General features: G+C 40.4%; 2 protein-coding genes and 1 long non-coding RNA gene across 15 annotated transcripts in view; 1 reads left to right on the top strand and 2 right to left on the bottom strand.

Moving 5' to 3' along the window:
• Positions 1-738, bottom strand: part of LOC111270879 (uncharacterized) — a 4,952-nt gene extending 4,214 nt beyond the window's left edge. Inside the window, exon 1 of one of the 2 annotated variants that reach the window (XR_002686521.2) lies at positions 527-738. This is a non-coding gene — a long non-coding RNA (uncharacterized LOC111270879). The remainder of the gene's footprint in view (positions 1-526) is intronic. The other variant, XR_002686519.2, reaches the window with a different exon arrangement.
• A 4,493-nt stretch (positions 739-5,231) lies between these two features.
• On the top strand, positions 5,232-14,064 carry LOC111270873 (dietary and metabolic glutamate transporter). 4 transcript variants are annotated; one of them, XM_022851340.2, is made up of 11 exons: positions 5,232-5,713; positions 6,171-6,312; positions 9,059-9,172; positions 9,431-9,666; positions 10,110-10,171; positions 10,466-10,641; positions 10,783-11,096; positions 11,382-11,531; positions 12,306-12,438; positions 12,591-12,835; positions 13,090-14,064. In XM_022851340.2, exons 3-11 carry the CDS (start codon positions 9,064-9,066, stop codon positions 13,306-13,308), a joined length of 1,644 nt encoding a protein of 547 aa, XP_022707075.1. In that variant the 5' UTR covers positions 5,232-5,713; positions 6,171-6,312; positions 9,059-9,063; the 3' UTR covers positions 13,309-14,064. The 4 variants fall into 4 exon arrangements, with proteins under 4 accessions (XP_022707075.1, XP_022707076.1, XP_022707077.1 ...); XM_022851341.2 differs by having other exon boundaries at positions 5,232-5,678; XM_022851342.2 differs by lacking the exon at positions 6,171-6,312 and having other exon boundaries at positions 5,232-5,678.
• Positions 14,065-18,375: 4,311 nt separating this feature from the next.
• On the bottom strand, positions 18,376-39,995 carry LOC111270875 (uncharacterized). Of its 9 annotated transcripts, XM_022851344.2 has the most exons (8): positions 39,497-39,995; positions 33,364-33,753; positions 31,465-31,653; positions 31,098-31,208; positions 20,411-20,572; positions 19,791-19,970; positions 19,404-19,522; positions 18,376-18,942 (listed from the first exon to the last, which is right to left on the bottom strand). In XM_022851344.2, the coding sequence occupies exons 4-8, from the start codon at positions 31,134-31,136 to the stop codon at positions 18,804-18,806; spliced, it is 639 nt and encodes a 212-aa protein (XP_022707079.1). In that variant the 5' UTR covers positions 31,137-31,208; positions 31,465-31,653; positions 33,364-33,753; positions 39,497-39,995; the 3' UTR covers positions 18,376-18,803. The 9 variants fall into 9 exon arrangements, with proteins under 9 accessions (XP_022707079.1, XP_022707081.1, XP_022707080.1 ...); XM_022851346.2 differs by lacking the exon at positions 33,364-33,753; XM_022851345.2 differs by lacking the exon at positions 31,465-31,653.
• Positions 39,996-72,089: the final 32,094 nt, after the last annotated feature.

Raw genomic sequence — 72,089 nt, forward strand, 5'->3', positions numbered from 1 at the left:
GCAACATTTAGAAAAAATTGTCCATCATTGGGATTGTTCTGGACCACACAACGAAAATGTTCCCTTCCATATTTTAGCGTTTTAAAAGCCAAAACGTTACAGCTCATGGAAGAGAGGTATCGATAGGCAGCATGGAGTAAAAATGTTCAGAGCTAAATGGCGCAACATGGCAAACTTACTTTGACAGTCATGTCAGCTGCTAAAAAATCCCACTTCATTGCGCAACAAAGTAAGGGCAAATGGCATTTTCATGCATCGCTGAGGAAAAAATGGTTTAAAAGTATCTCTACATTGGTATAGTTATAATTATAGGCTATAATAAATTATGGGTTATAATTATTATATTATGGGACCTTACAGATGGACTAATTAGCAGATTATTCTGCTAGTCTAAGGTAGACACACGCAAAAAAGCTCGGTCGGAGGATGAAACTAGGTGGACGAATCTGTTACAAGAGCCAGATAAGTCAGTTTCAAGTTATTTAGATATTTATAAATGACGAAGTCGGGTATTAGTTAAACTTACTTGTAGTGCGTGCTGGACTTTCTGGAATAAATGCGATTGAATGGGCGCCGATCTAGCTAGAAACGTCCATCTGTATCTATACGTAATGGATATACCTGCGACGAAGCGAGACGTGATTAGAAGTTACCCTTTGCACCGAATATAAAGACAGTAACAATAGTAAAAGCAACAATAGGAGATATTTCAACGTAATAGAAGTGTGTCCGTTAGTGTTAAGGATATTATCGTTGATTTGTTCGTTCGGACCATTGTACCAATTCGATATATCAGCAATCGCATCACAGCACACAATAACTAACACAAAAACAACTCCGTTGGTAAACATTGCATCGGAAATATAGAAACCACCAGCTTGTCATAGGGGGAACCTTCAGGGGCGCGAGTAATTCATCTTGATTTGGTACATTGGTCTATCGGTTCGTATCGGAATTGATTTATCACACTAATACCGAACAGTGAAATTTATAGAACTCGTACTGGCCATCTCTGGGAGGGTGACCTAGTCGTAGGCTCAATATCAACTATAGTATCGGTATTTTACGAGCACAAATAGTATTGAATAAAGTGCATCATATCCAACAATGATTTTCAACGACTCCTATCACAGAATTATCTGCGATAACATATAGCACTGCAACAGAACTACACTGGAGCATTTTGACGCCTTCTGGTTAAACGGGAAAGCAAATAGTGTCCGTATTCGGCAGGGAAAGAAACGTGCCAGCAACAGCTAAAGGTTTCATGGCACATTTCGGACTGGGAAGCGAACGACGGCGGGACTTGAGCAAATAATAGGCCTTGCCCCCATTTTGCCCCGCTGACCCCCCCCCCCCCCAGTGCTAAGGCCGTTGTCTGCTAGGCTGTTAAGTTATCGCTATGCAGAACCGTTACTGCATCTAGAACAGCCATAGATGCAATATCGCAATATTCAGCTGCCCCTCTTTGAGGAACTTCTTCACGCAAATATGAAGTCGAGTTTCACAATCGACATGAAGCCGTTTAAGGCTCGTTTACAAACTAATAGTTCTAAAACTATTAATTTCGATTATTGATCCATGGCTTTTGAAGTCCGGAAGTAAAGGCGCTGAAGATTATGTCAGAAAATCGCATTTGAAATAAGTATATGGACACCTTTATTAAATCTGTAGCTAAAATGTACACTTCAAGGCATTCAAAGATACAATCAGTAAAAACATTTATGATCTCTAATTAATAAAAAAAAAACTTAACGATCATCAGCCTGATAAGAGCTAGGTTATTTCTAGCTAGACGTCATGACAGGATAATAGAAATGCAAAACAGCGCTTGCTCTTCCCGTATGACAAGATATACTTGCTAAGCTAAAATGCCACGAATCTAACCATTAAAGGAACATACTGTTAGTAATTATTTAAATGTTATTATAAAAATCGTCTGATCTGATAAAGTTTAGAAAGTTTGCAAGCGAATTCAATACTTTACCAAGATTTTACCGATACAATATCGAATACAGTTTATCTGTCTGAGTGCCATCGTAGGGGTGACGGCAAGCAGCGTGTAACCACCGTCGGTTCCAATCTTGGCGATAATGGAAGTACTACTATAGAAACGCAGATTGAGAAACTCGGGAAATCAGAACGAAAAACTTTGTTGATGCGTTATGTTGATTGGTACAGCGTTAAAATGGTGCTTCCATCTGGTCGTACAAACAGGTGAAGGTATTATTCACAGTGTCCATAGGAGAAAACGTTGTTTATAAAACTTAATACTATCCAACCTTTAGAATTGTTGAGAGACCTACCAGGAGAAAAGATTACGGTAAAACACTGGTTAGTTTTTTTTTTTTCAGAAAAAATAACTGCAACTACTGTCATTCTAGGAGAGGCAATACATGCGTGCATTTGTGTCGTGTACCTGAAGAGACTATATTAGTGGTACACGTAAGGATATATCATGCCCAAAAACAGATTCATTACATACAGAAAGGACGCAAGGCACCATTTTCTAAACGAAGTATTTAATCCTAGACGCTGACAGCGTGTAGAGTTTATGCGATATGATAGTGCGTTGGGCTGTACAGCAAATGGATAATATATTTTGATAATTAAAATACGTACGAATATACTTAGACTGGACAAAATTTATGAAGATTTAGACCTTCTAGACAAAAGCATTTTTATTCAATTGCATTTTCACATTGAGACTATGCTTACGTCAACAAACAAGAGGTCTATCAATATGTTCTGTTTTGCTGCGACGTTAAGAAGCGTTTAAGAAGAAGATTAAGGTAGTTGTGAACAGAAAACCTATTTGAATTTATATCTAAAATGTCTCACTTCAATTTTACCTAAAATTCTATGATGTTCTTTAATTAGATGCAGAGTCATTCATTCTCTATGGTGAACGACGCTCGTTTGTCGAATACGTAAAAGGTAAGCATCATACAGGAACGGTGATGCTTTGCCTGCGTAATTGATAATCACCTCGTGATTGCTCGCAAGTTTATATGAAGTTTCGCTAATGCGTTTATGCACCAGTTCTCTTCGTCTAGTCGTGCGGTCAGGAAGAAGTGCGCTTCACCTGAGAAGATTATCTTGAATGCAAAATGAAGGCTGATTTCCTGGCTATTTTTAAGTCGACTTAACTTTACCAGGGGCCGAACATCAAGGTCTTTGTGTAGCACGGTACGACAAGCTTAATTGTTGCGGCCGGCGGGAAATTGGAGTTTTCAGATTTCTTAATATGTCCTTAACTACAGCATTGAAAACTTCAGTGCGGATTGTTAGTACGTGTCTAAGACGTCTACAGAGAAACATCTACAGAGCTGGCGACAAGACGACGCAAAAAGGTCCTGGGAGATGCAAAAAGGCCTATCATTTAGTTTCAGAATAACTATTTCTATCAAAGAAAAAAACTCGATAAGCTCAATCTTTTAATTCAAATCGATGAGTGAATGGTGTTCTCTGCCTATTTCTAGGGACAGTATTTTGCTCATATCAGTAGCTTGGTTGTAAGGCAAATATTTGATACATTGAGAATGGCTATCTTTACGATAATAATACATTGTATTTGGAAAGTTGCGTTAATGAAACGAGGCTGCGCAAAAGTATTATGGGGGCCTACAGAACATGAATAAAGCTAATGATTCGGCCGGCCTCGTGAGAGGCTACACAGAGTAGAGCCTGTGTCCTACCTAATAAGGTATAGATATGATCGATGGCTTAACGACGACAAACTAATAGTCAATGTGCGGGACTATGCAAAGAGCTCACTCGTTAGATAGACAAAAACACCATAAAAAGTTTATTTGAATTGCGCAACTTTATAGGACAGCAGCTTTCTCTGTTTATCCAAATTGTATATCGTTTGCGTGTCGTTGGATGAACTTGAACCATTGAAAGTTTTTGCTCGTTCATAATTAGACGTTTGCCTCTATAAGCTGAGCATATAAATAGCGCCACAGCACCATAACTATTGTGTAATATAATAATATCCTTTTGCCGCTAACAGCTCCCACACGAGCTCAACCTATATCGACCATCGCGAGGCCTGGATTTGGATATGATCTTTTAAGATTGTTCCGAACCGTTTGGGTCAAAATTCCAGGTTTATGTGTAATTATTAAAGCTGTGATTTTTATAGATCTCTTCTAGGTTATATTCGCCAGTTGTTACCTAGACCTCAACAAAAGCACTTCAGGCCAGCTTAACGCATGCAACAATGTCTCTCTTCTGTTATGATATCGTCTATAGCAAGTATTTCAGAAGTGACATTCATTTCTGTCCATACATTTATATGGTGGCTCCCTTACTTAGTTGATGTAGGGATCTGACCCAAATTGACGCTTTGGGTTTAGGCTAATTGTCACGAGGAGGGAGGCCAGCGGGTTCCGCTGGAAGAACTTCTTATACGATGTCAAGAAAACTCATAGAATAAAATCTAAAAGACGATACAGTTTATGGGAGTGTTTTCTTTTCGAAATACTTTAATCTAGCTTCGTCTTGCATTTATTTGAAACTTATGTTTCAAATGGAGCAGACATGCTGCGAATATGTTCGATTGCAGAAGGACGACGGCACTGACCGTCTCACTAATTTATGGCTCACTTTGCTGTGGCTCTGTTTAGCAACACTTCGCTTTTAGCGCTTCATGCTTATCGTCGCTGCATACGATATACCGATATATCGGGTACGTAAGGGCAGACGACGAGAACAGAGCAGGTACAGTTCCGGCCTACGAATGATGGTCTGTTTACTATCGTTCCACTTTTCCTACAGTTTATACCCAACAGACTTCCAACCCACATCCGCGCTGTCAGTGGCGAGTGCCGCTAAATTCTAAACGCAAATTGAGGATTTGAATGTGCATTAAACGAAGATGGCGTCCGACCTGATACGGTGCCATCATCAACGGCAATATCAGAAATGTTGACGCATGCGCCTTTCTGTCAGATGAAGCAACGTTCTCCATTCCCCAATGGATGGTCATTCGCTGACATGAGGAAGTAGGCGGTGGTAGGGATAGAGCAAGCCGAGCCAGCGCCTGCTGACAGCGGTAGCTGAAATGTCGTGTAGCCTGCACTTGGTCGAAAAGCCTACAGGCGGAGTAGGCCCATTCTGCGTCTGTCTGCCTTCTCTTTTTCTGGGAGAGATTTAAATACGGCCATCCTTGCAGCTTCCTAGATGGAGACCAATAGAGTCATTAACAGCTATCCTATACACAGAAACGATGGAGAAGTGAGCCAGCGATGCCTATTGATTACCACAACTATGCTAACTGACCCACAAACATCTAACTGGCGACAAAACCCTTTCATTTCGGTGCACCGCTGCGGCAGCGATTGTATGCAGCTGGTAGTTAGAGACACTCATAGAGACAACAAGCGGCCAGAGCGATGCCTGTCTGTCCATCTTAGAGAGGAATCGTTTCGCCCTCAACCGTTTGAAGGGGCAATGTGCCACAGGAGTAGTGGTCGCGAGCTCACGGGTGGTTTGGTATTAGTGGATTTGCGATTCGAGAGCCGCTTAAGTGAGTCTAAGGGAAAGGAAACCACCTCGAGCCTAGGCCGAGTGCAGGCCCAGGGAAAACCAATCAGCTTGCGTAGCTTACCGCCAAACCAACTGTAGAACGAACACGAGTGCTACGATTTCGAAAGCTGCTCCACTGAAGTGTCGTAAGTTTGTTTACCTCACTCGTCGCAGCCGATAAGTAAGTCGCTTAACTGTTTGATATCCGATAAGTAATGGGTTCGTATCAGTTTCATTATATTAAGTTTTCAACACAGGTAGCCCTACGCGCGCGTATTGTAAAAAACATACACTTCTTGACCGCTGATGTTTAGCTAAATTTCGCATTGATGCCTTTTGTAGAATTACGGACCCCCATTATTTACTTCAGGTAGAGTTGATATTGGCAGCTGCTACAGCCGACCCTTCATATAGTAACACGAGATCACAGCCACATGCTTGCAAATATGTACCAATATAAACATGTAGGTAAGCTACATTTGCACTATAACCAATAATAGCTAATACGATAAACTGAATAGAATAAGAAAAATAAATACGTGTGATCGTTCAGCATATATTTAAATATGTGGAGGATACATGGAACGACCAGTACGTCATGACTGTCCTATTACATCCGCACCCCATCATCTTTTCAGTGGCAATATGTCGGCCGGCTTTCGGTGAATCAGCCCACGCATCAATGATGGGGAATTTTGAGACTTTATTCTAACGAGGTGACGCCGTGTTCCCAAGCGGTCTAGCTGATTTTTTCCTAAAGACGTAGATTGCGAACGCATCGTATGTATCATTTTACCACATCAGTTCATTTTCATCTTATATCCGCGTGCATATATAATATATTTGTCCGCCACTGTTTCTGTAAAAAGCAAAAATTGCCACTGGAATATACTACCTTATATCCCTCAGGCATTTTTATTCGATAGGCACTCTAGTTAAGCGCAATAACATTGCCCGGGTACTGCCCCGATTCCGCAGCGTTCGTTTATGCGGAAAGTTGTCTAGGTAACGCAGGCTCCTATAGTAAAGGGCGTAGCAGGGCAAGTTTACTCTTGTACCGCTGTAAGCTCAGTAATTGTTATATGCCTATATTTAGTGCGGCTTCCGCTAAAACATTTTCTACATGCAATCTATGAGTTATTTAACAGCTAATAAACGGTGTGTTAAAAACTTTTTCATATTGCCAATAATTTAATTCTTCTTAATTTCGCAAATTGTAATTCGTGCGTGTTGCCATGCGAGGACCCTGTCACTTCAGCTTAATGTTTCGAGAACGATTTATTTTGCTTCAGGAGGCCGTACCTCACGCGTCAGCGTATTGCAACCGCTAACCGGCATCCTTGGAGCGTAACGCCGGTTTCGTGTCGGCGGAACGAACACCAAAGCTGTCTCGTTCCTTGAGCCACTCTAATATACGTGGTAGATAGATCGTAGTTAGGCAGAGCTTTGCTAAAGCCCATTTGATAAATACTAAAACCCACTTAATAAGAAATTTATTCGGTATTCTAGTCGATCACTGTTTGGTTACCTATTCCTATACCTCTCTATGTTTTAAGTCTCACGTCTGGTGTCGCCGTCAGCTATCCCTACAGACGGCTGGCTCACAGCACGAAATAAGGCGACCTATACAAAGGTCGTACGAGAAACTTTTCCGTACTTTATGGTACAAGCCACTAGCTAGTTTTATAAACGTTTTTGTGCTATCGTAGAATCACTACCCTGTACCTCTATATAATGCTGATCCATGTAATGTAACCTAATCGATGTAGGTGTTTATTTTTCTTGTCCCTTTGACAAATTCTACAAGTTGATCTGGGCCACGCAGTGACCAAGCAACACCGTAAAACCGTTAAGTAAACCTTTTCTGGGAGACGCTATATGTTGTTGGGTCTGTCATGACGGCAACCAACGCTTATCTTCTCCCCATGAATATTGAACACGATAATTGGAGTCACAGATAATCTGTATAGGTACCCAGAATAAAAGTGCCTAACTCGCTCTATTGTTTAAGGCTGACGTTAGCGATTATGCGATTCCTAATTGTACCGCTGTTAGGACAACCGATAAAGTGCTTTGAAGGTTAATAGCATGGGCGTGTGGGAAGCATGTTGGGCGTCAGTTATTTTTATTGGCGCGTCGTACATATGCACTGACAAACCCAGCCGCGTTTCAGTTTATTTGATCCGGGTCGAGAAAGGCGTTTGGACATATCCAAATATTCCACTGAAACTCTTTTTCGTAGTGACTACGAAGAGGTAACGGCTCTCTTGGTATTTAACCGATGTTGTTATTAGACAATAGTACCATGCTGATATTCATCGATCGTTCAGGATATCAGAAATGTATCGCAAAATCGGATGTTTTTCATACAGACACATCGTGCCCAAAATAAAGGTTAACATTATCAACAAACCGTAAAATAATTCAGGTCAGGCATCTGCACACAGCTGCCGTATCTTATTTTTCGTGCTGTACGGCGTCCGTGGCGTATGTCTAAAATGTTGAGCTCTAAAGTTAGACACTCAGAGAGCGCCTTATTACACGCTGTGAATTATTGTCGTAGATTAGCTTTGCCCACTTTTTGGATGAATTATTTTTTAAGAAGAATCGAGCCTCAACGGAGCCATAAATCAAATAAACATATCTTCATCATATGAACTCAACAAGCAAAATCCTTATAAGAAGCTTGCAATGAGCTGACGGATTAGCTGAACTGAGCTTCCTGAATAAATGTTCCTTCATCATCACACACCTGCTGTTCTAAGCCCTGGATTGGAACCGTATCTACATCGCCATTTCTGTTTCGAGATAATCCAATGGAACAACAGCGCGGTATCTCCAAGTCCCTCTATTAGAGTCCGGCCCAAGATGCGGGAAGCAGTGCCTGAGGGAGAAGCTATATATTAGCTAGCGGGTGTGATGTGATTTATTGATAAATCAATAAAGATAGATCTGGCAGATGTTGGAGTTCGATGTCGAGCTACGCAGCTCGAAATAAAACTTCATTAATACTGATAAAAATTCGTTTTCTGTTGCTTCACGTTCGACGCTGCCTTCAAGCAGTAGACCAAATTGCAGATGGGACTGTTAACCCAGCGAATACGCGGTCAGTCGAATTCGTGAACGCAAACTGTGTTTCTTCCCTATGTAGAAAACATCAAATTAGTATAGAGCGCTGTAGAAGTGGATCAATATGAATTTGGCTGTGTTTAGCTAACATATTCACCTGTACGGAAACAGATCCCTTGCTGCGAATGAGCATATGCAGGACTAACAATCAGATGAACGATTTCCCAGTTCTGGCCGTAAGAAACTGCTCTGAAAATTTCGCACGGTGCAACGGTAAACCTTTTATTTGAGCCGCACAAAAGCTTATTGATTTCTATCCGAGTGAGTCGAGCGAAAATAGCAAAGCACTTTGCAGGCGAAAGTTTATGTAACTTGCTATAAATCGTAAGTAATGTGGGCTATAGTTAATTCAATCATAAGCGCCTTTCTTTTTAATAATAAGTTTTTTTTATTCCAGGCAAGATGACTATCGAAGTGTCAGATCATCATTTATCAAAAGTGCAGGTTGACGCTAAGACCGTTAGCAGCTTTAGCGGAAATAATAAATTATCGAGAACGCGAAGACAGACATGTGAGTTCGCAATTCCCGTGTGATCTCCGCGAAGTTAGGCATACTTAAATGAAGTTTGCGACTGATCTCTGAACAATACTTACTAAGTATTATTTTCCTTGAAAGCTACGCATATGAGTGACTGTAACTTAGAGAAGATTTGAGTGTTTTTTGTTAAACAATTTGGTACTTGCAAAATTTGACATTTTATTAATGCTCAAAAATAATGGAATTAGATAACTTAACTAATGGATGAGGTTGGTCTTCCCTATTTTTTAGGCTGGTTTCAATACCGCTACGCATTAATTGTTCTAAGCTTTTTTGGCTTAGCGTTAGTGTATGGGATGAGGGTGAGCTTCAATGTGGCTTTGGTTGGCATGGTCAATCAGTCGGCAATTGCAAAAGGGGTTCAAACAGGAATGTGTCCGAAGCTACAGGATTCACTCGTCACAACAGTCAATCTTCAGAACGAGAGTGAGACGTATAGGACACAACACCAAGTTGAGGAGAAAAAGGTCACCGTCCGATTTTACGTGATAACAGACATTCCTTTGTTAACGTACCCATGATTTTCTATACCAGTAGACGTTTGGGTGGTATATGTGTGTGAAACGGTCACCATTATTAATAGTATATTATTGTTTTGATTATAATTATCTGGACTCAATTGATGTATCAGAAGCTGGTAACACAAAGGCTTCAAACAATATAAACGGCCAATTCGTTACTTTCAGAGCTGCCTAACTATTCGTTGTTAGTTCGACTAATTTCCCAAATGGTCTAAGTATGCTCTCAAACTATTTTTCGTCGATCATCAAAATGTAGTCTTTCGATGGTCGTATGACACGTCTTTTTTTTGTTGTAACCTCTAGAATGTGAGATGGCCAAGTTGTTGAGGGCTAATTTAAGGTATCTTGTTTTTATTCTATTTGCCCTGATCTGCATTTACCTACTCCAGGACGGACCATTCAAATGGGAGCTGTATACTCAAGGTATCATTTTAGGAGCCTTTTATTACGGGTGAGTAGATATTCCAGTGGACAATTAGCATATTGTCAATTTGACAACGGCAAGATTTGCTCACGATAGGCGTATCTATATATTATCTACTTGTCACTAACGTATGCTCAAAATAGACCCAGTGAGCTAGCTCTCATAGCCACCAGAATATCGATAGGGGTGAAGCTGTGCATTTCGTCCTCTCAAACCTGGATAGTTAAAAGGTTACTTCTAGTTAGGCTTTATTTTATTCTTTGATTACAGATCCTGCTTGTAATTTTTTTATTGTAGTAACGCTTACGGTCCAATTTCCAGCTACATCATTACGCCAATACCGGGCGGTCGTTTGGCTGAAAAATACGGAGCGAAATGGGTGTTTGGAGGCGGCACCCTGATTACCGGATGTCTCAATTTACTTATTCCTGTAGCCTCAGTATACGCAGGCTCCACCGGCCTGATTATTGTCCGGATGCTTCAAGGCCTTGCGGAAGGTATGTGTGTCACTTATTAGGAAACCGCTAAACATTGTGCGTATTTGTGCCGGAAGGCGCCATTTAAGTTTCTACCGAATAATTTTACGTTTGTATTTGCTAGCTAAGTTATTTATTATTTTATGGGTTATGCCGTTGCAGGTGTAACCTACCCTGCAATAGAAGCCCAAATAGCGCATTGGATTCCGGCAAACCAAAGGGCAACAGCTGTTGCCCTCACCCATACGGGTGGATTCTTTGGCATTGCTATCGGCATGTACGTCTCGGGTGTTTTGGCAACTAGCGATATATTTGGCGGTTGGCCATCAATATTCTATATTTTCGAAATCTGGACAACTATATGGTTCGTGTTCTGGGCCTTACTGACATCTAACCGACCCGAAGATCATCCGTGGGCTTCGCAAGAGGAAATCGATATGATCCTGTATAACCTAGGCGATCAAAAGCCAACTCATGTATGTGGATAGAGATGAAAGAAAACATACGTTGAATTGCTAATGGTCATTTAGGTAACTAAACTAGCAGTCTTTGCTAAAACTTGATTATCTACTCAACGGATTTTAACCTAAAGAGTATTAACGGGGCTATCTAGAGAATATACGCTTTTTTTTTTTACAGTCCGTTGTATTCGGAAGCCATTCTAATTCGGTGGTTATTTTATTGTGAAATAAACTAACTACAAATAGTACAACTACTTGTAGTTCAATACATTTCAATAACATATTCTTTCGTGTCACCAGGCTGCATATACTCCGTGGAAGAAAATTTTTACGTCTCCTGCTATTTTTGCCGTGATTTGTGCACACTTCGGCACACATTGGCTGCAGTACATACTGGTCACCGAGCTTCCTACTTACCTCGGAACCGTACTCAACTTCAATATTTCCGATGTAAGTGCGAAAGTTAAAATCCTAGGCTAGTTACCAAACTGGTCATCCCATCACAGTTTGGAAACTGCACGAACTTAGGATTTATATAGATTGTGGAATTAAATAAAACAGAGTTACAGTTGTTAAAACGGAAAATACGAAAGCAACCGCGCAAACTGTTGCTGAAAGGTCTGATGTTTCTAGCAAGTAATGATTGCTTACACCGTTAATCATTAAGTACCTTGAATGAGAGATAGACAAACGTCTGTTATTTTTACTAATTATCACACATATATACATAACCAGGCGCCATATAATCGTGCGTAACCAACTAATCCATAATAATCAGCATAATCATTGTCATCATCATAGCTTTTATATATTTTTGTCTTGCTATGTCTACGCGTATTTCTTGAGCGGTAGTGCGAAGCGCTCAGCGAGGCCAGATCAGTTTGACTGGTGGTACGTCTGTGTTATGTCTGTTAAAGTACTCTTGTCCACCAGATATCGGCCTTCGCAAGATAGTGAAAGTATTCTGTCGATCGAAGACAGGTGATGAATGCGAACAAAAGCTACGCACGTTTTTATCGTTCATTGACGTCAAGCCTTCTAATTGTTCTTCGTAGGGGGCATAGGTTTTATGTGGGGTCATAGCTGAAGAAATGTATACAGTGTAACTTCATTGTAGGGATCCATTATGAAGATCCAAATTTTAGGGGTGCAGTTTCGAAGCCCTTTGTGTAGCTCAGCCAAGAACTAAAATGTACCTGTTTATTGTTTACTTTCAAATAATAGAACGGACTCTATTCCTCGCTACCCTATATGGGTGCGATTATCGCAGGAGTTTTCTCGGGCCCCTTAGCTGACTGGATGCGCAGACGTAACTTTATGACTGCAACCAACATTCGGAAGCTTTTCAACGGATTAGGTGGGAAGTCATCGAATAACTTTTATCTTTTTTCCTTTACCATCGTTCCACTGAAACACGTCTCTTATAAAGACTATCATTTGTGATCTTTTCGTAAAAATGGTCATCAGTTAATCTATTCTTTGCTTTGAATTGTGGAATTGCTTTTCAAGCTCACGTGGTCCCTTCGATCATGCTTATTTGCGTTGTGTGGGTGGCTGGATGCGACGGGGGCCTTTCGCTCGTCCTGTTTGTCATAGCTGGTACAATTCGAGGCATCTCGGAGGCTGGCTATATGTGCATACCTCTTGACATGGTGCCTGACTACGCTGGCACCGTCCTTGGCTTATGTGTTTGCATTGGGAACACCACCGGCTTCATTGTCCCCTGGGTTACCGGCGCATTCATAAACGTTGAGGTAAGTACATCGTCTTCACCCTACCTAACATGTTTGCGTACATTCACTATCTGGTATTCGTATGTATACTTATTTCGTCAGATATTTCAATAAACTATATCCTACAAGCCATTCGAATGTTACTTATTTCACTTACTTACTTAACATTTGAATAAGACTTACGTTCACTGTTGACAATGCCTAGCGTATGCTTAATTTCTATGCGTTAAAAAGTTTGCCGATTCTGAGTGAACTAGCTACTGTTTGTATTCCAGAACTCAACGACTCTGTGGTCGTACGATTTCTACGTGGCAGGCGGAGTAGGACTTGTAACAGGTCTCGTGTTCCAGTTGTTCGCGTCAGCTGAAGTTCAGGAGTGGGGCATCGCACCCAAAGATTCTTCGACAGAAGAGCAAAGGGCCAGTAGCCGAAACGACCGCTATAAACCACCGCGCAGTGCAGATTGGAAAATGGTTCGAACGAGCCCAGCGTAGACTTTTCTTATGTCTTGGCCGGAGCTTTTCGTGCTCCATTGTTTAAATCGCGTACGTCGTCTCCAAGTCCATTGTACAATTGCTACACCCCTATAGTATCAATTATTTATTGACTAAAAATTTCACTAATAGGAGTCGGAAATCAAGACGTGACGTTTGTGGGTAAAATCCTTAGATATTCAGCAACCTCCAGCGTCAAGCGCCGTGTGGCCTGAGATTTCCAAAGCATCACCTAGGTCGACCTTGTCAAGCTAGACATACAATCGTTAGTAAGATCTCTATAAACGACCTATTCATTTCAAGACCCACACAGAATTGGAATAGCAAAAAACTAGTGACAGAGAAGAAAGGCAACCAGAGTAGTTGACCAGCCGAGTTTATCTGACTGGCCATTTTGCTGTTCGACTGTATATTAATCTTAAAAAAAAACTTTTCTTGTTTTTTTTTTTACTATTAATTAATGTCGAATTTAAAGTAAGCATGAGGCAGAAAAGAAAAGACAAACCGAAATATAGGAAGATATCATCCTGGGCTGCTTGCTTTGTTTATGTGAAACAATATTTGTCCGACAACTGATGTCCTCTATCCACGTTAAGTGACCTCCTATTTACAGAAAGTGAAGTAGTCCTGACATATCAATCATTATGCGTGTATATATACTGTATATATATTGCTGAAAAAGGTACTAACGTTCTATAGTGTTCTCTGTATAAATTAAAGTAACAACAACAAATGTTCTTTTATTAACTGTGGTAATATTCGTATCATTATTCAGCTGTTAGCTAGTGTAAGCAAGACATATTTCATGGCACTGAAAGCTCTGCAGGCAAGATTTTTTCTGTTTTCAGTGCTCGCATACGTTTTTTTTTATGTATCCTATTATCTCTCAACTCACTCAACAACCCGACGTTATTTATTTATTTTTTTTTTTATATAGTCTCTAGTTTACTTATTCTAACAGGATGGTCAGATAATATTAGCTAATAATACTCCTGTAGATAAAATAAGTTAATATTAGGTAGAAAGAAGTAAGTATCGAGTCCATTTCCATTTCCACAACGCGATCTAACGATGGAGCAGGTTACGATACGGTGTATACTAATTTGTAGAAGCAGGGAAAATGAGGCTAAATGACGATATAATGAAAAAATGTTATGGCTCAATAATTGCGTATCTGTCGTTTGTAAAAAAAGTTTCGTTACCCTTTTTCGCTTGAATAAGTCAATATAAAAACTGACGGTTTTTGGCTAATATTTCAAGAAGGCTTTAATAACTTCAGCTCAATGAGCACTCGTTTAGCAGGATGAGAGAAATCCATGAAGTTTTATTACTTTATTGCGAACTTGCTGCGGAATAATTGGTTTAGAAGTGAACGTCAAAAAACAGAAAATTATCAAGGAAGTATTGAGCTGAATAGCAAGCGGTCTGCGTCGACGTCATGGACGTGTACAAAGCTAGTCGTGTACTAAGTACGAGAACCATCTTGTGAACCACCTTCCGTGAAGTCTGTGACAAAATGGCGCAATCGTTTGTCAAATTATTTTTTCAGTTGAAACTATGAATTGAAATGTTAACAGAATAGGAGATCACTGAACGCATAATTCCTTTACACGTAAATTTTGGCAAAAGCGTTGGGCAAGGATGTATCGTTACCCAATGTATTGCGAGTATTTCGAAAAGTGTACCTTTACAGTAATGTAGGTGGTGTTACTACAAGGTACGTAAACCCGAGTTCTTCACTGCACTCATGATACGACTCATAGAAGGTCCCTGATTAGGTAGATTCACTCTTACATATAGATGTTTATGTTTATTGTTTGTAACCTCTCAAGGTCTTGTCATTTTTTTTTGCTGAAATATTCAGGTATTTTAAATTCATCGGTGCTTGTTGCTGTAGTCTTCAGTTACGATAATGTAAGAAGTAACATCGGGAGACCTACAGCCCGTCTACCATAACGGCATCTTCCATATAAGCAATTAGGCAGAAGGACCTTAGCCATCGATCGCTTTTAGCCGTAATGGTCAACGTAATGACCCCTACATTATGCGATGTAGTGTATTTAAGCGGTAAAACGCGTTCATTGCATTAGTTGACATGCACAAGCTTGACTATATAACTAAAGACTCCGAAAATTCTGGAAATTGAAGTTAGTGATTGTTTAATATATATATATATATATATATATATGTATATATATTCATCAGGGATATAAACCAAAATCAAACGTACCAGGCACTCTGAGCTAAAGGGCGGATTTGAGTGAGCTCTGGATCGTCATTGGCAAGCTGTGAAAATTAGTAAAAACTGAGACCTGTCGATTGATTACCGAATGAAGAATAACTTAAGTGTAATATTAACTGAAACATTTTTCTAATTACGTGTCGCGCATACTTTCAATGTCAGGAACTAACACAATGGTTTCCTTAGAAAGATTATCACTGGCCGCTGTCGATAACCAGTCAACGTCAAAATGATCAAAGCCTTTACAGAAAAAATGTATGTTTCACCGTAGCACACTATTGGTTGCATAATTCAGAGAACTTTCTGATGATGCCGGCGCTCAACAAACCGTCACTAGTGTTGGGCGCAGAATAGCATGCAAAGCGTACGAAGCCATTATTAGAGAGGGCATAAAGGGCAACGGTTCATGTGTCAAGCATGATTTCCACACTATTTCAAAGGCTTCTTAACTGGTATCAGGACCCCACCGTCTTTTGAGGCTTGATATGGTCAAAACGATCCGATAAAGGTTATCAATGTAATCAGGCCCTTGAAATGATAGGCTGTGAGGAAGGCTATAACGGCGCAGGCTATCACATTTTACTGGTTTGGCAAACGACTGTGTATAAAAAAACAGGCGTTTAAAGTCTAGAATCAAGGCTTATTTTCGCGGGTGGAACCTGGATAGTGAGTTCTATTGTCATGGGTACATGAGCTCGAATACTTGCGACCTCTAAAAATGGAAGAGTCTCACCCTGAAACTTTGCCCTATCTATAAGTGCATTTATTGCAACTACATCGATAATCGAACTTGTTATATGCCCCCGACAAAATCGACATCGAAATGAGATCGACTATTCGAAGTCCGCAATCGTGCCTTCTACGAGCGTTGCAGTCGCCGACAATGACTAGTAGAGAAACAGAATGAGGAAACACCGCTTTCAGGCCGCTCACGTGTTCCTCCATTAGTGCGTACATTAATTCAGAATCAGCCTATCGGACAAAGATTGTTACGAAGCAAAGTAGTTGGCCACGAAAGCAATGATATTCTTTTCGACTATGCATCGCACGAGGCTGCCTATCCTATAAATCTATGTACTTACATACGAGGATGCCTCCACTAGGATTTACTGTCCTATTGCTTTTCAGTGGGGCGTAACCTATAAAGTATAAATTCAGTAGGTTTAGCAAGCCAATTGGTCAACAATGCGTTGGCACGAGGAAGGTTGTACTGTTCAGGGCTTCCGCGGAGAAAAGTGCCAGAACTGCTGGCCCCCACCATTTTGCCATATGATCGTTAGGGTTTCTTGAAATATGGTCTTGCTACGTGTTATTTGATCATCTTCGCGAGCGGCCGCGATGATCGGAGGTGCGGCGTCCTGAAACCAGCTCTCCTATGGTCAATCCCACCAAGACCTGTTCCCTGAAATAGTCGACCTTAAGTAAGGATTAAACCTGTTGGCTCTAGTCCATCTGCTGTATGTGGTGCTTCGGTTCTCACCAGCGAATCCTCCAAGGCAGCAACGCGGCTTTTCCGTGAAGCGTTATTTGCCTATAACTTCTATCGCCTTTCATTTTTCTTTTAGTACATTTTAGTAAAAAAGAAAAGCATACAGTAAGTAAAGTAGCATAAATACGCTTCACGAGATGCAGCATAATCTGTTAGCGTGGAAAGTACTTCATAATTTTTGAATAACAAACCATGTTTTGTCCGCTTCAAGTATTTCTGACAAATCTGACTTTGGTCTGTACAATATATAATGTTTGAAAAATTTATGTTTTGCTTGTGTCATGTGATTTTGCTATTACGTACGGAGAGGTATTTATTTAGTCGTGGGACTATCAACATATATAGTATATTGTAGGGTGCTGAGATATATGCCTTTAAATTTCTGTTCAAATAAATCAGCTAGACTAAATTAATTTGTTTCTACTTTAGGCATTTTTTCGTCGTCACTTCATCAACCGACAATAGGCCGCCACTTTGACCTTTTTATTCAGGGTCCTCTAGATATATATATACATATATATGAAAGATCCGTCTTTTCCTAATCTTGTGCGAAGTAGTACCTTCGTTATTTAAACCTCTGTTAAAGTAGACGCATTATCTTCAAGGATCCATCGACTTGTATTTTTGCAACGAACATTTCTAGCTACACTCGTTTAAAGCTGATGATTCTACTTAGAAAAAGAAGTAGAGTCTTGAAGACCGGTACTGGACACGAGGCTCTTGCTTATGCGGTCCTAATCTGTTATATGGAAGTACTGCGTAAACATTTCGAGTATCGTAACATGTCAAGTCGTCCACTCCTTAATGATTCTATAAATACGTAGTTTATCATCACTTTTCGAGTCCTTACTTTTATGGCATGTTCGTGTGACGCACATAGGTACATCGTAGTTAAAAGAATAAAAAATTCAAAATTATGTACAGATTAAAGAATTAAAAGATCCGATCAAAATAATGGCCATCTCTAACCTGGAGGAACAGACTAAAAATGATCTTCATTCAATGACGCTCACAACTACTAGACTCCGGTGAACGATGTATTACTCTTGTCTAAGAAGTACTAAAACAGTAAATTTCGCATTTTGATACCACCACTACTGTGATATTCTCGTCCCGTCCCACCCCATGGGGGACTCGCGGTCTAGCAGTCCGCGTTGCAGCAGCCGTCGGGGATCAGAGTTACGATAAAACAGCAAGCTATGAAAAAACACGAACTAATGATTTCAGGCGCCTTTTGAAACAAGTTTTAGTATTTGACTTTCTAGCGATCTAACCAGGCAGTGTGTACCGACTGGCCGTCAATGATTCCTTACTTTAATTAAAATGAGATAACAACTCGAATTTAACAAGGTTTATTATTACTTTTTAACATTAACGTTCGTTTTATTCCAAGCCGAATCCTGTTGTATAGTGTTATATAGTATATAGAAAAGCCAAATACTTATAAACCATTACAGAGGTATACTAAACATAACGCCAGAGTTTTATCAGACACTTAACGTTTTTTCTGTCAAATATGTTTTGGACGGCGCTTAGGAGCAGTAAAATGTAACAGACAGCTTTAGAAGATAACATACAACTGCTTATGTATTAAAGGGCAGTAATCGCTTTGAAAATATTCATATCCTTTATTCTATCCAAGACATATTCTATATCTACTTGCCATGCAACCATTGCTCAATAGGCTATCTATGCTTGCAACTAAAGGTATATATATAGGTATATATATATATATATATATATATATATATATATAGCAATCTTTCAATGTCGTCTGTCGGCTCGATAGGATCCCGTCGCTATTGCGTACTCCCGAGTGCCGTGTGGATCATAGGGGCCGTACCCGCCATCCTTGTGGTGGTAATCGGCCTGTCTGCCGTAGGAAATCCCCACCTGTGTGTATCTGAGGGCAAAGTTACCAACTAGGTATTCATATTAAAATAAAATTTTCACGGACACCATTAAAATATTTCATCGGTTTTTACTTTTACTCCACAAGAATGTTTGCATGCGCATCGAAAAAAGAAGATTTTAGCTAACATGTTTCCTTCGAATCTGTTAAAAACTGGACAAAAACAATGCAGTTTAACAACGATTTCGGATTGTCTACAAAACACGTTAAACTTACCTATCGCGGACCTATTGAAATGGTACCTGACTCTGGGCACCAAATAGTCACGGTCTGAACGCAAGATATTCACCCTTTTGAGAAAAGAAGGACTTGGATATGGTAGTGTATCGTATTGTATCTGTATAATCAAAACGTTTAGATGATACATGGCGTTCAGGAGATAGAGGTGAGGTTTGTACTTGTCACATGTTGTCTATTAGTAAATGTCCCATTTGAACATAGTCTAGGCGTACCTGTATCTAGGCTTTTCATAGTGACGATCGTCCTCATCGGCTAATGATGCTTCGAGGATTTGTGTGTGAGTGGGCTCCCAGCTGCCTCGGACGTCGGGGCCTAATGAATAAGATAGCGGCTGCACAGAAAGGCATTCGTCATAAAATAATTCTATAATGGAATACCTTAAGATAATACGGTGAGTTATTAAGAAACTATAAATGAACAAATCTTTTGTACAGCAGCGGGGGGCAGCGTACCGGATCTATGTCAGACTGTACACAAAACTTCATCGTACCTTCTTTACGTAAAGTTTACGACATAAAAGAGCTTCCGTGGGTGTTATTATTACTGCTAAGAGTATAAACATTCACACCAATATATGACATTCGTCAAGTTTAACATACCTTTCCAGCCGTTGCGCTCCCGTAACCGGCTAAGCGTCGAGATGAAAGTTTCCTTTGTCGCTTATAGGCCCGTTCGCCTGGATATTGTTCAATGCCCTCATTTTCGAAAATATGGGGAACTATGAGCGTCGACGTTAGAGTGTCCGGCGTTTGGGTTGGCACTGTGGCAAGCGGTGGCGACTGGCGTTTAGCCGGCAGATAGTAATCGAAATTTTAAAAAACTGCAGTCATAACCTACACTTAACCGAGTCAAAAAAAGAATGTATTTTCTGCTACTACAACTAAGTAATATATACTTCGTCTGGCTCTAGCAAATTCGCAATTATTATTTCGACCAACGAGGCCTCTACATGGGAACGCGTTATCAAATTGAAGTCGTACATATAAACATGAACAAAATTATCGATTTCGCATACTGTGGTTCCTCATTGAGGTCACCAAGAATAATTGTTTTTTGCCTGTCGGTCGGTCTACCTACTATTTATTGCTACAGTATGGTCACTTTTGGTCCTACCGGAGCTGTGTTGCTTTCGTTGTACAGTCTCATCTACGTAAAGTTGGTAAACAATAATACCTGATTACTCTGCAAAGTATTTTACAAGTGTTGTTTAAATCGGCACCTGATAAAGGGCGACGTACGGCGCAGGGGGAAATTGTGGTATAGCGAGCTGGTACTCAAACTTCGGTACAAAGGTAGTATCGGACCGGAAATTAAATTTCGAAGTAAAGAGGAATCGGACATCGACTTGTGGTGATGCCACTGATTTATCAAAGCTGAAAAGCTAAATAGAAAAGGTGCATTTCTTAGAAGTGGATTTTCAAGGAAAAAAAGAATTTAGAAAAAGATACTTCTAAATACGGACGTCATTAGAGATCATATGATGTTTCCTCTCGCTGATTTCTCATAATAAACAGCCCTGAAATATTGATAGTTCTAGATTCAGAGATGATGCCTTTTCGTATGTAATAGTTGAGAAACTTCAGACTTAGTGAACTCTGTTTCGTTTTTCTCTGGTTTTTCGTTAGTTCTGGTCAACATCCGAAGGAAAGTTTATCGATTGACTGAGGGTATTTAGGCAATAATTCGAATCTATGTCTTGTCTTGAATTGAAAATCAAACCGCTACACTATGTTCGTCAACACTGCGTCGGAAACATAAAAAAAAAAAGCGTCTGTTTTCTGTGATGTGAAACGGGTCATTGTCATCGGCTGCTTACTTCGTCGGAGAAAGCTTTACAATCACCAAACAATACAACTTTACCGGCTTCCGGATAAGTTGAACACAACGATTACCAAAAAATACTTCCGTGTAGTTAATAAAAATATCTGTTGTTTCCTTATTACCATATGGGGTGGTGGGGGATGAAAATAATTTTTCAACTAGACGATCGCAAAAAAGAAATAAATTAAGTAATAATAATAATAGTAGCAATGCTTGCTGATGAGTTAGTCACAGTACGAATCAATTATATTCCAATTGGTTATTTATCGCATTAAAGTACGCCTACCTTTTTCTACCGATATCCGTTACAATACTATATGTAATATAAGCGAGAACGTTTAGCGTTAACAAGAAATTACGTAAATATAAATAAATCAATGTATAGATTTTTAAATTTCTTCAAGCTCAGAATTTTCAACCATTCTTTAGAGAATACATATAAAGAACTAATAATACTTCCATAGTTATTTAATTTGAATAGCTTTCATTTTCTATCGATTCTAAATACCGCGCTAAAGTTCATTTCACATTGTAACGGTGATCTTGGCGATTTTCCAGACTTGTCTGCTGAAGCGCGCTAAACAAAGCTTTGACATCAGTCCTTCATCGACACTTCCTGCCCGTATGCGTAAGAGGTATTCTTCTCATTGCAATACGTAAATCGAAGTGCATCGATAACAGATATTAATATAGCTCATTATCTATCCCGCTGAGTCAATTAGCGCTTCTGTTTTACGACGTCTGCCCGACCATGATGGAAGCCTCTCACAAACGGCATTCGTAAATTCCGTAAAAGGGAAAATCTTAGAAATCCAAAACTACAATGGCTTCTTCATGCGCTCGGTCCGTCTTTCATCGTCGCTACTTCGGTCAACATCATCTTCTGTTTCAAATACTACTACTCTACAGCTACGATAATTCTAGGGTGGCCTGATTCGGCCCTTGGATCGGATTGTTGGACATTTTTTTTTTCGAGAACAATTTCCGCCCCCTATGCAACAAGCAGAAGCATCAATAAGTCACTGCAATAAAATTACTGTTAACTGAAGCGTGAAGCAAGCAATCGGTGACCATCTTGAGCGTAAAATGTATTCATTGGGATGTACGTAATCGTCATAATGTACGTTCACAGGTTTCATTTCCATTATGGGCAAAGGTAAATTGATGCTGGTTGCCCCATCCGTTTAAACGGACGACTATTTTTGCAGCTAATTATGGGTACCGACATAAGAATGAAAACTGCAGTATTAAAACAGAGTGTAACGATCCGAGTTGCAATTTACAACAGACTTTAATGCTTTAAGCTGTAGCAGTTCCTGAAACGAATGATGCCTGTTTATGACACACGAGAGATCTCCCTTCAATAAGGGACGCTTTTTTTCAAAAGCTCCACTCGATCATGGTGAGCCCGTTTGGCGAGCACTACCATTTCAGATAAAAATAATTCCGTTGTTTTTGCTTTTTAACGGCAGAAAAACTACAGTGACGCACGCGAATTTCCGTTCAGTAAAGCCAACTGATATTCAAACGCTTAGATTAGGACTTAACCGAGCGCCGCTGTTGGCGTATACTTTCTAATTGGCCTGTTAGTTTCAGGACACACCTCAAACAATAGATAATCATTCAATCACAAATAAGCCTATCATACAGCTTCAAAGGCCCTTATTAGCTTCATTAAAGAGGTACAACCCATTGGCGGGCGGATTTTTTAACCCTCAAAAAGGCTAAAGTCATGTCTGATGCGAATCATCCTTTCCATGTATTTCTCGTCGGTTTTAAACGTAGTACTTAGCTAGATGGCAACTCTGGGTACAAGCGTTTAATTATAGCTGGCAAAGAATTGCCCATTTTTTTTCAAGCCCAACTGAGGTATAATTGTGTACGTCTGTGGGTGCACTACTACCGGACAAAACTAGCGGTATGTTTATATCAATGATACCAGGTACCGACGAAAGGTCTTATATGGCCTTCGTTGTTAGGGATCAGGAACATATTTATTCGAATAACTCTCATTTCTCACGCATGTGGTACCGTGTTGTCACGAAGACGATTCCATTTTAAAGCAGTCTTTCACAATTACAGGTTCACCCAGTGAGAAGGTCTGTCGGTTTACAGTTTGGCAGAGGGTATATATTGACGATTATGCCGTTGATTTGTACGTTGCACGCTATGCTCCGGTCGTCTCTGTGCATACCAAATTAGTAGGGTTCTTGCTACACGAAGCCAAAACAAAAAACAAAATACGACCGTCTCAGGAAAGTTGGGATAGGAATAGTTGAATTAAATTCAAAGATATGCATTCATGACTACATAGTACACAACTATTACCACGAACATAGCAGTATTATTGATGTTCCGGTTCAAGTCAGTGCAGGTATATATCGCTGGATGGCAATTCACTCAAGTTGACTTGTTAACTTTATTTGCAGTTATTATCTATGTACGTAGACGCCAGCGGAATACGTCACGCGTAACGAAGCTGTCATTTAATTATATAGGCTGTTTGCGATACACATGGGGTTACTCTAATCCATATTGTTGAAATGGCTCGCTCGTTGCAGCTAGCAGCAAAAGCCATTAATTAGACCCAGAATAGCCAATCTTTTTCGAGGAAAGAATATCGGGAAGGGCGATATTGGAAGCAGGAACGATATTATCCGTGAATCACTTCGTTCAGCATCATATAATTGTTCTTTTCTCGGCAATCGTGCTACGAAGCCTACGTTTCACACATTATTTCTTCATTAGAGATAGGTCTTCAGAAACATTGTTTGCCGCCACGGCCAACGGCACTAGAATTATGTCCATTATTTGAGCTTTGTTTCTTTATGAGCTATTTCAACGGATGGCACCTATGTCAGCTTGACTTTGTTCAGCCAAGCTTTGAAATAGGGCAAATTGTAAATATGTCTACTTGATGTTGTCAGCATTATTTGTTGATGATTTCACCGTCGACAGAAAGAGCAGTTCTATTGACTTTATTTTATTTGTCTAGAATTTATCTCTGCCGCCGTCATCGTTTATCGCACCACTGTTTTGCCCCCGACGGCCCGGGGAGGCGGAGGAAGAGCAGCTGTAGCTAGTGGTCGCGTCGTAGATGCGCTTCTATTCTCATTCTGCTCCAAAATGAAGGTCAAATCCTGCATATTTATAACGCTAGCAATTGTGATAATGATGATGATGATAATAATAATGACAGAAATAATTACAACTCACTAAATGGGCAGTATCAACCAATTACCTGCCACACAGGCTGTCGGACGCAGTACATACGCTATTGCCAAGCAGACAATTAAATAGTATATCTCGCAATGGCGCCAAATTGATTTTAGCTATTTTCGCTTAGCTGGTTCGAACGGTACCTCTGGTCATATGGAAAATTAATTGTACGCTGAGTACGATGTAGTTAGACAATAACGTCTTACGCTGCCGTAGGAACAGGAGGCCTTGAAGTGAAAAGTGCCAAAAGGTGTGTCAGGTAAGTTGAAAAATCGGTAATTAAAATCCAAGACTACGCTAACTAATATTCCCTTCTATTCAGTAAACAGACCTCGCTTATTCTACAGTGTGCATTATATAGGCGAACCTGGTGAATTCGATCCGAAATCAAATGGTTTTACAACGAGTGGAGCTAGAATGATGTTTTTCGTGTGTGTGTGTGTGTGTAGAGGTACTTCCTTTTGTTTTTTAAACTCTCATCCCAGCGCTCTGGCAGCTTTTAAATATCCATATCTATCTACCACTCGCGTTCCTATGTGTAATTCCTCTATCTGTAGCTTCCTGAAGTGAATCAGTAGTGGGATATACTTTCCCCCAGTTGTCCTTTTTAAGGCATGAAAAGCCTTATAACCCGCATGGACTTCACTCGGAAGAGTAAGCGGATTAAAGCCAACGTTGGATATTCCTTTACTCAATCTAGGAAGTATCTGAGACAGGATTATGAGGTCCGGCCTTGTCATTAAGCAGTTAGACTGTGTGTTTTCCATTGTCGTACCAAGGGTTTATAAGTCTTGTGAGGAACTCGACATAACAGGCTGCATTCATTGTTCCATTTTCGACAAGGATTTCAGCAGCAGACGCCCTTTATATCTATTACCGTAGCTTTGAACCTACTCGATTGACACTGCTACCAAACTCGACTTTGCTGGCCGTAGAAATCAAAGTGTGCAACATCTATAGCCCCAGGCGGACTTTTCGTCGATTAAAATTCCGCAGATCGCACGCGGTACACCTCATATGCGTATCCCACTGGCCCGTAGTCAGTTTACGTAAGACCCATTTTTCTGCTCTGCTTCTGTATTTGTCACAGTTCTGTACCAAGTTATATGGGAAATGCCGAGTTTCAGCCCAAGGAATTTTTAAACTTGAGGTTCTGTATCGGTGAAAAGTCTCCCCAATTACGCCACTGTGCCCTTGTCCTTCGGATCTTGATATCTGCCCGCCTCCTCGCTAATCTTCAACATTCCAATCTCTTTTGTTGAAACGTTTCCTCCATTCACGTACGGTACTTTCGTTGAAAGCGTGCTTATTTGAATGAATATTCAATGTCCTTGATGATACTCGCAGCGCGGTGGCTTTTAACGAGTAAAACCCTGACTACGGAGGGTCGTTTTAAGACTAAAAAGTACCTTTTCCTTGTGTACTCATTTCTGCGGGAGTAACTCAGCCTGCTTTGACTCACATGAGGTATTCGGACGACTGAAATATCTGCCAGTCAGTCTTGTCTCTTAGCGGCTTGTAGCTCAAAATTTATCATTTAACTTAAGAGTCCATCGGATTCGGTTCTCACAGACTAATATAATAATAAAGAAAAATAGATGAAACGTATGTGGGCTCAGCTTGATCGAGAACAATGGGTTTTTATTAAATGGAAAGCGTTTATTCAATACGCTTCTGTTGTTTTCGATGAAAAAGCTTTTGCAATTAAATGTAAATAGTCTATTACCAGTGAAGGCCGGTCGTTTGCATACTGCGTCAGCTTTCAGCATCCTCGAAGAACAAACAAAAATGAATGCAGAAAGAACGCCTAACACTGCCTAGGATCTCAATCAAAGACGCGCAACTCGTTAAATAGGACACCGCATACAGATAGCCATTTTCGTTAATGGAGTTGCTCGTGTGCCTGCAAGACAGACCATTAGCCCCATTTACAATCAAGTAGCTTTGTAATAACATGTTCTATTTAAATTGTATGCTTTAATAACTTACTTGACTATTATCACTAAGTTACTTATTAGACATTCGTAGTAGTTCCATAGTCTAGCTTTATATTTCTACATAAGCCAGTTGATCTTTCAATGCTGGACTTTTTCTTACACTCAATTTGTGACTCTGATCTGTTCCCAAAATAAAAAAACGTAGCCCGCCCTCTTTCTTGTCGATCCGAATATAGCGGAATATTCTAGATTTAATGATGCTATGATATAGTTACATTACTTCGATCGTCGTACCAAAAGCTTACCTTCCATTCGTACAAATTTTAATTCAATCTAAATCAATAAGCACTAATTATAATAGCTGAATTTATTATACTTCAAGCGAAGCTGAAACGCCGCTGGCCAACGACGAGCAAAGAAGTAGCGAAACTACCGTTCTTAAATATGAATATGTCGTTTTTTATTACCAGAATTTGGCCCTCCCTAATTGACAATTACATACGAGCATATCTGTGAAAGCAAATGTATCTGTTAAAGTTTTTGTTGTTTCAACAACAACGACACTTATTTTACACACAGCCGTATCGACGGCGGAAATACGTCCATACATCTACGTGTCCACAATATACCTCACAGGCCATAAGACATTTACATTCTATTAAATTATGTTTGCTAAATCGACAATTGATCATCGTTGTGACGTGATGATGAGTCTCCTCATTTTTACCGATGTCGATATACACGCACGCATAGATAGATTGAAGGAAATAAATGTGCCCCTGGGCTTTTTGTTAGTGTGGTTACAACCAGGTTGCGGGGGCAGACTGTACGCGAAAATCATCAGCCGATAGCAGATCATACATCTATCGCACTATCGGTAAACGAGGTATCGCTTATGATTCATCGTCGTTATTTTTTTTTCGTCTGCTGCTGTTGTGGCTCTAAATCTAAAATAGACTCTTAATGATAGCTGTGAGCCGTTAAGCCGATCCCCATTCCACCGTTCTCTCATTTCAACAACGGAAAAAATCCAATAGCGAGATAAATTCAAATTTTTCTGTATGGGCAGCATTCGACAGTTACACAGTGGGGGCTTCGTTCGTTCCTTGAGGGATTGAGCTTGTGTAGCGGCCACAATTCTTGTCATACCTGTAGATTTTATGCCCTTTAACTTTATCTTGCCCTTGATTTGTCGGCAACCGGCCGATCGATTGGCCGGGTAGCGTACTGTGTTGTCAAATACCTCGTTCTTGCTCGAATGAGCCACGTAGGCAAACTGCAAGCGACTAGATATGGGACATCACATGGACTTTATGTGATGCCTTTTTTACACTTTTCTTATGGTTGGCTTTTTCTTTTAGAAAAGCTAAAATCTAACATGTTGCTGTTTTATATGACAACTTACAGACAGCTTCGCACGTGCCATTGCACATATTTCACCGTGCAGTATATATATGTATGTACTGATATTGCGCATGCGCTATATTCCATAGCTCACCAATCCCCGCCATTTAGAATACCTTCCAAAATTACGTGGTTGTATAGAAAAGCTAAAATCATTTTACATGTTTTGACGAGGAAACCACCATGTGAAGCCGACATAGTCAGAACGGTAGCGTATATGAATTCATGTGTTACCTACTACGCCCTAGATTAATTGTAGACGCTTACAAGTAGGCTATGATGAAATGAAATTTCTTCTCAGCCAAATGGATTATATGGTATTCCTTTCCGGCTGATTAGGCTCGTACGCACCTTCACCGTATTTAATTGTGCGCTGGATGTCTTCATTCGTATGAAGCATCTTTTCATCTGGGAACGCCAATGCACGCCTTCTCGGCCAACAATCAACTGCTCTAAAAGCTTTAGCATAGAGATATCGCCATCTTCAATGCCATTTTCGTTCTATTTAGCGTACCGATTTCTGATTGATCCTGCTCGATTGATGCGAGTCATACAAAAGAAGACAGCATAGCTGACTTCTTCAACGCTACAAGAGCCATCAATGGGAACTGATTTAGCAAGATGACCGTTTGCCACTCCATTGTGTGCTGTTTTCCGCGGACTATTATACAAAGCGTATTCTGTAGCTTCGAAGCGAACACTTAGTTAGGATTTCGGTGATGCCAGGATTTCGCAAAAGACAAAAGTGAAATCCCTGCTTTGGTCCGCATGCCGTGTGACAGTCCACTTGCCATATCTTCATGTAAAGTATATGCACACACGAACGCGTATTTATACCACACATGCGAGACATATCACCGTGCACTAATCATCGTCATTTTTTCTGTCGTTCATACTTTCTAAACCATGTGGCTGTATGCGTTAATCTTTGGCAATGGTCTGAATGACGATGTCGATACGTTGAAAAGGAAGGGTACTTCTGTAAATCTGCATGTACATGACATCCAATAGACGTACATGCATTGTGCACGATACTTTTTGTCGTTGGCACATGGTCGGTCACTCTCGTTTGTTCTTGCTTTACATATAGATTCCTTCGCCACGAAATCACCACTCGACATCACCACGACTCATCCCTGGCTTAAGGTAGGCCTATGGATTATTCGGTTACGAAGCGAAGCATAAGAGGAACACACGAAGGCATTTTTGAGACAACCGGCTTGCATGGAACGATATAGAACTCAAGATTTTCAAGATATGGTCTTGACATAATTCACTGAATTACTTATCGAAGATATTTTGTTGCATTAAGTTACGCTGGCAAAGACGATACATTTCCTTTAAGGAATAATCATCCGTACTGTTTATAAAGGTAATCTCCCTTTGATTGTCGGTGTATTTACCAAAATTTAGATATTTCCACAAAACAAGTTCGTTATCTTCTCTTTTATCGGCTCGGGATTGAAGTTCTTCTTTATAGAGTCTGTTGTTGATTCTAAGACGGACGCCCATGTTCAGAAAAAATAGCCACTCTAAATTGTAACTGAACAGTCTTCGCATTCGTATCTTAAGTCTCGTATCTTAACTCGTATTAATAAGAAGTATTAATAAAATAATTGAAACCAACATCTTTTGAAATGCAACCTTGCTTTGTTTTCCAGTTCACCATATTTCTCGTTAGACCCTTTCTGTTAGATTTCCATCCCACATCTTCTCTAAGGGTCTGGTGGTCGAGGTGTGTTTGCGTGGTCTGCTTGAATCTAGACCTGGTGAGTTGGTCTATTCTTTGCTATGTAGCGTACTCAGTCATCGGGTAGTCATTTTTAGGTAATTATTTTAGTAATTGTGCTTTCTTTGTTTTGAGGTAAATGCTGCTATTTTAGTTGAGTAACTTTATGAAACGGCCCAGTGCCGATCAGCATTTGTCCATCAACGTTGTTTGTCATCACCATTGGGGGTAGCATCATGACCATCATCACCATCGTCTCGTCAAACAAACTCGATGCTTCTCGTAACAATCACTGATGCCCGGTCGAAGCTTCATAAGCAGACAATTCAGAAGTGTCGAGAGCGAGTCGATAATGTAACTTCAGTTGATTCATTATAAGTTGAAGTTAGGAAGTTGTTCGCTTGTTGTTAGGATGGGCTGTGATACTATTGTCCGTTTGGAATTGTTGTTGCGGTGGATTTTCTGACGAGAAACCGATCGACCATCAGCGAGTGATTCGTTATTACCGATTTACGTAAAAGGATAAGGCACCGAATGGCGCTGCTTCCGCTTATACGGATGGCTTGCGCAAACAATAATAATACCGGTAACAACTCTTGATTTGAAACGAAGCCAGTCAGAATTATGGCAAATAACGTCACGCTAAAGTTCTGGATTGGTTGTTCTCAGAATTTGTAAGGGCCTGTATTCTACATATTTAGAAAAAAATTACCTAAGTATAGCTGTTTTAACTATAGCTAGCTGGGCTATTTGTTAATTAGTAATGCTGATTGACCTTTTTCGGGCATTTATTTTCTTCTCGTTGGTGGGAGAAAATTCGAGTGTTTTCGGCGAAATAATTTTGAAGAAAAAAAGTGCTAGGCAACTATCAAGAAGATAAGTAGTTTTGCATGTACTTTTTTAAAGGATGGTGTAATTAAAAGTATCACTAACTGGATCCAAAAGTTTCGATGTCCGATTTGAGGTCAGACTGAGTAGGGGGCATTTTTTTGGTCGGCAGCTGCTATGCACATAATATGCGTATAGTATGCGCTATGTAGTACATAAAGAACGAGCTTCGCTTTGAGAAAATTTTGCGATAAAGATATCTTGATGCCTACAACGCAGACATGTTGTGGCGTTATTTCCTTATTATAATTATTATTTAAGGGAATAATGCTATAGCACAGCTTTATGAAGAAAATTATTGCAAAGCCAATGTCTTCACGCACACACGAACCACATAAAGACACTTACATTAATTTCATATAAAATTGAAATCTATCGTGGTTTTGATAGGAGCTTCTCTGGCTAACCACAAGCGATTGATCGTGTCTTCTCTTAGGCTCATCACTAGAAAATCAAAGCAACAACAAAGGATCATAGATTTTTCTGTCGAGTTTATATACGATAGCACGATCAATGTTTAAAAATATCTTTCCTGTTATCGTTATAGCGTTGAAGTTTCAGCCGAAACCCGGTATTGTTGTCGCGAAACAATTATATTACGTTTAATAGAAAAAAAAAAACATGGATTTCGCCACTTCATTATCAGTGATCGCTGAACAAAGAAGAGAAAAAAGAAAAAAAACGCCTCCGATCGCTTTTCCGAAAGCAAACTAATCGAAATATCATATTTTCTTTTTTTCAAATATCAAATTTTTCTTTTTTTCAAATTAAAAATGCGTTTTGATCATTCAAGTTTCCTACACTTTCACCTCGACACGGTACTGCCCATACAATCTTCGTCATACAAGATCATAAACATGGCACAGTTATTGAGTTTCGGCCAAGAGAGCCCAGATATCTGTACTTACCAGTAAAATCAGCGTTGAATAGATGCACCTCTTCTGCATCGTGGGCCTTCTCACTCGATACGGCTATTTTTGCCGTACGCCAGAGACCACAACGGCGATTTGAACTGTAACCTTAAAATGCACTATCATTTTTTTGTAAGCGTAAAACGTATACATGCATGTATGCCAAAAGAATATTAATGACAATTAAACCAGCCTTTTTTTTTTGGCAATAAGTATTAACAATTACTTGATTTTACTGCAGATATCTGTTTTATTACACATTTGATAGGGCTTTTTTCATTTTTTCCTGCGATTTTCGTTTTTAACAGCATCTGCACATTATTGTCATGACGCGCGGGCATACATACCTTAACGACAATCTTACCGAAAGAGTATTGTGGAATATCTTGTTCCTTCAACAGATCTGATGCCAATTAACTTTTTCCTTTGGGAATAGTTCAAAGATGAAATCTTCGCCAGAAAACACTCGAAGATTCGGAGGCTTATCGAGCTCGTGAAGCAATAGCTCGTCGTTGTTACTAGCGTATTGACCAGAACGCTAACAACTGACCGTCTGCAGTAGAAGGTTGTGCATTTTATGTAGACTGATTTAAATATAGTTATGTAAAAGTTAGTATCGTGGCATATTTGTCGTGACATGAAACTCGGTATATTGTCAAGGACTAAACCGATGGTTGGTGCTTGACAAAACAAGTGGCTAACGCTTTGATACTCTAACCGCGTCCACCCTTATCTATGCCAGGTCGACCAGTGTAAAATACGAAAAAAGTTAATATCATCGGCGAAAATGATGTCATTTGGCGGCACTTTTTTTTTGTGCTATAGATGCGCTCATACTCGATCATAATCGTCATTGGTACTTTTCGCTGGCCAATTCAGAAAATTCGACTGATTCAAGGGCATCATAGGACACTTGCCGATCAACTTTATATTCGGTCATAGGACCTACTGGTAGAAGCAGCGTAAGCCTTCAATTATTTCGGACTCAAAAGTGAAGCTCATTGAAAGCCGTTGGCAAAGATGAATAACGGGGTGTTGAAAACTCCGCTATTAGTTCATTCAGCTATGCGAAAGAGCGCTGCTGTTAGCACTCAGATTTTACGTATACAAAATACCATACCCGTTCGCTTCGGGCAAATAGTAAGATAAAAAAAAAAAAAAAAAGTTGTGTTTGAGCGGCGCTCGACAGCGGCAAGGAAGTGCTTCCCTTTGCTCTCGCGCTACATTAGCGGCCTATTCTTGACAGCTAAAGCAGTGACTTGGTAGTCAAGATTGATCGTCTGCAACGATCGCAGGCAGTCGCGTCAACGGGTGACTAGAACTGAACAGCGTCCTATGGCAAACGCGCAACCACGAAAAGGCTCTGCGGTTTCAGATGAAGTATGTTGTCAACAATCGGATGAGATGATGAGCTAACTCTGCCTTCATGCAGTTAACATCGATGGACAAAAAAAGTGAGCCAGTTTTTATTGCGCGACGATGTCGGCGGCTTCACAACAGTGAAAATCACGCTAGCAAAAGTACAGGAGTTACAGTTGAAGGTGCTGTCATTCGTCGTAGTTACCAGACATGAGCCCAGTGATAACCATTTCTATAAAATTTCGATGACTCCTTAGAAAAAAAATTGTTCGAATTTAGACATGATGTCGAAATTACTTTCAGTATCATCACACTCGACCCTTTAAAGCAGTGCAATAAGTAATCTATAAGTTACTGTTACCTAAATGGCAGAAAGTTATAGATATGAATGAGTTGGATCGAACAAAATACTCAACATATAGTTGCATATAATTAATGTTTACAATGCAAAAGGAGATATTCAAAATAATTACCGTTCCGGTCAAGCTTCTACAAATTGAGGTTAGGACGCATTCTTGTTTGTATTTCTTTCGCGCGCAAAAGTGACTCGCTAAATTATCATCCGAGTCTAGAGAAATGTTTGGATGCTCACTATAGTCCTACATCATAGTTGCTCTCTCCTGTTAGACACAAGGTTTAAAAGATCTTCTCGAATGGATCGTGAAACAGATCCTCGTAGTAACTTCCAAGTCCAGTTTTAGTAAAAGGACGATCCAGTTATTCCTACATTTAGAGTAACGCGCCATACTCTCGTAGTAAATCAAAACTGTGTTCCCTCGCAGGAGACAGATTTACTGTCGCCCGGTAGATAAAATGACGTCAACTGATCGTGCCGCTTAATTCAAACGTGCTACATTAATTACATCCTTATCAATACTATACACTATTGATGGAATATACTTACGATGTATTAAAATGCGCAACGGCTTGCTCTGAGTGGTTCATACGAACTTCTATGAGTGTTTTGCCATGGTCACCTAATTGAAGTCGTTTGACGAACGGTTAGCATGGCACGTAATTACGATGTCGTGTCATAGGTCTGTTGGCGAAATCCCAATACGTTCAGCAAGATCTTCTATAAGGACAAGTCCTTGGCGCTATACGAAATAGATGATCGCAAAAACTTCTTTATACCGTTGGGTTAGCTGCGGTAGGTAACTAACAAATATGTTTAGGTGCGATGAGCACCTAATTTGCTGACGCCAGACTTACTTTCCTTGAAGATTTTTCTTGCCTCACAGATTGTTCGGTACCCTTGCTTGTGTAGTGAGACCGATTTGATGTTTCTGGAGTTCTGGAATGTTGCCAATGAGCAGTTCCGTTCGTTTATACGGCTCAAGTCGCACAAATGGAGCTGTCTAAAACTTTTCCCATGTTCCCCCAGTGATTCCCAATCAATTACACCAAAGTTACGAATATGAGTCATCAAGTAGATAGATATGCTTAATGAACAGAGATGAAGTTGTGACAAAACGAACAATTACAGCCGTGCCCTATGCAGCAAAAAATACCTAAGCGGTTAATAACTGTTATTAACTGTTATTCAAAGTCGCTGAATAACGGGACTCCCATATTTCCCTGATAATTGTCACGTTTTAGAATTCCTCACCGTTATGCATTTGGCGGTGCCTGACTGTTTCTATGTCATACGAATGGTATAGACACGTGAACAAAAGCACACCAATTGAAATCTATTGACATTGATGTTCTACGGCTTTAGATGGCATTACTAAGATAAATCGTTCTTATGCTGTCACTAATGAAAGCTTTTCTCGCGCGTGAGGCTGATGTATTGTATATAGTAACAAAGGTGCCGAAGTCAATGTTGGGGAGACGTTTAATTATATCAGAACGTAAGAACAGCAATTATGAGTCTAAGAAAGAGGTAAATTTAACTTACGTACTGAATTATATCGCTAAAGGAGCTGGTGTAACAAAATGAAAGGTGTCAAGGTAACAGCAACTACGCAATGAATTGTTGTTCGAAGGTCAATAAATCGGTTATTTTTTATGTTACTATTTACCTTCTAGATATATGATGCTATTTTCAGTTAAAGCCTAGAGAAGGTATTAGCTTTTGAGACGCACGCATCCGTCGCCGACAATTACATAAAAAAAACACACGTTTAAACGGACAATCTATCTTTTCTTAATTCTTTATACCGTTTGCCATGTTTTTCCTAAACTATTCGAGACTTTCATTCCTACTCAACGTACGTGCCTTTTTAAAACCAGTAATTACATTCTAGAATTAGGCCTGAAACTGTATGTATTTACAGGTCTATCGTGGATCTTAAACTCTGACAGGCTAATGTTGATGGTCAACTCGCTGACCAGAATCATTATCGGTTCCGATCGATGAATAGAATCTCTAAAAAAATCACGCAGTAGGGCTAATGGCCATTGTTTACGAACGTCTTTTCCGTTCCACCTGTACTGATCTCAGCGGAGCCGAAGGTGCCATACGAGACTTTGCAAGCAATTTTCATTTATCATTTCTCTTGCAGCATCCTGCAAAAGACATAGCGTCCAAACCAAGCACGTATTTGGTAAAACGTTTTTTTGATGCAATAATAATCACTATAATACAGCCGTAGTAATACAGCTATCGTATCGTAACGCACTGACCATCGTTGGTATATCGGCCTGTTCCACCGATCACACTGCACACCGTCCTTTGTACCGCGTTTACTGAAGTCTGTAAAGCAACACAGGAGCCCAGCCTACGAACTCAACAGTCTTTGGCCCAATAGCGATTGATAAATTCAAATACTACAGCTTGAATATTCGGATGCAGTTCCAGACACTCAAATAGGCCTCTCTATTTTTTGCGGTCAGCTGGCACAGGCCACGCGGCGATGACTAGGGACATCGCTGTCGGTTTACATGGCCGAAGTCGAATCAAGCCGTGCCACCTTTTCTCGGCAAAATTTCTTATAGATCTTATTTTCTTTTATGGATCGAATAGTCAATAAACTATATTATTTTGCATTTGTATCAGTAAACGGTAGCCGTAGCAGTGACTAATCCTGTTCATATAACTACAGTTCTTCAAGGTGAATACAATAAAGACAGTGCATCATCCCTGCAGGAAGTTAACCATATTTTTTTTTACTGTGAAAAAATACCATGTGCTTTATTCTTAAGCTATCCCACGCGAGAACAACGTTGGGAGAAGACGTATTCGAACAGGAACAGCCAGGACTGAAGTGATTTACAGCTTTTCCTGTGCTATATTATAAAAATGAGCATTACGTCACCGTGATACTTCGACAGCAGTCGTAAGCGCCCTGAACTTATTTGTCTAACAGGATCGCCGAGCGTGCAAATTCGAGCGTACAAAAAACGTAGGGAATTTGTTAGTTAGGGGAAAAAGGTGTTCACTGTAGTTTTGCGTAGAAGGATCCAGGCGGGGACGTCGAGTAACGCCGTTTGACACCTGGCGCAAAACCGGTGAATCTAAAAACTTCAACCTTTAAACATTAAGTAAAAACGGATACAGTGATGATTACTTGGCTTTATTAGATATATGAAGGACGCTTCCATGGCTTACCTTGGCTGTCAGTGTGCTATAAAAAAAAGCCAGCTTATCTTCAGTAGCTAACAACGATTACACACGTGTGTATCTGTACACATTATGACAACACTGATTTTTTGCTGCAATTCTTACGTACTATTGTCATCAGACTATCATCTTCATGACTTCCTGCTGGAAGCTATGGGCGCTTTAATGCGGCGTTTTACGGCTCACATTGATTTGGCCTAAAAATAAGTTTGCGGTAGCCATTGTCCTGATTAAGTGGCTATTGACAAAATAATTTTATGGCGTTCAGATTACCTAATGCGCCTTGTATTATTCGCGTGGCTCAGGATCTTCAATGACGAAGAACTGCTGAGCCAAATGCGTTACGAAACACTGGCACGGACGGCCGGCCGGACGGATTTTTACTATGTAGAACCTGCAAGGCTCACTGCTTGGCCAAATCTAATACTAGAAATTCTAGTTAAAAGGAGAGTTGTTGACCAGGAATCATTGAAGAGTTGACGCCGACTCCATCGAATGCGGTTGTGCTTGTTCTCTGTCTAGGTTATGCGTATAGCACTGCTTGAATGAAAATGGTGACAGAGTGGTAACAATTGGTCCTGGTCCGCATTGTTCATTGCTTTTGTAATAACATATATTGCTGGCAAAGGACTAACGTAAGTATAGTTCAACAACTCTAATTAGATCTTGCTTAAATTTAGCTATTTTTGCTGATCTTTAATTAGACGTTAGCAAAACAAGACGCGAAACCGGGTTTCGAGATAAACCTTATACGTCATATCATAATTTTGCTCAGACGTGGGCGAATCGCAGGCCTTTAACGTGTATTACCGCATGCTTTCTTAATTTTTGATCATCTCCTTTTCATAATATATTTGCGTCACAGAGCGTAAATCTGCAGTACAATTGTAAAAAAAATGTCACTATTCGCTTTAATCTGTAAAGTACGCTATCGTAATTATGGATAATTAGAGTAAATTATATATGCAATTCACTCTAGTGACTGAAAACAGAGCTATGCAATCGTTTAATACAGTATTTTACATTCGAAAGAGAATAATAACATTAGTAAAGTGTAAGTATCGATAATTAAAGAAAAAAATCAAGCTCTTAATTACGGAAAGAGAAGGCAGCCCAACATGCATAGCTACTTGCTTCACTTTAAAGTTGTAGTAGTTGTATCATGTAGAAACGGCTCACATGCCTATAAAAACATTACAGTTTCACTTAATAACACCTAGGAAACAACGGGTACGGCTCAGTTAACGTTCTCGAATTCGCTCAATATAAGTGGCCTTCTCAAAAGTTACAATGTTAAAATAATAACATTGTATTGAACGCGCGACAATGGACTGTTATTTACTCCTACTAATCAGCAGGCACAGTCGGATTCTATTCTTTTCGTCTAATGCTGTACTAAATTCCGTCCGCTACCATGGCCTGAAAACGCATAAAATAATCCAGTCCAGTAAATCAGGCAACCCAGACAATGCATCCCTTGGCTGCTTTTAACGATCATGGGTGAAAGGTTGATGATTTTTTTTTTCGGGATCGTTTTCGTCAACGTCTCTCTCATTCTCGAAAGGCTATTTTGACAAAAACCGATAGAAACCACGACGCTTCGTTGAAGAGAACAGGTAATGTTTGCTATTACAATAAACGCATGGAAGCTATTTACAAATAGTAGAAAGATAGCTCTCGGCCTTCTTCTTTTATTCTATGGACAGAAAATTTACGTGTGAATTAGTATATACAGGGTTTTTAGATATGTAATATCTGAAATTATCCGAATATATTTATTGGAATGGATGAGGCACTAGAACACATGTACTTTATTAAATTATTTTACCAACAATTTTGCTGGAACGGCAGCCTTTAATGATTTGTGTAGCACACGACTTTCGCACAAATGTTCTTCTATGAATCATACGGAACTTCTATATGAAGCTGATGTTTCAACTTAAAATTTAATGGAAAGCAAAACAAAAATGCCAGCCGCTTTTTGTAACTGAGTCCGACCTAATCCTCAGAAATACAAGACGCATAAAAGAACATTTGTATAGGAGAAAACTGTTGCAGAAAACATCAACGGTTGTCGCTCAACTGAAGTTTTTGGGAAAAAAAATTAGTGCTTCATTCAAAATGCAGTAACAGTAATCAGGAGTTTTCTGTACGAATCCTCTAAACGATTTTTAGTAAAGGAGCCTAAGCTTCTAACTGATTGTCTCACAATTCTGCAAGAGTAGTTTTAAGGAAACGATAGCGTTGTCATAACATTACATATTTCTAGAACGGTAAGCCTTTTTGTCGAAGGTCCACTGATCAATTCAACAATTTACTGGTGCCTGTAGCGCCTCACACCAGAGAAGCGATGAACTACCGAAATTTTCTGTTCGCTCGAACCCACGGCACAAATAGTTTATCTAGTCAATTTGTCAAGAACTCAAATTATTGTCAAGTCCTTGGTCATCATTATATTTAGGTCGTACCTAAAATCAATGTGTATCTTCCACTTAGTTGATTGGATTATGTCTGCAATGCGATTCTGGGACCGTTGATTATACCGCTTAAATTCATAGAATTTGCTTCTTCTTTTTGAAAAACTGCTTTTTTAATAAGTTAATTTTAATGGTCGGCTTTTTAATGAGCTAGGCCGGCTGGCATTGTATTTAGCGTCGCTTGCATTCGACGCGTGCTAGTACTGTCCTCTGAATTTAAATTTTATACTTAAAAGCAAAAATACCCGACCGGGTCTAGCCCCAGCGAGTCTTATTTATCTATCTATTAAAATTGGACTAGCTTTGAAAGAAACCTCACTGAAAAACTCAGTGCACCAGTGCCGTAGAGCTTAGCAAGTCTATTGTAGAAACAATAATGGTACATTTGACGCACCTTTAGCATCGTGTGGGAGTGTACCTTTTGAAGCGTCAACTTGACAATCAATAGAAAGATTGCAGCACTAAATTTCAAGTAAATGTCGGCCAAAGACGCTTCTAACTTTTCCATTGATAAACTCTATCGGACAGAAGATGAGAGTAAAGCTAACGATACTAGGTTCTCCAAGAAACTCTCGTATGGTCTAGGAGAGATGCGGGAAGACGGTATATTTTTGTCCGTGTCCTCGAAGGCAGTATGTGAAAAAAGTCTGCTTCAGCGAGACAATGTAGTATCCCTACAAATTGGCATAGGTGTTTTTCAACATTACTAATCGTCTTGGGCAACTGTTTAATCAAAAAATGGCACTTTCTTTCTGGGTCCTCAGTAGCAAATAGATGCATTGACGCAAGTGCTCCTTCGACCCGACCCGAATCGGTTAGAAGTTAGATAACGGAAAAGACGTTTGTTCCTGCTTACGGGCGAATTGAAGGGATGTATTTGTAAATGTATATTCAATATTCCGCAATTTGACTCGTCATAAGATAACACAAATTGGATTGGGTGCAACGTTTTTAGAAGAGTAAGCTAGAATACAATCATACGCAGCGTTACTTACCTGCCTAGATTAGATGGCCGCTTTACGGCTAGTCAGTCTGACAATCGTTTATGTCCAGCAGAAACATCTATATATTTTATTGGCAATTCACCTTTTCGAAGAAAGACTCACTGATGTGATCCGACTCGTTGTATCGCAACAAATGATCCAGTAAAGCTACTTGAACAAGAAGCACAAGCAGTATCAAATCAAGGACACATTCAGTAATAGTTAGTTCGAAGCCTATGGCGAACGATTTTAGGACTCACTCATTAGAGACTCATTGTAACTTTTGAAGGAGGAGCTGCGTCCACGACTGCGACTGATCATTAGTATATACAAAATCGAAGCCGACACTATCGAGATCCGGCTCGAAACGGCAGAGCTAAACGAACTAGTATCGCCTTGAGTAGTTAATAGCTGACCTGGTTATTTTACCGATTGTAACCGAATTTCAGAGTAAAAGCAGCAATGCCACCGGCTGATCGCGGTGTTGCAGGTGTATCGTGGAAGCCCCTGTAACGTGTCAAGCGTTAAGTTAAAACCGTGCATCGGAGAAGCCCTCCAAACAAAAAGAGAAAGAGAAAGAGTAAATGGGTGATACTGGGTAAGGGTAGGATAAACACACACATACACACAGACACGCACAAATACACAGACATACTTTCACCGTATTACAATATGAGTTACCCACTCACATAGTGATAATTTCCCTTCCTAGCATTACATTACACTAAAATGTAACTTTGTTAGAGCAGAAAACATGAAAGAAGAGCAATAGGAACGGCCAACCTTATCTAAAAAAACTTGCGTCTACATAACCTATTAAATAAACAACTCAGTAGTCTCTAACCATGTCTGCTTCTCTGAACGCAATAATAATAATAAAATCAGTTATCTTTAGGTTCGTAAAATGGAATCGGTAACACTTACCATGGTTCACATTGAGATGTAATATTACTCGCGAATAATTAGACCCCTCAAATAAAATCCTTTCTCTTAAAAACCTCTGTGTCTCGTAGTCTAGTCCAGTCGTGATGGATAATCCTATGAGAAACATCACTCCGCGCTGGACTGCTTTTCCACTTCTCCCCTGTAAAAACAGCAGCTCTCTATTATAGTGCTTCGCGCCGTAGCTACCAACATCGACAGCTTCCGAACCAAATCTAAAGTAAAACACATGTTACATAAAACAGTACGTATATTGAAACGTATAAATATACACACGACGAGCCTACCCTAGTTCGTCTCGTCTCAATGGCCGCGATAAGATAGCTGGCGATTTAGATACGTTATTGATTCGATACGTTGAGTCATTGGACGGTGTCGTTAAATTTAGCGTCCGATCCTGTATTGAATAGGTGCGCAGAACATTTTAACAGCCTGAACGAACATCACGGGTAACCAGACCGGCTGACCAGATAATACTGCAAGCACGACCGTATTTGTGGGGCCATGTCGATTGTAGCTCGACAGCGTGTCTGTGATATAGCCATGCTCTGTTGTTTACCCACAAAGAAAACTAGTCACCCCAAGGAGAAACTTCGGAAGGGTTGTGTGTGCTACACAATCACTGCCAGGGGAGCTGGGGTCAAGTTCGTGTTCCGTAAGTTCCCTAACTTTGGAAAAGCACGTAATTGTCTAATTTCGAATACTCAGTGAGATTCATATCAGAGAAAACCTACCCTCAAAGGTTTATCCATTCAAGAGAAACTACCGGTCGCTGTTGAAGCAGACAGAGTAGGTAAGAGTTCTTAGGTTGCTTAAACAGTTTCGCCATTGTTGCTTTTACTGAAACGAAGCAGACTGGTTTAACCTGGTCGTTGGCTGGCAGACACGAGCACCTTACACCCACTCGATGACTATATATATATATATATATATACATATATATATATGTATATATATATATATATATTAGTGCGGGCAATGCTATATTTTATGTTTGATGGTCTATTATTGCTGTTGTCCTATAGAACTTCGTGCCTTCTTTTATCGCTCCTAAACGGTGAAATAGGCGTCGCAACATGCGTATCAGAAACTTCACAAGAGTAAATCATGCATCTTTTAATACTCTTTGATAAATGTTTGATCTTTTAAATTTTTCATAGCACTTCTAAACGTTTATAAGTTAGTGATTAACGATATGATGAAGTTATAATGTAGTCGGAGAGATAATCTCGAAGAAGGCGAGGGGGGAATCGCCCTTTCTATCGTTACGTAAATGACACGTTGACGACAATATACCTATGGACTGATGTCTGTAGTATACCGATGTTGATCATCACTTCGTTCATAATATCGAGAACATGGTTTTTCTCGATTAGAAACAAGAGTATGAAGCTGAGCTGTCTGATGGCGTCCCTTGGGTATCAGAATAAGATACTGGCCTCTGTGCGATTTCGTGAAATTTACGTAGATCATATTTACTTCCAGCATTTACCATAGGTCTTCCTTCGTACATCGAAAAAACCAGGGTTAATGATATAAAATAGAAATGAATTCAAGGTCTGCTGGCCGATATAGCAAGTCTATAAGTAAAGTATCACAAGCGCAAAAAGAACACTCTAATTCTCTCAATGGATATATATTTTCGTGTTCAAGATAACCATGTTTTATTAAATAATTTAGGTGGTATCATAGTGTAGATATACTGGGGTGGTGGCAGCAATGCATTTTTCAAGAGGCCTTTATTTTCACGAAGCTTCAAGTGAAAAGCTAAGTGACACCCGAAGGATAACTGGGTTGAGGAAAGTAGCTATACTAAGCCTCTCCTCAATCGTGAGCGACCATCGATAACTAAGGTACTAATGAACCTAGGAGAGCTGATTTCAAAACCAGAGATGAACCACGTTTCGAACATTCAACAACGGCTATTTTCGCAGAAAACCTATAAAACGGTGGATTCGTTTTGATGTGGCATCAACGATCTACGTCCGCAAGCTCGCATGCTGGTAAAAACATTATATAGGTATAGTATATAGATATAGAACGTTATTCATATAAAAAGTAAGCTCCATACATCTTTGATAGATATGACATGAGCTGCTAATTTACAGACTTAAAGTAAAGCACTTTACTTAGAGACCTGAAACACTGGAAATTTGATGTCAAAATCCTTCCATTACATTAAGAGATCCTCGAATGCATCTAATTATCTATATACGCTTTATTATATATATAATACGAATAAAAGAGCTTTTGCGAACTCTCCTAAAAACGAGCATGAAATATTTGCTTGCAGAAATGTTTCGCTTAACTAACGACTATTACCGATAGATAGATAGATAGATAACTGTTTGTTCTCCTTTGAGTGAAGTATTAATTAAATTAATTACCAATTAGATATAATATTGGGAGAAACGAAATTAAAACGATTTTTTTTTTTTTTTATGAACTTCACACGTGCACAGATTATAGCTTATTAGTAATGTCCGTTAAATAGCCTCTGGAGCAGAAAAGCGAAATTTGTATGAAGCTCGGATCGGTCGAAGCAGTAAAATTAACGTACGGTAGTTTACGCGAAACAAATAATTTGCATTGTATAGTTAAATATGCTCTTTTTTTTTGCAATAATCTGCGTACATTTTAGTTTAGTTTAACAGACATGGAATGAAAATTATACTTGCCAAAAAAACTACATATATATATGGAGAGTCTCTGTTTGGTATTTTATATATATATATATATATATACAAACAAGGACTCTCAGATTTTCGAAAGACTTACACTACGCTGTATGCATATAGGACGACGCGTCTAAAATCGGATAAAGTACAGTTTATGTTATTGCGAGCTTCGCTGGGGTGCTAAAAATTGAAAATTTTCAGGAGACAAAGTCGCAAACGTTCATTATGGTTTCGATTTATTGGCTTGAAATAATGCAAACAGCCATCTAATGATTGGCCACTGGATTTTATATATATATATATAAGCGATTATTTTCGAAAATATAATACCTATTGAGAGCTATTGCTGTTTTTGGCCGGTTTCTTGTAAACCTTTACATTTTTAGGCCTGCTATTGGTACAAATTGTAGTTCTGCTGTCTTTTTTGTGTGGAGCGTATTTAAGTAGTACTTCTTGACATACAGCCAGTGTTAAAACGTTCTTTATGCGTTAGAAAATAACTATTTTGAAAATGACAAAGAGGTGATTTAGGTCCCGAATTGAAATTGCAATGAGTATGACCATCGAGAATAAATAGTATTCAATGTTTAGCGTATGCAAAAAAAATTCGTTGAAATATCCGTATTTGTTTAAACAGACTGTCGCAAACAAAGCATAAGATACGATTTCTTTCAAAGCAAAGCAGCGTTTGCTGTCAACAACGGCCAACGATCTCAATTCTATTTTAAATTGTAGATCCCTGCAAAAAAGGAAAATATATATATTGAGGCCTCGTTCGTTAGTAAAATACGGTACAAGGATATTTCATTATTTTTTATATATGCTAGAATATAGACGGTTGTTTACCGTAACCACAGTTACAATCCGGGACCAAAACCGCTAACTGGTCATTTTTAAAATATCCTCTTTTAACTTCGCAAATAACTTTTTTAAAATCAAGTGGTATTAGGAAAAGTAGACTAGCCAAGGTGAGGCTCAAACAAAAATCCGATGAAGTAAATTTTTGGGTTGATAGCAACCTAAAGCTGTCAAATATGCAAGAGCAAACAATAGCCAAAACGTACAAGGAGCTTTAAAAAGACTAACCGTTAGAGATACTTTGAATGATTCATCCAATTGACAACTGATATTTTCCTCTGCAAAACGATCGCTAATTTTTGTCTTTTTAAAATGGCATTCTGAGCAATTTTGATGAATTTTTAAGCAACTTTGATAAGGATCCTTTCCAAAAGCTTCATAGCAATTGGCAAGGGATTTCGGACAAAAAATTGAGTTTTTCTGTGTGGCGAAGAAGGTGTCCAGCGCAAAAATATCGAACTATAGCTTATGTCGATTTAAATTATTCAAACAATTTATTGTTTGATTCTGTGAAAAAAAAAATAGCCTTTTTTGCTAATAACAAAAATGCACACCCGTTGCAATAAACGGATGCTAAGGTTTGTGTCAATTTAATGTAAATGGCACATTTTTTATATGTACGAAGAAAGACGACATAAAGCAGGCTTGAGTTGAGGCACTATATTTGTAAAACTTTATACTGGGTAAACTGTTGTTAGTCTGTGCCATGCTTGTCAGTCACTCTGTGTAATGTCACAAAGTGAGACCCAGTTAAAATTGCCAGTCTGCTTTAAGTTTACACCAATGTTTTTCTCTATTATTTCTCTGTTGTAATTACTACTTATTTGTCATCGGGCAATATATTGAGATTTAGTTGTATAGGCAACAGCCGAACCGTGGATTCTGCTAAATTTGCAGTGGTGTGTATATGTTGATTGGTTTAATTCGTATTTTCTTTAAAATTCAAGTATATTCAGAAGATAACGGTAGGGTGAGTCGCCCGCTAAACTTAAGGGAAGCATAATTGTCTGGGTTCGGATTCGGGCGTAGACACACTTCGTAGTAGCCAACAATCTGATGGAATGCCTAACGGCAAACCTAAATCTAGGAACATTCAATTTAGGTAAGGTAAATAAACTGAGGCACCTGTGACCGTGCGTTCCATGTTTTTATGAGTCACCATCATCGCTACACAGGCACTGCAATTTTCGTGGAATTATGTTGCTTGCTAGTCTATATGACAAATGAATCCAATGAAACGCAGCCATCTTTTTCTCAGAAACTAGAGTCGACACCTAAGATCTCTTACCAGTATATTGTAATACCCTCATTTCGGCTTTTCTTCTCATCTTCTCGGTAGCTTGTTCAAGCGCTGCTATATTCAATGTCTGTCTTACCAAACAAATTGTCCCCTGCCGCAATTTTTCGTAAACCAACTTTTCGATTTAGACAAAAATAGCTCGCTGGTACCGAAAATAGAGAAGCTGTCTCACACATAAAGTAAGCAAATTAATACCGACTGACCCTATATCATAATGAGAAAATAATATTACCGTTCTATTCGTCGTCGAAATCTGACATTTGGAGAGAAGTTTATCGAACAGATTACACTACAAAACAAAGCGTAAGACCCTAGTTTAATGGAATATGAAGATTACTATCCTAGGACCACGTTGTGGTTTAGGTTTGAACCTGGGCATAGGCAGACTTCGTTTCGTGCTGGGAGCCGGCTGTCGGACAAAACATCTAACGGCGGTACCGGACGTAAAACTCCAAACGAAGAAATAATTTGATTTAAAACTTTACTTTTTTTTTTTTGTTTCAAATGGAACAAATACGAACATTTATATTGTACTCGTTTACCTCCTGTGTATTGACTGTACTTTTTTAAACTGAGGTGTCACGCAAAAAGCAAATAAGCGGTACGAGACCGGTAAATACGAAGTCTTTACAGCCAGCACCGGAAAAAATAAACTACTATTGCGCTAGGATAAAATGTCTTGGTGCATGGAATTGATGACAAAAAAAAAATAACTCTTCAAACTGATACAGTAATAACTGAATAAAACAGAAAAGAAAAACAGGAACGATACGCCGTTTCATAAGTAAAAATAGTGGCATTCTTTATAGCGGATAAGAAATTGCTAATAGGGTACTTAAATACGTGAAGCGAGCTTACATGCACGCATGGCTGCGCTGTAAAAAAAAAGGTACCGGAATATTGACAAGCGACAACTCGGCTGGGATGATTGGTTTTTCAAAAAAACTTTACAAGTGAGAGCTGGGAGTACGAGAATTCACAGGTCCTTCGTGAGGGTCCGGCGTCGGTAAATTCTTCGAGAGTTTGAGGCATATCAAGAAAGAGTCTAAATTTGAATCCCAAAATATCTATAACTGTGAGACCGGGCACACGACAATGCAGAGCTGCTTGAAAGTCCTGGCCAGCAAAGCAACAAAAAGACTCGTCAAGTGCAACGAGCAACCTTTACCGACAGAGGCGTTCTCGTGAGCGTTTGCTTTGCTATTAGCACGATTGGAAATATAATGGCCCCATTTTTTGTCTTCCCTAGGGCAAAATACAATGATACCTTCTCATCCGGTAGTTCGGATGGACAATTATTCGAATATTTGGATGACCACTGAAGGCCTCACCAAAAATAATTGTCGAGAAACACACGTTACCACATTCTAATGAAGCTTAAGATGTCGTTGTAGCTTCTTATTACTCGATAAGTAGATTAAGACAAAGGGAAGTACTCATCAGTTATTCGATATGATGCGCCTAGAGAGCAGATTCTGATGGAGAGAAATTAATCGAATAAAATACTGCATCGCCGATCATGGCCCGCGATTTTAAGGACGAGTCGTAGCTAGGCGGCTGGACCGTTGTTGTGTATGTCGCCCGCACAATGGGATATTTTTTCTTATTGTTAGATTAAATAGGTTACATAATGGGTTTAGCAGACACTCGACGTAGCACATTTTTTTTACTACTATCAGATATCAGCAGCGATAGCCACTGAAAGAATCAAAAAGATATGATACGTATTTCTTTCGTTGTATCAGTGAATTTCACCGGTCAACTTATGTTATCTTTCAACACGGCGTCAGATTCATCTTTTGGCTACAATTTGTTATTGAAATATATATTGGATGATAGCCTGCCTCAACTCACCCCAGGTCTCACTTTAATCGAACATTGGGCCAGGGTTAAAACAGCAGCTTTTGTAAAATTTTACACGCTATTTGTGTCTATATATTTAAACCAAGTGATAGTTAGAGGATAGACGTGTGATAGGGTTATAATACCACACCACGTTAGCTTCGTATATTAGATCTTGTTTGCGCTTAACATATATATCTCTATATACTTCGTGCAAATTCGGTAGTATAAAGAGAACTACTATACAGGTGGCTTACGTAGATTCTTAATGTACGTGCTTTATATACAGCGGTCAATTACATTTATGTCTTGCCACACATTTTTACTGTTGCCTCGATTTGGTAGAACATAAATCTAAAGCTTTTATAGCCTTCTCGCCGAACAAGTTTCGGCCACAAAAAAAAACATGTGGAATATGATGAGATCTTGCTCATATTAATTCAAACGAAAGGTCGTACAACATGTTTGATTCTTATATACGTGTACGAGCATGTGAGATATATCTTTACTTTTTATATTCAACGTATATTATCGAACCCGGTCATAACTAACGCACTTAATAGCCTTTAAATCTTTGCTATTTCTACACAAACAAGTTTAATCTATGGAACTTCGAGGCGGTCTGTTTACAACGTTACATGGAGTGGCTTGAGTTGAGTGTAGTTCGATAGTACATGGACCATTACTCTACACGTCCGTTCAGAAGTCCCTAGGTTGTATTTTTTTTTTCTCAATTTTACTTCACGGCCGTGTTGTGACCCTGCAATGTCACCAAGCTGCGAGCGAACTAGTAAAGTGCTGAAATCAGCATTGATTGAGTGTTTTACAACAGAAGATCCTCCTTACTCGTCGTACCAAGAATGTCTGCCGATCCGAGATCGTACGGGCGTGTCTTGGTGGGAACGCTTCCACGGTCTCATCGTTCATTCAAGTGGTACGAATCGAAAACCGCAATGTGCTTAAACGGCTTTTCTGAAGTCACGAAGAAGCACAGCTCGCTGTTGAAATTCAAAACAATGATATTGCTATCATTCTGAATGAAGGACCAAGCAAAAAACTCGCAGAGGCACAATATGAGAAATCTCGATGACTGTGACGCCACAGCCGTTTTGTATAACGTCTGAACTGAAAAATACACTATTGTTATGTGTAGAGCCTAGATCCGATCGGAATTTTCCTTCGGAGGATTTCCTAACCTTCGTAGTCAGCTTGTATCCAACGGCAATTATTGAACTACATCCCCAACGTTCAGACAGATGCAATTCAAACTAATACATGACAGATGCAATATAGTTTGGTTGCATCCGCACAAGAATTGAGCGCTCGGTGGACAGTTCTCAAAGACCCAAAAAATCAGGTCGTGGATATGGCTTCGAAGAAAATTGTCCTTAAATCCCCTTAAAATAAATCATTTCCACCTAAGTAAATGAGTACCCTTTGGAGATCTAAGACTTTTCTTGTTGTTGAACTAGATTTTAAGAACTATCTCAAGCCTAAATGAGTCTATATCTATTGGCCGATTGAGGCAAAACGTGAGATGACTAATTCTACTTAATTAACTAGATATATGGCAAAAAATTCGCCTAAAAAATGTACCGTTCTATATAGGTATGAATGAGATTATTAAATGGTATCCAACGAAGTCCGGACTCATCCAGGAATAGTTTTCCCTAAGCAGGTGTCCGTCTGCAAAGCAACTGGTACAGCTGCTAAAAAAAGACCATCATTATGATCATCACTATTGCCGGGTTGTCCTTAGCAGGCGCATGAATACGATGCTGGCAGAGAGAGGCAAAAAACGGGGGAGTCGAGGCAGCAGAAAAGAAATGATCAGGCTTCCTTGAATGCACTTACGCAAACCTGTCTGATTACTCGGTGCATCGATCGAATCGACCTCGGTTACCCTGCGAGCGTACCGTCTATATATGATGCGTTATCTGTGCTGAATACAATGTCATCATTATAAGTTGCTATGCTCGCCGGCTGCTTGTCGGCTAGATACTATTACGTACAGTGAGCCCAGACAACGAACGCACCCTTGATAAGCGATCAAATAGGAAGACGAACATATTGTATCACTGCCACTTGTGCACTGAACTAAATTGGAATAGGGGAAATGTATAGCCAACCGAAAATTTGCGTTGGCTCATAATTCTGTTGAAAAAACATTCGATAATTCATATTTATTAAGGGGTCAACAATAATTAACACTAGTCCCGATATATATACATACATTCGATACCATTATAACACGGAAGCTGGTATGATTAGTCGGAGACGTGCGGCGGCCTGGAGTGTTCCCGGAAGTAAATTTCAGTAAGAAATGTTTATTCTGGCGGCATAAAGTCAACGTTTCGAAAAGCGTAAACATCGCGTTACGAACGGTTCGTTGCGTTCCCAACGCCAAATCCCCGTACCCATTGAGACACTGTCCAAATTAGGGTAAGAGGTTAGTTTTTACGATCAAATTCGGATCGATACAATCAGACAGTAGGTTTCAACTGTCCTGACATTAGCTGCAAACCGCTATCTGGACGTGAGAGCTGCCCGGCAGCCTAGCGAAAATAGTAAGAACTAGTAAGATGTACATTGAAAGATTCCTTGTGTACTAGCAAAAAGTGGAATTGCACATTTGGCTAAAGTCGTGTTACTGCTGCTTTGGTAATTGCATCAATGAAGCTATACACTTGGGCTGGTAAGAGCACCTAATAATAGGATGCTTGATAACATAAAAAGTAATCCACTCCCTAGTGTGACGGCACTAGCGGCAGCAATAAACATGTCAGTCAGTCGGAACGCTGCTGCCAGTCGGACGAAGACCGCCAAAGCATCAGCACCTGAAGAAACAAACTTCACATCGTCACGAAGATGACCAGCTCCGTTGGGCGATGCCAGTCGGCCCTTCTCTACCATAAATTGGCCTGGGCCCACCGATTGACTTCTTCTTGGCGACCGCTACATCCATCGTGTACGGCCGCTGCTACAACGGACATTCCGTTCGACTTTGATTTTTTCGACCTCATCTTCGTTTGGCTATAATTTCTCTCCTCCCGTTTCCGCCTTTCTCAGATACAGTGGAGCAAGTTAACGGGATCCCGAAACATTAACCGATTCAGGTGTGGAATTGCACATTAGGATTTATCTTGCGCGACCAGGATCCGGGGCCTAAACTTGTTCGTAAATAGTAAAAAAACGTTTATATTAATCGTTCGTCTCGTCAATTGAGAACGAAACGATCAATTCCGTTGTTTACATTCCAGTTTATCTGCTAAAGTAGAGATTGGGTTGAAAGGACTGCCCTCGGAAGAATATGCATGAGACAGTTTGACACAACAAGGTACTCCGTGCATTGCTTATTTTGAAGACAAATTAAGATTCAAATGCATACTTTTACCATTAATGTAGTACTGATCTTCCTTAGCTATTACAATTCGCAGCCAGACATATTATTTGGGCCCTGGAAGGCTGCGGATTAAGTTAAAGCTTTGGGTACAACGATGTGTTGCGTGTCTTCAACTTGCGTGTCTCTTGTAAAAAAGAATACGGGTAAATTTACTCAGCATGAAATCAAAAATACAAGAACCGACATAAACAATAACATTATTTAATCAGACTAAAGGCCATCAACGTTACACTTCACAGAAGCGGGGATACTGCTCCAAAGAAACAACTAGAGGATCGAACGATTCTTATAACATAACAAAATCTCGTATCAGAAAGTAAAATCCTCATATTCAAGACATAAAGTAGAGCAACGTGATATAGAAGTAGCAATAAATTCAGCTCGAGGTCGAAACCTAGAGCTTTGCTAATTCGCTTTTTAACCACCTAGCGACCATGGCGGTCCCAAAGGAAAACAGTTATAATTTTTATAGATTACTCTTAGGTGATTCCATGCAAATCTGGCGAACTTTGTAATCAAATAACCTTTAATTATGTGTTGTTAACAAACGAAGTTCGGCTAGTGAATCCACCAGTCTTTTAGTAACTCGTAAATGAAGATCGGTCCAGTTTGCACCATGGGGAAATAAGTTCAAAGGAAAAATCATCTTTTACTTTGAAAAGTTAGGTGGCCAAGTTTTTGTTCCTCTAACACCGTAGCGTTACGGAAATTCATCGACGATTGTTGTAGACATTAGGAAACGAAGCCTTAAGCGAAAGCACGGTACGTGAATGTTGGAAACGTTTCAATAACGGAGATTACAGTGTTGGAGACCAGCAAAGAAGTGATCAGATTTTGGGGCCCGAAGAGCAAGAACGTGAAAGCAGAGCTTCGACCCTATGAGCTTTCTTGTCTAAGACTAACATTTTACATATAGTTATCGAATGGTAATTTAGATATTGAAAATGGAAGAACTCAGTAAAAATGCAGTAAGCATCAGGTGCATCTGAGAGGTACTTGTGGGAAATAAAACGTGATCTTCTCACATGGATTTACCAAGGAACTCATGGACCACTGGGAAGGCAATCGAAAGTACGCAGTCTGGTTACAACGCCAGACCTCATTGCAATTCCTTAATTACTTCCTACACTTAGCAAACGGATATCCAACGTTGATTTTAAATAAAGGAATTACATATGAAATTTCAAACGACACTCTACAAGCTACCAGAGCGCTGTGTAAAAGGGTGTGCAGACGGAGAGTCCCTCTTTCAAAGCCACCGCTCTAGTCCAACTAATTCAAAAGTTATTCAGTTTAAAGGCTCGCCAAATTCGTTGGTGACAAGCTGACAAATTTCCGCAAAGACGTGCTGTAACTTGTCGAGCCGAATCACAAGATCTGATCAAGCATAAATGACGTCTGAAAGAGGACAACCCTTCAAACATTATGTTGAATCGACCTCTGTTGTAAATTTAATGATGCTCTGAACCTTAGAAAAATGTTACAGATGTTTTACTAGCTGGATATTTATTCTATGCATTAAATATATTTTACATTGGGTCTTTAGGATCAAGCAGATTAATTCAGGGGCCTGCTTCCGGACGACTACGATAATGCAACCAAGCAGGCTTAGACTTATTCTAAAAAATTCTCTTTCGCTAGATTTCCGTTAGTGAAAATCTCTTCCATTGAAGCGGCGTTCATCGGTCTCGAATACATGTGGCATCGTTTTCCTCTGTCGGTATTAAGCGTGTGTTGCGGTTGACGGCGCTACTTCGAACGCTTGTTACGTGTATCACTGGATAAATTGGCTAAAAACCTGATTGTAAAATTCTGACAAGACATTTAATTGAGTGAAATAATATTTCGTTATTATATTCCATTGTTCGAGCTTGGTTCAGCCTTTTTCTGATCCCATGGCCGAAAATGAAATAGGTGCGAATAATAAAAGTGCAGAGGCTTTGGGCAAATACTTCTTAGTTTTTGATGGTAACGAAAATCTTACCTACAATTCAATTTGGAAGCCTGCAAATTAGGCCTGACAAGTATTTTTTTTGATTTGGGCGGGCTTTCCTTTCAATAATTTATCTTCACTTTCTTAGTCGAGCAGCACCTAGCACAAAATTACGTATTTCTCTACATAAAATCTGCCAACTACTATTTTTCGAAAATTTCAACTTAACTTCAAAATACGTTATATCTATACTTTATAGTTTGCCGAATAAAGGCGCCTCTCTACTATATTCTTAATTGAATTTAGCGTATTGAATTAGCCTGTATAATAAACAACATTGACATCGTAGCATATGAAGAATATCCGGGTGTTAGTCTCCGTTCATAATTCCCGGATCTACGTTCTATTTTAAATAGGATCGATATCTATGGCAGACTATGCATTACGTGATTCTAAACGACAGAAGTGACATAGTACATTGTTCTTTGTATGGGGCTTTTAATATATACATATGCTATGTAACTAACGGCCCACTAGGTTGTATGTACCAGATCTATATTGGTGCTGACGAGTGGACTACTTGCAAGTGATCCCTGTTTTTTTCGCCGTACCCTATTTGAAACTAATAAGGGGCAAGGCAGGGGGTACCGTTAGCTTACGCAAGACAACATAAATCCGTCGAATAGAGACGATCGGAGCGAATCGGGCAGCAAGTGCAACTACCAGACACAACTCCGGCATCGTTACCTAAACAACGATAGCAGAATATCGCTACCAGCGGTAACGACACAACGGAGAGACTACAACAACAGCCATAGCAGTGACGCCATCAGCGACGACTCAAATAAGAACAACTAAAGGTAAAACTACGAAAGCATCTTTCTAACCGCGGTCATACTTTGAGATGAACATACACATCCCTGCACACTCACACACGTACATACGCGTTCACTTGTCTACGACCAGCATTTCTCCTCCTCCTACATACAACAAAACGCAACATTTTTTTAACGAATTTAACGAATAAAAACAAAAAAAGGGAACACAGCTAAGCTAAGGGATTGTCTGTGAACGACATTGGCCAACTGGCAATCGCTACTACCCCTGTGCGGTTGTTGTGGCCCGTGCCGATGCTCACTGAGGCATCTGCCGCACCGATCATTCTCGGAACCATACAAAGTTCTTACTCACGCTTATTGCTCGCCGTTAACGAAAGAAAGAGAGGGACGGGTCGCTGGGGGTTGGTATAGCAATCGATCGCTATATGAGCGAGCAAGCGACTTGTGGTCGTCGTCGTCGTCAACAAATGTTCATGTTTGTTCCCATCGTTGCCTTGCTTAATGTCTTGTATGAAGGGTACCGTCGACACGAACATTACTTTTGCAAACGTAATAGAATTCAGACGAGTTCTTGTGTTAACGGGTCTGTCTTACTTCGACGACGGAATCGGCAATTCGAATAATAGTAACAAATCAGAGAATTCGCTTTAGGCGTTCGTATTTACCGCCACTTTTAACTGGCCCCGTTAATCGGGACGGAAGGTGAATTAGGAGATCATTATGTGGAATAGTCCTTGTGCAATTTAGATATTAAAACGTATTTCAATTCCCCTTCGAAAACAAAGCCACATCATTATTATTGTCATTCGGACACGCGTTTGGCCAGTTTATATAAGACCAAATCAAGTTCACTACCCAAATGTGTCTACTATTGTTCTGTCCAAAAAAAAAATTAGTCCGCTTCGTACAAATTTTACCCATGCGCAATAATAACTTTTTCATCTTAATGATATGTTCTATTATTGTGAGGCACTGCTTCATCTGAGAAATTATCTCGCTTCATCTACATAAGCTTTATGCCAACGAGTTGAACTATGTAAGAACGATACTGCATTATTGCATAAGAATGAATAGTGTTCTATATGCATCCACTAAGTTACGTTTTTACAGAAAAGCGACTTCTCGGTAACTTTGCCATGTTGTGCGCAACAAAAATGATCTGTAGTTTATCGTAGAAGTCGTCAAGATTCGTTGAATATGATGTTATTTTGCAGTGATGACTTGCGTCATTTTCCCTATCGATAAATTGTTATCCTATAAATCTTAAAGATAGCTTTATCATTAATCCGTGAAGGTGCTGGCAGACAGCACATTCAATCGTTCGGCTAAGCATCACCGTAATCTGCAAGCGAGTGTTTTGATGAGGTCATCAAATTGAATTCTAATCGGATTTTTTCATCGTGTTCAAATCTACATCTGAAATGACTGTCGTTGTTAGGATAGGCCAAGTTAGGATCTTTTAACTTGTCGATAGCAACGTTGGACTCTGTCTTTGGCATCGAGGCGCTAGCAGGTAGGACTAAGCACTCTTGAGGGTCTATTTAAGATACCCCTCTCATGTTCGTTGTTCAGCCTGGTTTTCCTACAGTAGTATACAGTTTGTTATTGCCACCGCCGCTGATCTCTGATATAGGAATTAGGACTTTTCTGCTACTTCTGTTGTTGTTCTTGACCTGAGCTGGTCTGTTCTGAGCCGTGAGCTGTGAGCCAGTGCAGCCGACCTGTAAGTGAAGTCATTCGAAGTCAAGTCAAAGACGCGACACCGCGTCTGCGCCTCCGGCGCATCGGCGGCCTCGGTGCTTCGGCTGCCACAACGCAACTGGTAACACACTAGTCTGTACGCTACGTTACGCCAGCTAGTCGAAGGAGTAACCGATGTTACTGGGGAGGAACCGGCGCTAAACTGACTAAAGTTAACACCTAGCCCTGTAATTAGATCGAGTAGGACAGGAAAGAACATAAGGTGACCAGAAACGAGAGCGCTGACTAGCCCCGTGGCCTGATGACGACTATCGTTTGCTTGTTCGGTAGGCCTTTCGATCGATCGATCGATCGATCGCTCGGTCGCCCGCCCGCCCGCTTTTCATCCCGCGGTCGTCGTCCGCCGAACGCCGACCAGCAGCTCTAAACAGGACTTTTCAGCAATAGCGACTGCTGCTTCTGTTGCCGAGTCTGAGGTCGCGATGGATCTCGCGTCGCCGTACGTTAACGCCTTGCGTTACAATATGCATATATACATACACATATATATATAGTGGACGAATGGACAACACAAGCTCGTCTGAGCATGTACAGACTAACCCATTTTGGTTTTGATGCTGACCAAACGGCTACTGCACAACGAGTTCTGTGCCAGTCAGATTCCTAAGCGAGCGTTTCCTCTTTCCGAAATGAGCGACAGACATCGATCAGGCCGACCTGTTAAATGGCGCCGTTACCGTTCCATCACTCAATGCTGTTGTTGTTGTTGCTGCTGCTGCTGCTTGAGCGCGCCAAAATTAAACGTAGAACGTTAACTTGGGATATATAAGCCTTTAGCTTTTGATTCAATTAAGGATTCATCAGGAGAAAAAGCAGCCTCACAATTTCTAAAATAATACAAAGATTCTATTGAGCAATTCGCTGCGGATGCGTCTCACCCCAGTCAATATGCTAAAAGTTAATGGGTAAGAAATTCGTCGTCGATGTTGCATGAAACAATGAGAAAGATATACCAAGCCAAACAAGCTTGCGCGTGTTAGTTATGATCAGTAATATACTCGTATACAGAAGCGATCTGCCTGCTTTCCGTTACTGCTGATGTCGTCGTTGCTTTTGGGTGCGGGCGACAGTGAATGAAGCAGATCACACAACGGGGGTAAGTTGCTGCTGCGGATTCGGCCAGTTTGTACAATCTAAGAGAACAAAGACGACTACTGATTTGTGTGTGTTTGTGTAAATGGTACTTTCGCGGCCGTCACTTTAGGCCATCGTCACCCGGCCTATCGACTTGTAGCGACCTGTCTCAGAAGTAAGTGCCCATAAGGACTGAAATTCCTTCGTCGAGTCGCCAAATTTGGGAGGATCAGATAAGTGAGCTCCGGAGTGACCGGCAGATCGTGATTGCTCGTATTTGATGTGTCCTACGCTTGTACTAGCTGGCACTATGTCTTGTTTTTGTTGTCTCAATCTATGTGTCTGTGTTCACAGCATGTCACCTCGTCTCCAAGGCGGTCTTCAGGACCACCTGAAGGCTTGGGACGACGAAATCGTTGAAGGACTGAACTGACTCGTCGACTGGCTTCCTCCCGATCAATGTGACAGACTGCCCTTTGTGCCTGCCCCTGTGGGGCTCGCCGTTTATTGCCGCTGTTGTCGACGGCGTTGTTGCGGCCGCCGCCGTCTGCGACCCTGCTGAAAGTCACGGAAGCAACCTATTGCTACAACAACCGGTACTGAAAACGCAAAAAGGCCTTTCAACGTTAAATTAATGACGACAATTAAATAATTAAAACTTTCTGATCCCCAAAATGAAATGAAATCTGATAGTAGGGGGCCATATCAGCACCGGCCTCGATAGTCCCCGATAGAATATCATTAATCAATCATCAACAGTTTCATGATGATCAATAGTCGCAGTTATCTGAAATTGTTCAACCAAACTTCCGGTTGGCTCGTCACTTATCCGTAAGAGACGAGGCTACATGATTAAGCGTATTAAGAAGCAAGGGTACAGAATCATTGATCTGATTGTCAGTAATTAGCGATAGCGTCCATGACGCTGCATGGAGAGCCGCTCGGCGAATTTACAGGCGATTCCAGGGCGACCAGCGGTCCCCTTCATGTCGTTACCGCTTAAGGTCTGGCAGCAGCCAGCCTCATTCGTATACAGCCTTCATTTTGACACAGCACAAAGTGAATATAGCTGAACGCGACATTTCACAAAAGGCGCAAATTTGTGGGTATGCGAACTCTGCTCGACAATATCGCAGTGTCAGCGAGCGAACAGATCTCCGCTAATGGTTTTACCTCCAGAAACACCCCGTACACCATTTCACCGGACCACGATACAATTGCTCCTGTCAGGTGTCATTATTCTGAACTACCGTCCTTAGGGTCAGCGGTGTCAAAAACGTTATCTCTAACCACATAATATCGTCACCCTGTCATGCTCCCTACGTCAATGTCTACATTCTCGGGCCAAGCCACGCTTGTATTCCTTCGGCGTACTACTTACTATATGCAGCCGTCGTGAGGCTGATCCGATGGCGTTCAAGTCGACGCCTACACATCGACCGCAGGCTACAAGGGCATTCCAAGCTACCGCGCGGCTATTTGAGAACTTTTCCGTCGTTGTCTTCTACGGTTCGTCGGACGCCGCTAGCACCACAACATGCGCAGATAAAGCGACGACGGTAGTATCGCTGCTGGTCAATTGTGAGCCAATGACGGCGGTGGCGCTGGCGCGGTATCTGAGCGCTAGATCGGGTCGGCGCGTGAGGGCTTCGGCATTCATACACTCGATGTATTTTTCGGTCCCGACAAGTCAAAATCCCTGGTCGCTTTCTTTTTTCCAACTTTATTGCAACTCGTGAATACGTACCTCTGTTCATCCCTCTCTCGTTGAGGCCATCGGCGCAACTTCGGTGGCATTTATTGATAACATTTAGGGAGAGTGAGCTGGAGAGCGGAAAGTCATCTCCTGATGGCGATAACTAGCTTAAGTCAGATGCGAATAGCAAAAGCAAGATGATTCTGATAACGAGCAGTCAGGCTCGTTTCGTTGCTTTGTGATGAGTGGCAGCTGTAACAATTGCGGTTCGAACTGCTTTCGCCTCACTGACGGTAGACATTACTATCTTCGTTTAACGGTGTGTACTAAAGGCATCATTGTTCGTGTCGACCTGATAAACTTGCAGCCCAGCAACTTCCTATAGAAAACAATACTCGCCGAAGCTAATCGCGTCACAGATCCGAATTCTTTACCGACATTTCCAGCGTATCTTATCAATACCAACTGTTTCTTTGATTCATTCATAGAAATCAGTAGATTTGTCGTTCAGAATTTTCTGGCCTCTTTGCACTGTTGCCTTCGCCTAGTCTCCGCCTTACCACTGTAGCACATAGAACCCATTGCCGGTCCATACACACTGTTATTATTTGTTTAAGCTTACCGCTCAAAAACAGCTCCTGACCTACCATTTTGTTGTTAGATATGCGTAAACGTTTCGACTGGGAAACGGAGCTATCACTGTTCTTCTTACATCATTTATCCAAAACTTACTCAGCTGCGGCAGATGTGCTATGGATTCAAAGAAGAGGTTTTCATTGCTTAGAAGCCCTCCACCGTTCTAACGACAGCGGTTACCCGGCGACTATATCGAGGATCAATCGACTGTGTTCGATTCTCAAAAGGATATGTGCGAGGCGTTTGTTTGACGTTAGATGAAAAATACTACCGCTACTCGGTGCCATCCGCGTTCGCGCGGATCCTGCCCTATAGATAGATGAAAATAGTCGTGATTATTTTTACCGCTTAAGCGGCAGCCACCTGTAACAGAAAAAATGATTGTTGGTGTTCTTATCGGTAAAAGTACAATTGATTGACTGATTGATGCGATCGCATCGATTGCTTGCAACCGAGTCGTTGGTCTTGCCTTGGCTCATTTTGCTGACTATGTGGTTATTGCAGGTTGTATGGTTGACCTACACAGTGATTTCCAATGCCAATCCATTGCTACCTCTATCAACAAACAGTTCGCTTCTGCGTATTGACTGGTACAAGCGTACACTACAATTTGGTCGCTGCTTATTAGTTTCTTTCGTGGTCGAACACCTTTAAAGCCTGGAGAGTCCTTGCGTACCCTGCAAACTTCTCTTGCGGCTCGCAGCAGCCCAGCGTTTGAGTGTTTACATTTGGCTTACGCTTTGCTAGATCTTAATCCAGTCTTCGATGTCCATTGTGTGAGTATTAATAGCACCTGAATCAGCTCAGTGACCCAACAACAAATCCACATAGTTTTTGAGCAACGCTGGGCGCCAAGTTTAACTGCTCTGATTCTGGCTACAAATATATCGACCAAAACAATGTACATGCTTACAGAACTATATCTCTTTTCGTGGCGTCATCGAGGACATTTAGTGGTAGGCTCACCGCGCTACTTCTGGACACTTAGCGCAGGCTTCGACGTGAGCCGAATACCTAACCAGGAATTTACTCATACAAGAAACTAGAAGACGTTGCCTCTACTTAAGTTGGATGAACAAATGCAACGGTTTGGAAGACTGAAGTCGCCCACTGACAATAGGGTAAGCGATAACCTGAAAAAAGCTTACAAGTTCAGTTAGTTTACACTCGCAGACGAAGATATAGCATTTGACAAACTCACAGTGACGACCGACCACGGCTTACCAGTCGCGCCGCATTTGCCAAAAGCATTAATGGCGTTTATAGTCCTTGCTAATCACATGTCTGTCATAAGTCTACATGCTAGATAGAGCGAGTAGTGATCGTCACTTTGTCGTATGTGTAGAAGAACTTAAAACCCGTTATTTCTTAAAACTGCCGGTGATCCCTAGTAAAGTGCCATCACAGTGGACACAAGAAAAGCTTTCTCTGAAAAAAAAAACTTTAGCCGTTAGACATAAACTAATGTGGTGGTATTCATTATAGATCGTTCGGCGTCGTGTCTGCTTGTACTGCAAACGTCGATCAGGTGACTTACTCGTTCAGTATTGCGATGGCGTTTATGTGAGCGAGATTTGGCGGCAAGGTCAGCCATCAGTCGGAACTAACCTAGGTTTGCGGTCTAAACAATTTGAACAGCACTTGTTTCCAGGTATAGCGGCGATACATAGACGCAGTCGAAGATCTTGTTCGGGTGGCGTCGGCGGACGAACTCATTCTGGAGTTTGAATGCGGTTCGCATGACTTGAAGCTACCTCTCGCGGTCGCCGTCGTCGCCGTGTGGCAGTATCTTCCTGTATCAGCGCAACCGGGAGCTATTGAAAAAGCGGCGATCGGCAACGTACAAGTGTAATTATCAATCGAATCTGGGGCAGGATGTTCCTCAAGTAACCATAACCAGTTATTAGTGTGCAACGAGAATGAGGCATGTAAACGGGATCCAAACGACCTAGCAGCAACAAATCTAAACTACACATGTCGACTAAGTGAAACGGGTTAGTCTCGTTAAATGAGGGAGGACGGTATGCATGGGGAGGCGGTATCGACCCCCTCCATTGAGCCCCTGTGCCCGAGGCTAAGTATTCGCCGAAACCGACACAAACATAGAGAGGTATTGACGCCGGTTGATTTTAACAAGATACAAACTGTTGACTGCTATAAGACATGTTATACAAAAATCCGTCAGACGTTTCTTTTTGCGCAGATATATCTGTCTGTACAGATGAACTCTACGTATTTATACATATGGCTTGACGAGGGTATGGCAGTTAATACACGACCGATCCCCTTAACACAGCTTCAGCTATATATGCCCAGGCAGCACAACTATCTATATATATATCAATTATCGATGATTTTTTCACAAGACAATAAGACAAACCGTTATTTCCGGAAACGTCGACTTTCCGCTGAGATCATCGGTGTAGCTAAACAGACTATACGGCTAAACGAAAAAGACAAGGCGTTCTATATAGTTGATACTGCAGTCAACTTAATATTGGGTGTTATTTTTTGGATATTCTCATCATGGTACTGTAGAGGAGGGACCATTCTTCATCAAACAGCCTTTTAAACCTTCTAAACTAGACTTTCCTAGGAAAAATATGCAGCTCGTAACTAATCGCTGAACGAATAATAGGCTGTGACTGCTAGTATTAGGACAACCTCTCGCTATATGGATCGTCTCATATATATGAGTTCATTATGGGTTAAAGTAAACGATACATTGTCGCAGCAATAACATCCTGCAATAAAAAATAGTGCACTCATATAGATCCCGGTCTATTCACGAACGATAGTTTAATCCATTCAGAAAGTTTCTTGATACAGTATATTTCGGAAGATGCCATATCCGGTATGAAGTATGAGGCTGTTACAAGCGAATCCGAAAACTGCAATAGTACCAAAGCGATTAGGCTGACATGATTTTTTAATCTGTTACAGATACTATTCTTTGTTTTTTTACGCACCTGTCTACTACTCGCGCCCCTGCATGTATTATGGTTTTTCGAAGTAAATCGATAGTGCAATTTCCATTCCTGAAACGTTGGCGTACTGTGCTCTCGCTTAAAGTCTCCTTCCCCAATGTCTTCATTAATCTTCAACGAATTTCGCCTTCGAAAAACTTGACCACCTAGCGTTGATCTTCAAGACTAAAAGTTGTTGAACTCATTTTTCTGGAGTAGGCTTAATCGGTATCCACTCACAAGTTTTTAGAAGGCTGAAGTGTTTATCAACCAAATTGCGTCTGCTGGCGGCGCGCAGTTTAAAAACGATTCAGTTTCAAAATCTGCTGGATTCTTTTATAACAGCCTAATAAATATACTTTGCGAAGAAGGAAAGCTACACTTTATTATAAAATAAACTAACTATAATTAACGACAAGTCGTAGTGATAACTTGAAAAGTTTATCCGTATGATTTCTACTTTATCAACGCTAGCTGAGGGTAAGTTTCGTGTGAGATTATCTCAAGACTGAGGCGGTTTTACGAGCACGGGCCAGTCCATCTCTATCGCTAGTGGCCTTCCGTGGTCGGCCTATTAAATATTCTATGAGCGTTGTTTTTCGTTTAAAAGAGATTTCAAACAACTTAATTTGAAAATGATTACTAGTCACATAGTTTTTGGCCTTAATTCATGTATCCTGTATTCTTCCACATGAATGTTTAATGAATTAAAGATAAGCTAACAAAATAAAGTACGGCTGGGTAGTTGCATTGCCTCCTCGAATTCGTTCGGTTCGGACATTGTAGCCTAGGTGGATAATGGCTAAATGAGATCTTGGTTTTTTCGAAAGATTCTTCAATAAGGTGGAAATGCGACGAGTGAGTAGCATTCAAGCTATTCTCAGATCACCTTAAACTAACTACCAGGATCGTCGTGTATTGGCACTTAGGAACTTTGTTACTTTCGTTTTTTCGCTCGAAATTGACGCACTTGGGAAAGTTGAGTCTCAGTTGAGACCGCCTAATTATTAATTCAGTTTTCCAGAAAGCAGTCAAGTCGAATTAACATTTTTTTGTACTACGGTTACAGTTGGTCATGTTATTCGAATGCCAGCTGAGCGTAAGTTCCGCGTGAGACTATATCGATTGGAGGGCTTTCAAAACTGAGATGGTTTTACGAGTACGGTTTGGTCCATCTCTATCGTTAGTGACCTCTCGTGATCGGCCTGGTCTACAGTTCGAAGAAACAATTTCCTATTTTGGTTTTATACAATTTTCTATCCGGTTCAAACGTCTAATCATAGGTAGCTATAACCCTTTAGGTAGAAGCTGAAGTCTATTTGTACAAATTGTTTTTGATTATTTCTGGCCTTGAAATTCTTTCATAACGACGTTGACGGTAAAGGCATGGCGGGATAGTGGATAGCTGACGCCTTCCGAGCGTCTGTCTGTCTGTGTGTGTGTGTGTGTGTGTGTGTGTGTGTACGCGCGCGTACGCAGGCGGGCCCTAATCATTTTCAGGAAGAAACCTAGCAGTCACATTTTCCCTACTATCTAATGGTAGCTACATCAAGAACAACCAGCAAAGGTTTATTGCCCCTGAAATTACATTAGGACGACGCCATTGTTGGATTTTATGCGTATTGCTACATATTTCTACTACATGTTTGTATCTTCATCTAAATTGATTAGTCGAATCGTCGACGATACTAAGTTACGAAGACGTTGGGGCATTACTTCGTAATATGTATACAGATACTATGATTGTGAACCCCCCTATTGCGAGTTAATTTGCGAGTGGGAAAAATAATATATATATATTATTTTTCTCATAGATATCCGTATATATATATGCATATATACGGATTTCAAAATTATATGGCCGATTAGATAGACATGGTATTCGTTTATAGCAAAGAAACGTAACTTTCGCGTATATTTTTGAAAGGAGCTAATCATTTTTACCACCATTTTAGGTTTACTCCAGTTTGTAGAAAGGTCGCTTGTGCAAACATTTTGAAACTGTTAAATACATTGAGTGAAGATTCTGCAGTACGAGGTGAAACGATGTTTGCTGGCTTGTATCAATAGCTCATGCGCATGTTGCATAAGTTTGTCTGTGAAGTTCAAACGTATTCTGCTACACGTGACAAGGGATGATTTGTGAAGTAGAAGGGTTGTTACGATTAAGTGCTACTGTTGCTTAGACCAAGTATTTGAACAAGGAGTGCCTTCATTTTGTAAAAATAACACATTGTGCTTAGACGGCTATTATTATAATAGCTGGTATTGTATTTGTGTGTCGCTATCAGTTGTATATTATCTATGCGATAATTTTTTATAATATGTATATAGTGTCGTTTATATTAGTGTTTCAGTAACAGAGTACCTAAACTGAATATAGTAAATCGTTAACTTACATTGTAAATCTATTTCATTTCCTAACTTTGCTATGGACCTTATATTCACGCCACTGCTAGGATTAACGATAAATATATCAGCTTTGCTTCATCCCATTCGAGCCAGCATCTGATAGATGCATACTTCTTGCAATCACTCGGCTCTCACTTCAACTGTTTTTTTTTAACGTAACTTTCTTCATTATTAGCCAGCTCCTGTATCAATAATTCAATCGAGTAAGTATTAGGCTGCTAGATAAATTTATCTGCAATACGTCTTTGTGACAAGATGATGACACAGTATATAGCAGCATAATGTAAAAGAACGATTTTTTTCTAGATGAAATCAAGTTCTGAGCTGAAAATTTCTTCGTTGCTTCCAACCTTCGTATACTTAGATTATTTGGACAGTATAAGTGCGCCAACCTGAAGGCAGCGGGCCAAGAACTTAGAACGACCTCAGTGCTCGACGAAGATGCTTGGTTACTGCATAGGGCTTATCATGACACCATTTCGAACAGCGGTCCCAAGCTCTAAAATTGTTCTTCTGCACCGCTATTTTTACTGAGAACCTACTTCAATAGGGTAAAGGGTGTTTCTAATTCAAAGGAAGGTATATCTATGGGGCTTGACATTAACGTGTACCATTATTTGTCTTTCCTATTGTTATAGGAAATATCGCGTGAGTACCCATCTGTCTCGCAAATTAACTGTAATCACGCCTCTCAATAAAACAGCTTAGTATTCTGCGGCGCTAGACAAAGGGCCTGAATTTCCGGTTGTGATGATTTTCTAATTAAAACAAGTCGAGCTTTGTAGTAACGCCAACATTGTTGCGCTAATTCCTTTTATCGATAATAGCTAGCATGATAAGCGGATTACGTTGAAGTATTATTATAATCAGCCGGCTGAGGGACCTCTAAAAATCTGAGAGATCCGGATGCTTACCCACAATCGTTGGCTGAATCGTTTAGAGAACTCCGCAACCATTCCACAATATTAGCGATGATGAGCAGTTGTAGATGAGCTTAAGACGAAGCACGGGAACTTGGTGAAGATCCACGTTGCGACCATGAAATAAGGCTTCGTCAAGCGAATGCTCTATTTACCTTCATCTTACTTTTTTTTGGCTAATTAATAGCTTCCTTGGCATTTCTCGAGCCACGTGGCCTACGTAAGCTGGCTACCGGTTGATGGACCAGGAGCAATGGCAGCCACTGGAACATAATTCAAGTAGCCGGTCTTGAACAATTTGCCTGCTTTAATGATATAGGCCCGTCTTCGGCCTGCATAGTCACTTGTTATATTCTTTATAGGTTCGCAGGCACTACGGATCTTGCTTCAGTCGACAAATGTTACTACTACTACTCGTCGTGCCGGTTTCCGCGAAAAAATCGCCATCGACAAGTGAGTCATGACCACTGAAAGTACCCCCACGAGAGCTATCCGCCACTGTAAGACGCCGCGTTTTTCGGCTGTGCGAGCTGAGTATCGTGCACTCAGTGAATAGGACTATAAGCCATTAGCTGGACAAAGCAACGGTTCTCACAACGACAGGTTACTACTATTCACGTTGAACCTTTTGGATCTAGTTTAATACACACGCTGCTGGCAAGCAGAAAGTTCCTTTGCTGAAATCCCCGTGTACATTAGAGTTAGATATATTCCCAAGCACATATTAAGGCATCGGATACTCAAAGGACTCTGAAACATAATAAAAGCAGGCGAATTGAATAGAGACGTAAGAAAAGGTCTTCCCACCTTGTCCTTCTGTCCTGTATCTGTAAACACGCAAAGGCTAGTCGAGCGACAGTCAATAAACATAGCACCGGCTACGATTTCTGATGATGCAACGCTATATAATTTGTTTCGTGTGTGTTCTTCATAAGAAGACCGTGCGAAGAATACCGATGACAGTTATTGTTTGTACGCAAATATTGAGGATATTCGAACAAGGTGGAATCGAACGAACAGGTTAAAACATTTGTGCAGTATAGGGCACTGTGAGAGCCAACTAATTTCGGCGCATCTCAACTTCTATAGGGTACAATTTTCTCAGTCATTAAGCTTCCAGAACCATCATAACCGTCGTTTATTAACCGCTGATCAGATGTTGAAGTCTAATGCACATCTTAACAATTGCTTTTACTACATCATCGTTTCTGAAGAAGCTCAATTTCATATGTGTGAACGGACAAAGTTTTTGCATTTAGGGTCAAAGAACTCTGGAGTGAATTTCAAGCAACCACTTAACTCATAAAAGATTATTGTGTGAAGAGAAGGGTCTTTTTTTCGGAAGTGACGATTGAGTGACAGCAATAGCTTTTTTCCGGCATGAACACTGGATGGGAACAACTTCTTCTTAGATAACGCAACTTGTCACACGGTGTGAGAAACGATCAATCTGCCTAAAATTAGGTTTCCAGGTCGACTAAGTTCTATCCGTAATGAAGAAGCTGAATAGACGGCCAGGTCCTATGATCTGGCTCCTGATCTTTGCTGTAGGATTATGTAAAGGTCAAAATGCGTAACACAGTACCGAAAACGACCAACGATTTTGAAAGTCGTATTTGAATGATTAAACAAGAAAAAATGAAAACATAAAGTAAAATTGAAGCCAAACTACGCTGGGCTATGATTAAAAATTACGATAACATTTGGCTGACACGGTTTTCTATGTGTAGTGCCAATGGATCCCTATGGACTGGGCTAACGTAGGGATAAAAATACGCATAGGAACCCGTTTTTCACTCCAGAAACACTGGCTGAAAAGACTGTCTAGCGCATTCTATATATTGCCACTTGTTGAGCGAGAGAACCAACTGCGGTAATTTGTTGCTTGCGTCGTGGTACTGCATCCTCAGCTCTCCTCTGAGCTTTTCCTCTCTTTAACCTTTAAAAGGAACATTTTTTTTCTAAGGGTCTTCTAAAACTAGTAGATACTACAGTACAGACCTTTTTTTTTTTTTTTTCTTTTCCAGCTCATTTGGCAGCTATGCCATAAAAGCAAATAATTTTTTATTTACAATTGTCATGACCGGACTTTCTTATCTTGCATGAAGAGTACCTGTCATAAAAGGTATCGAGCTTAAACATCAATAGTGAAAAGGATCCATTCAACCAACAGTGTATATGTATAGCGGTCAGACTTGTTGCGGCAAGATTTCTGCGTCACGATCATGATCGAAACGATTGTATAAATATATTAGATAGATAGATAGATAGGTTATAGATGAAATTCTTCTTGCATGCTAAGATCAAGGTTCCGCCACCTATTTTCTTATTCGATATTTCAAATCCTACATATCGCCGCCTGTGCCGTCAACAACATAGACTTACTTTCGTAACGAGTATCTACGTGTGCCATATCAAATTGGATAAATAACCTTAGTACTTAGCGAAGTATCCACTTGTACTACTCAGTCGACATATCCTAGATACACACATATATACACAGATAGACAGGGGTAAATAGTACTACACACGAAGACAAATATAGGTAAAGGAATACCATAGTTAGGCGACGACGGCGACTGGTCCCCTGCCAGATGGTCACGTATTCGCTTGAGTAACAAAGACTACAGCTAATTAGTCCCCTCCTTCGCTGTCCTGTCCATTACGTTCTAGCTGCCATGGGAATAATAGAATTTATCATGGCATAGAATATAATTATCAAAAATGTATCAATTATCATGCACAGAGTTACCGTCAGCCACCTCGCCCCGGCTACAAGTGCTGCGGCAGCGGCGACATCCGCGTGCCATCCATCTACGTGCCTAAAACAGGGTCAATAAGTCAACGAGAACAAGACACTCTTCATCCAAGGACATCCCAAGGCTTTATCGATGAGAACGAAAGGCGCGGCAAGACGAGCAGCCTTAATGTAAAATCAATTCGGTCTGACTATCCTCTCAGCAAGAGACAGAAGTCAAATTAGCTTACGCAGCGCAGACGAGACGACTCACCAGAGTACGCATTGTATGAATCCCTATGCGGGGTAGCATCACCACTGCCATTACATAATGCATATTGTCGTTATTGCCTCAAAAATGTCGCTTTGTGGTCGCTGTTCGCGGCCAGCTACCCCCATGCCCCCGCTGCTGTCCCGCTGAGCTCTCGGCTATCCATTCGCAAAGCGAGTCAACACGGAGAATATCTGTATGCCGCGGGCGGTAGTTTAAATTTCAAGTACATTCAATACTTAACGTCACTGTGTTTAGCTAGTCTTTTTAATTACTATAATAGATACTGACGGTTACTACATACGAAGTAAAGTCCATACAGAAGATTTCAATGCAGAAACGCTGCGTTTCATTTGTATTTTTTTATTAAATATGCAGCAGGTCGTTGACCCGTGGCTAAATACGTGTTGCTTAGATAGGTATATATTGATGCTACATATATAAATAACATAAGTTTTCTCGTGTTTCAGGTCCGCCGCATAAGCCGTTTGCCTATTCTGTGTGTCCGTTCTAAGGTGTATAATAAGTGGACTTTAAATAGCTTTGTTAAGTCCTTTACAGTGGGTAATAAACATAAAAAATAAGTAAATTTCATAATCAGACTGTATTCATTATCATCCACAAACTCGAAAGGCATAAATACGAACGTCAAATATTATTGTTAGCAGAATAAGGTCTATTGAAATCCAGACCGATAAAGCCACACATGTTTCTACATGCTACATGTTAAGATGGGTCTGGCTTAAATAGTAGATCGATTCTTCTGTAACTATATAATATGGTTCATCGCTTTACTACCAAATCTAAGCAATAATAGTATATATCAACTTATTCCCCATGAAACTAGGCGTTATTTTTGCCCTGGATTTACACGAGGTGCGCTATTAATGATGTATGTTCTTTTGCTCGATAGAGTACGCGCCCCACTCATAAGCTATAGTTTGTTCAATTCTTCAGCCGGTGTTTGCGGGGTTACCGAGGTTTGCAAAGCTCGTGTTTGTCCAATAAGCCCACATGGCCAGGAGCACCTTTGCATGTTCTGTCGCCATTTTTTCGGGTGCAAAAAACACACACTTGTGCCGACGTCGCGGCTAAACTCACACCTATCAAAGATCTGAAGGTACGTATGCACTTCGAGCAGTACATACGCCAGTCAACGGCATACATCACGGGACTACAAAGAAATAGCAAAGGTGTGAACCTCACGATCTATTCTCAGTTCGATGACGTACACAATAACGAATTTGATGGGATTACAATACGAGACTCGGGTTACAACGACATGTAAACGGCACGACAGGTTCCAGTTGATCTACCATTATATAGCGATTCAAGAACAGGCATCAGTGAGTAACGATTATAATAATCATATAGGAAGCGTTTCAGTGACCTTGTCGAAGCGTGCTAAATCGCCGAACGAGATCCTAAGATTGGACTGAAAACTACTCTCCATGGCACGTAGTGCACGTGTGAGATAATGTAAATCTAGCATTTCTATAATATCAAGACAGCAGCTTATCGTTTGTTGTGCCATTGCCTGCTAGAGAAGCAGACGTTTCATCCATCTAACAATGTTAAAGCAACCCCACTCCGCTATCTATTCACGAGGAAGTATAGCAACAATCCACCAGGCGACTCGTTATATTATAATTCTAGTCTGCTAGGTGCCACTATCTCTTTAGAGCCATCTTGGTCAAACATTTTCGCTCCGAGCACACCGCACTGGCTAGACAGAATACACAGAATATTGAGGACCAACAACATATGTAGACTCATACGGCTAGAGCACCACTCAACATGGTTCAAGCTATCGAATTATCAATACGACGGCGGAGTAACTGAGCAGTCAACTGTTAATTCGGAACTATGCCTTAACCTATTGCGCCCTCGCGATACTTTCGTTAGACCAGTAAGATACCCGGATTAAAAGTTCTGCCATCAAGCTACAATTTCAGGCCGAGCAACTGCGGTACGACAACAGATGAGCTGATAGGACATTTAACTAAACACATGACTAAGATTACAATCATTATTGACCAACAGCAGACAGTTTCCGTCTCGATATCGGATAGGCTAACTTACCCTAAGTTCAGTTGAGGCAAATAAGGCAAAAAGAAAGGACAAGAATGAGTTAGGCACTGACTATCTCATGCACATGTTTATTTCTATCGGCTATGTGAACCTGCTTCAATTCCGAAAGAAAATCATTGAATATTCCGTATATAATTTTCCTTTAAGAACCATTATGATTTCGATGACTGCTTTAAATATAACTGTTTGATACGTTTATAATACGATCAATTGGAGAACACCGTACGTTTAGAGAAAAATGCATCGTATCATCAATCATTTCTACAGCATTTGTCGTACGCTCTGTAGGTCGAAACGGTGAATAAGTTGAAATTTGGTGGAAAAATGGTTTAGATTCTTAGTATAGGTAAATCAATAATACCGGCTTTACTTGGCCGCTAAGCATTTGTAACCATTATAACAGAGCTTTGTTGTTGTTATGGAATTTTGACAATAAAGCGAAAGCTTTGATTGTTTGTTGCTGTTGTTATTATTCTGTCTTATTATCTTATTATTGGCTGTATTATTCTCTGTTGTTATTCACGTCGTAGAAGGGTGGCAACGTGTTTGCCTTGTGGACTTAGGGGCACGAGCCAGTTTAAGTATATAGCCAGGCCTAGACACATTCTGTTCCATGCTGAAAGCCGGCCGTCTGAAGAAATGTCTAATGGCAGTAGCGAAACATGTGATTATTTGGTATCAAAAACTTGGACTGTGCAATACGAATAGACAGTGTTCTACCGGCTGGCTTGCGCAGTTACATTTTACGTTACATTTTTCAGAGACAGCCTTTATTCAAATATACTGTTTCTCGCTGAAATGTTATCGGCGGCTTTCCGCATGACTTTTAGTTGCCGCAGACATTCTACCTCTGCAAAAAGGTCTTTGGGGTAGTGCCCTTTCCACTACCGACTTCAACGAGGTATACACCTTTAAGCTCGAAGCTTTACTTAATATGTACGCACCCAGCGATGAGCAAATAGCCTTGCATAGGTTTTGAAGTGCAAGCTAGCATGTGAGTGCCATTTTACTGGACTCTCTCGTTAAAGAAGAGGGTACGGAAGAGCGCAATCGACTGCTTAGGTCACTTCACGCCGTGTACTCTGCCAGGAGGGTCTTCCGCCTGAATATTTCATTTGCGTTGTTCTACTGGGAACTCAGAGCAGCCGACAATTAGTGTACATCCAATGAGTCTCGAACATCCGATCTCTCGCTCTGAGGTCACAGCGTGAAGTCTGTTTTCGGAGAAACCTCTTCTGGGAGGGTAGCCCTGGCCAAAAAGAAACAACTCAATGCGATACTTAAACTGCACAGCGGAGTGTGTCTGGGGTTATGGCCACCTGCACCAACTTTGTTTTAGAAGAGGTAATTCATTCAACGATGAATTACTGACTTCTCGTAGAGTCTTCTAGTTCCATGGGTGTGCGTCTCGCAACAGCCGTCTCGTTTGCTACTGCATAGAAATTCAGACAAACAAACACTTCGCGTATGGGTAGACTTGTAATCAAGTCAATATAGAATGCCTCATGATATCACATGTCTAAAACACGATTAATTGGGACAATAAGATACAATTTAGCTTTTTCAACGCCTGATATTGATTTTATTGCGTGTATTGTTTTAAATGGATTTTCTTTCTGTAATTTATGGAGAAAAGCAATCAGACTGAGAGCTCATACAACCATCCGCCCCCGCACCCACCTAACCACCCACCCTCACACCCACCCAACGCTTTCGCAGCGACCATACCGTTTTGCCCTAATGCTCTTTTAAGTGTCGTTAATGCTGTGACGAGCGCCCGGTCGAAGTGTATTGGCCGAGCACGTCAGTGATTCGCTTCTTAAGGCATTTTGTCGACCTGTTTATAGTCTCTTGTCTCTAGAAAAAGAAATCAAATGAACTTTCGTTGCTGACAATATGCCGCTAGACCGATGGCTACAGAGCGCATTATTTTGAACAGATATATCCGGCTCGTTTCGCAAACGAGGTCGCTACCAGTTCTCAAGAAAAATCTCGTGTGCCGTGCGAGCAGGTCACAGATCGTACGAGTCTGCTACCGGAGAAAAAATGAAATCCAAATCCATAACACAATACTTCCATCCAATTGATCAAGACTTCCAAAAACTAAATTTAAAAGCTAAAAGTTTCCACTCATAAGAATCATGGAGCATTGAAACAAGCCCTATCATTTTCAGACATCTTTGACTGGCAACAAAATGTATGAATACGTAATAAAGATATTTGCCTCAGAGAGTCGTGGCGTTATC

This window comes from Varroa jacobsoni, unplaced genomic scaffold, assembly GCF_002532875.2.
Source record: "Varroa jacobsoni isolate VJ856 unplaced genomic scaffold, vjacob_1.0 contig00166, whole genome shotgun sequence".
Lineage (NCBI taxonomy): Eukaryota > Metazoa > Arthropoda > Arachnida > Mesostigmata > Varroidae > Varroa > Varroa jacobsoni.

Coding starts and splice junctions, on each gene's coding strand:
- LOC111270875 (XM_022851350.2), bottom strand. CDS start 31,136: ATGCAGAAGAGGTGCATCTATTCAACGCTGATTTTACTG. Junction 19,971..20,410: donor CGTACGTCGCCCTTTATCAG/GTGCCGATTTAA, acceptor GCTAAACGCCAG/TCGCCACCGCTTGCCACAGT. Junction 19,523..19,790: donor GGAGCGCAACGGCTGGAAAG/GTATGTTAAACT, acceptor CTTTCTGTGCAG/CCGCTATCTTATTCATTAGG.
- LOC111270873 (XM_022851340.2), top strand. CDS start 9,064: ATGACTATCGAAGTGTCAGATCATCATTTATCAAAAGTGCAGGTTGAC. Junction 9,667..10,109: donor ACCAAGTTGAGGAGAAAAAG/GTCACCGTCCGA, acceptor TACCTACTCCAG/GACGGACCATTCAAATGGGA. Junction 12,836..13,089: donor GCGCATTCATAAACGTTGAG/GTAAGTACATCG, acceptor TTTGTATTCCAG/AACTCAACGACTCTGTGGTC.